The sequence below is a fragment of the Manacus vitellinus genome, unplaced genomic scaffold (assembly GCF_001715985.3).
Source record: "Manacus vitellinus isolate BGI_N305 unplaced genomic scaffold, ASM171598v3 scaffold_0_pilon, whole genome shotgun sequence".
Taxonomy (NCBI): domain Eukaryota; kingdom Metazoa; phylum Chordata; class Aves; order Passeriformes; family Pipridae; genus Manacus; species Manacus vitellinus.
Window position 1 is genome coordinate 16840527 of NW_021938789.1, and position 72089 is coordinate 16912615.

At 38.1% G+C, this 72089-nt stretch overlaps 1 protein-coding gene and 1 long non-coding RNA gene across 2 annotated transcripts in view; both read left to right on the top strand.

Annotated features, from left to right (window-relative positions):
• The first annotated feature begins 11776 nt into the window (after positions 1-11776).
• On the top strand, positions 11777-46652 carry NWD2 (NACHT and WD repeat domain containing 2). The gene is made up of 7 exons (XM_029962452.1): positions 11777-11851; positions 15142-15279; positions 20292-20408; positions 36712-36915; positions 38421-38565; positions 38858-39447; positions 41014-46652. The coding sequence occupies exons 1-7, from the start codon at positions 11777-11779 to the stop codon at positions 44944-44946; spliced, it is 5202 nt and encodes a 1733-aa protein (XP_029818312.1). The 3' UTR covers positions 44947-46652.
• A 24215-nt stretch (positions 46653-70867) lies between these two features.
• The window catches only part of LOC108638826, a 4188-nt gene continuing 2966 nt past the window's right edge, over positions 70868-72089 (top strand). Inside the window, exon 1 of the long non-coding RNA XR_001920093.2 lies at positions 70868-70917. This is a non-coding gene — a long non-coding RNA (uncharacterized LOC108638826). The remainder of the gene's footprint in view (positions 70918-72089) is intronic.

Consider the following 72089-nt stretch of genomic DNA (forward strand, 5'->3'; position numbering starts at 1 on the left):
CTTGGGGGAAGTGGCTTTCTTTGAGTGACAAAGAGGAGCTGCTTGCCCCTGTACACTTGACACAGTGTCTAAATACAGTGAGGGACAGTGAAACAAGTGTGCAAATTCCACGTGATATTAATTTCTCAAATAATATATTAGATGATGGACAGCAGCAGTATTGAATGAGGTCCTTGTTGTGAATTGTTCCCTCAGCAAGGTATGAGACCTTTGAAATGAGAGGCAGCACCGTGCAGGCAGCATTCTGGTGCCTTCCCCTATCAACAGAGGGGAGCTTCTTTCCTGCCTGATCAAGGGCAGCAGGATGACCTCTCAGCTGAGCAACACTCTGCTGTGCAGAAAATTAAAGAGGATTTGCAACACTGTTTCAAGGAGGCCACGTGTATTCAGTGGCAGGATTTGTGTAATCAGTAAGAGCAGTGCAGTACAAAGGGTACCTGACTTGGCCTCTTATCTCTGAGCATATGCAGCAAAATAATTCCTCTTAAGAAACTTACATACATGACTATGTGGGCCTGTATCCACAGAGTTGTGAACACGCAAGGGAAAATCTCACATTATACTTCAAATTTTGTTTGGAGAATTTTAAAATATATATCACATGAAGAAAACTTCAGATCAAGAAGTTACTAAACTTCTAATCCAAAATATGAGGGCAGTGCCCGCGTGGCAATTCTTTTCATCTGAAACAGTTGAAATTTCTTTGAATTTTCATCTGCTGAAAGAGTATTTTGTGATGACATATCCTTTCAGGCTGCAGAAATAATACATTAGTAATATTTAGCTACCAGTAATTTAAGGTTTTAATATATTGAAGGTGGTAGCTATAAATATAATATCATAGATAGTCACGTGTATGGAATACAGAGTAATCTGGCAGTTTTTAATATAGGCAGTGCTGTTCAAAGCAACTGCTTTATCCCCTTACTGGAATTTTAATTAAGGAAGGATAATAATAGACAGAATTAGAGAACCCAATTTAATAATGGTTGTGTCAATGCTACTCTAAAATAACTCCACTGGCCTGACACTACTCCTGTTAATATAAGGGTTGTATCAGAGAGAAAGGTTTTTACTTACAAAATCTTTAGTCAAAAGGGGAGTGGGGCTCAGTCACAGGTAGCTGAAAACAAGCGGTGTAGCAAGGTAAAGAGTAGGAAGGCCCGAGTCAGTGCAGAGTGCCATGTGCATGCTGCTGTGCTGGGCAAGGAACATACGCAGCTCTGGTCTCATGACCACCATAATTAAATGCCTGCTCTGTCTCTAAACGGGTCTTAAACTCCCTCTATAAGCAGCTGCTATTGCCTGCTGTTGGAGACAGGACGCTTGTGCCTGAGCAGCTACAGTCATTCTTGTACAAAATCTGAACGTAAAGAAAATAGTTTCAGAGTTTAAGATCTTGTATTAAGATTACTTTTAAATGATTGAAAGCCACTGAATAACCATGTGATGGTTATAAGATGAGAGGAGTTATCCATACTTACAGAGTTATGCATGTCAGCTATTATATACAAGATAAATGAGAAGCAAATGCAATTACATCAGACTTAGTGAGTTAGACCAAAGGAGCCCAATACTCCTCCTTTGACTCTAGCAATTTCAGATGTATGATGAAAGAATAATAAATCACAACAAAATGATGAAGATTATCTCTTCGTGCTTAATAAACCTGTGAAGTCCTTTGCTTCCATGAATTTGTCTGGTTGCTTTACTAATTAGTCAGTATTCTTGGGACTTGTAGCAACCTTTCCAAATCTTGAGGTAGATTATTGCCCGATGAAAAGCCTGATCCTGTGAACTTCAGTGGGAATTCTTTATGAACCAGACTATGTGTATTTAGCCAAAGAAGAGATCTCAAAAGCCAAAAGTGGAAATATCTGTGGAGAAAGGGTACCTAAAAGCAGATCTCCCTGAAAGAATAACTTTATCCAAAACCATCATTGTGATGATCCATTTTTGTCTATCTGTATATAGAGAGCTTAACTGTGAAGGTCTAGGTACCTGAATGTCCTTATTTTTATGGGATTATTAAAATGGAGCCATAATGAGAAATAAATAAGGAAATGACAGTGTTTAATAATCTAAGGAGCCTAAAGTATGGAGTCTAATCTAAAGGAATCCAGTGTGGCATGCAGGACTCTAATCTAAGGGTTATTTTATTATTGAGAATTTTTCACACCTAACTATGTCAGCATGACACATCTAGAGGATCTTGCTTTACTGTCTAATTAAACATAACATTAATCACATATGACCACTTTATAAGTGATTTTCTTGAAATGAAGGACTTAATATTTTTAAGTTTTGTACATACTGTTGTTTAATAAAGGCCCTACAAATTCTAGAAAAGAAGATCAGAGGGAAAGTATTTTGTTAAATAGTCCTGGTGGCTAGATTCAGAGCTTGCACTGTTCTGACAAGACAAAGTAATATGTTCAGAAGAAAATTCTTATTTTTCTCCTTCGTTTTTCTTCCCATAATATTTCTGATCACTCAAATAGTAGTGAGCAGGTAAGTGTTGATCTTTTTAGGAGTGGTTACTAGAAAATACTATTAAAATTATAGAATCATATTATTGTTAGATAATGGTCTTGATTTACCTATATATGTATTGTATTACATTTCCCAAATCTTCGTTCACAAAGCCTAGCCATGAATTGTATTACATTTAAAAGTGATGAAGAATTATGCAATGCTCTTGAAGCAAGTTATTGAAGCATTTCTGTTTATGTGATCCCTAATTAGGTGCATCAAGACACTAGCAATTTTTGATGATGATTTACTTTGAAATGCAAGCCATTTACAACATGGAATAATGAATTAATCAATCTGTGGTTAGCAGAATGAGTGCTGGTGAGTTATATGATGTGCCATTTAAAGCAGGTATGTGGCTATAACAGAGGTCCAAGGGACCTTAGACCGCTATTTAATTAGTCATTTATTGTTGTGCAAATCACAGACCAGGAGGCTGTAAGGGACCTCTTGAGGCCTTCATATCTGTCCACCTGCCTGAAGCAGGAGCAAACATACGTGTGCCATTCCTGACAGATTATTTAGCTCTTCATGACCTGTCTCCAAACCAGTCAAGAAAATACCCAGGAAAGCAGACTGTACAGCATAGTGCTGTGGTATGTCTTCCATAGCCCGACAGTAGTGCTTACAGCAGCATACATAGACACACAATAAGCTCATTAGTCAATAAAAAGGACCAAAAATAAAAAATTTCCGAAAAATTTCCTTGCTTAGAATGAGTTTCAGTAACTTTCAGTAACTGTGTATGTAATTATTCATAAATTTCTCAAATCCAGTTTCTGCCTCCTCATCCTTTTACCATGTCAGGAACTCCATCTGTGCGTTCATGCAAAAGGTAGGATATATAAAGCAATCAACGCCCATAAAAATTATTTTACCATGGGTGTATGTCCTGCCAGTGGTCTGCTGGTTTCAGGTGAAGCTTTTCTGGAAATGAGGCATTTGTGAAATGTTTAATGTTACAGCTCATGTTACATCTTTTTCTTTGGTGGTTTATTTATGAGTGGAAGGAGGAGACTCATTTACATGATTTCTCATATTTACCTGGTGATTTATCAGTAAGATTTGTTTAATGTCAGTCAGTGAATTTAAAATACTTTTCAAAATACACAGGTCATCGTTTATTCCTTCCTTTTTTTAAAGAACAGAGATAAAAATGCAAATTATCTCCTTACACTCCACCTGTTTTAATTAAAAATGTTCTATTTTACACTTTCTATAATCAACCATGTATAATACTATATAATTCTATTAAGCAATTCCATTGGTGGTATATTGTTCCAGTGTTAATGCCACAGTCAGCTCCTCATAGTCATTCTGTAAATTCAGAGTAATTTCAAATAAAATAGATTAGATCCCAGTTATGGATTCAGTTGTGTTTAACCACATATATGTGTGGAAGGCAAAAGATGACTTTTTATCTATGCGGCCAAGGGACAAATAACTTTGCAGGCACTTGTAAAGACTGATAGTGTCTGGCAATGCAAGAAATGGAAATAAAGTCAAGTCCACACTTTCAATCAGCTTCTACACTTCCATTGAGAGTATAGCATCATAAAAGGTCTTTATCCTCCTTTAAAGATATTGTCATTGGTATTATTATCATGAAAATAAGAGCAAAGAGTTGGGGAAGATGGCCAAAGTAATTTGAAAGCACTAATCTGGGAGGCAGCCTGTAGTTCAGTCACCAATTGATTAAATTGGTATGCCAGTTCTGGAAGATCTTTAAATATTATTTTCTGTATCATACTTGTGAAAGATATTTGTGAGAAATTAAACTTACTTGTTTCAACTTCATCTGTGTCTCAAATGAAGCAAGAGACTAGAACATGTGTTGTGCTTTTTCAATTGCTAACTCCCCAAGATTGTTGAACTGCAAATTAGTTACCTTTACATATAATCAACAAAATGTGATTAGCAAGCAGAAGAAATAAATAAAACCTGAAGCAAGAAAACACAACCTAGTAACATCAAGGTATCAGAAAAATATTTGACTGATAAAAACAGATACATTTTAGAATTTATTAAGAATGGCCTTTTCAACTGGATTATATAATCTTCACTAAAAATAATGCTTAGATGAATCATTAGAATTGGGAAGGGTAAGGGAGAACAGAGATATGATAAATCTCTATTCCTTTACATGTCAATCACTGTTTGCCTCTCAGGTATTACATAAACCATCAAAACAAGCCAGTTTTGTGAATTATTTGGCCACATTCAGTGAGTTTTAGCACAAACCCTACCTGGAATTCTCAGTTTTATAAACTGCTGTACCACAGGGCCTGTAAGTGGGTAGTAATAGCTAGGCATAAATTGTCTGCCAGTATGTGAAGTAGTCCTGTAAAGAAATCGGTTGAGATTCTCTTCTTTAAGCAAGATGTAGTTCAGTTTCTGGCATCCCTCCCTCATGTAGCCTCATTGTTCTGGGCTTAATGCCCTCTTGCAGCTGCTCTCCTTTGCTAGGGTTGTCATTTAATGTCTCCATCTTTGATAACAGTTTCTACAGCAGCCAAGAGCTATTCTGACTGTGCAGTGATGTTATTTAATAGTACTGTCCATTTAGCATCAAGAAAAAAGAATCTGTTTCAAGGAAAACTCCTACTGTATCGATGCAAACTTAATGCACTGATAGCAAGCAGCACCTCTCACTTCTTCTGCGGGCATCTCTGTACTCCCAAAAGTGTCAAGTTCAAGACTTTTGTCATCTTCTGGCATAAAACTCTTCAAATCTTTCACTTGAAGCCCATAGAGTAGGCTGCATTTTTCAGTCATGCTTTTCCAGCTAGCCCAACTGACCAGCAGTTTTGAAGTGACCCAAACTGTGGCTATATTCCACCAAGTTTAAGGAGGAATACCACCTGAATTAGAACTTGGTGACTTGTGAACTTAAGCAGAACGTCTAGAGAAGGGAAGGGCAACTTTACTGGGGAGCCAACAGTGCTTGCAGAGCTCTTCCATAGTTTTGCGGCACTGCCAGATGCGAAGTCACATGGGAGTGTTTATTGGAATTTCTTCAGAATGAAGTGTATTTAATAGGCCTCCACTGGACTGTATTGTGAAATACATGTGTGCTTTTATGAGACTGGCTTTCTCGTGTTTTTTTGTGGCTCACCTCTACTTTATGCCTTCTCAAAGCCTACAACATACTACTTCATTAACTTCTAGCACTTGTATCAGCAACTTGTTAGGAGACCACATGTCTGTGACATCCCTTTGCTTTATTGATTGCCACAGCCTTGTTACCTCAAGTGCTTTAGTAACGTAGCCTGGTTGTTTTTCTCTTTGCTCTGGGGATGTCAGGAGAAGAGTAGTAAAACTACTGCAGTACAGAAAACTGAAGTGTTAAAAGTATTTTCCATTGTTGTACAGCCTTTTTTCTGCTTTCTAGGAAATTCCATAGTTTTTTGAAGTGTGAGCTGACACCTCTTAATAAATTAGTAGGATTTTTGCACATAACTTTGTTACTGCACTGGCCCTTTTTCTGTCTTCTGTTATTCATTTTTGCACAGCTCATTCAGAATTCCTCCTTCAGATTTCACAAGAAGTTTTTCTTTCATATTAATTTTGATCATAGTTGCAAATTCTTGTCCTTGCAAGCCTTGTTGTTTTCCAGTGCTTAGTTGTAATAAGCTTTGGTGTTCTGCAGAGATAATTTTCAGACTTAAATTTTGTGTTTCTGGATGTGCTGTGTCTTCAGTTCCTCCTGTCACATCATTTAATTGCATGACAGCAATTGTTTGCAAATTGTCATGTTTCCAGGAGCTTTTGCTAGCTTGCTTTATTAACTGAAAGAATTAGACTTTGGTGCATTCTTCCACTTGTGCAGTTTGCAGAGTGCAAAATTCTCCCCCTTTAGAGATTCTCCCTTCAGCCCATGGTGCCACTAAAACTCCTGCTGTTGCTTGCCATTTGCATGCAGATGCATTTGCATTTGCAGTTTGCCACAAACTACAGTCAAGGGACACAAGGATGCCTACGTACCCTAGCTGCAGTCCAGGGACCATTTGCAGGATTGGGAAAGGATTCCAGGTCAACCTAATTCTTCTTTTATTTTAGAACACCTACCTGTAAGGGTGCTGCGTTCCCAAAGGTTAATTAATTAGGACACATTATGAGAAAAAATTCTGCTTCAGTCTTCACCTACGCCATAACCACTAGATTTAATGTGTCCATACTGTTTATTTACTGATCGATTTATTTATGGATTGAAGGATTTCACCTAAACTCTGTGGAAGTCAGTAAGGATCAAAAGGTAGGGGTTTCAATATGTGCCACGAATATAGAACTTGATTTAAAATCTCCTGAGATTAGCAGATCTTTCCATTAACTTCACAGACTTTTGGATCAGACTCCCAAATTTTTTTCATGTAAGCATACTGCACACATAATAGAACTCTCAGAAACCAACATTTGCTTTAAATTGAGAAGACAATCATGTGAATAATGACAATTTAAAGCTTGATATTTGAATACAGGAACTACTTTTCCCTTCTGTCATATTATTTCAGTACTGATGTTTCCCCTAAATTCTGTATTTTAACATGGGTCTTGACTCTTCTGATTTTACTAGTCAACTCTTTTTTTTTTGAAATTGTTTGGGTGTTACTGTTAAACCAATAGGTGGCACCGGTTAATCGTATTAATAGTCAAGATGCAGGGTATTTTATAAGATGACACTGTGAAATCTGGCCATTATAATTGTAAAAACATTACAATTTTAAAAGAAAATACATATTGTATATGTTTGTGTGTGTGTATTGTATATGCCTTGTTTTAAATTTGTCATCTTACCGAACTGACAGTAGGGAACATTTCAGAGAAATAGGTTTTAAAATTATACCTCATTTTAAATCAGATATTGTTTGATTTGGGGCTAAAAAAGAAGAGGTAATTGATGCAACTAGAAGTTTTAGGCTTAAAATTACACCCTAAATTTTGAATCCTGCCTCAGATAGTTATGTCTTTTGTTTTGAAAAAGTGTTTGTCAAATGTTCTGGTGTAGAACACAAATTTGTAGTCACATCCTGTTGTTTCTTCCCAATTGAGAGACACATCTCAGAATTCCTTACTATTTTAATATTATTTTTCATTATTTTGTCTGACTTTCGTGGTAAGCAACCATTCATCTGGGCTGAAGTGCTCAGTCCACTGTTGTATTTATGGTTTTTTTAAGAAATGAGACACGTAGACTTTCTGCACATCTTGTAAGAGAGCTCCCGCCATGAGGCGGAGTGGGGACACACAGATGTGTACATCACAGTAATGTTGCGGTGTTTTGCTAGTCAGAATTTATTTGGAGGGTTACAGTCAATTATGTTGTTTAGCTTAATTAATGAGTGGTCTTCAATCTGTCCAGTTTCTCATTTGCCTTCTAGAGAGCCAGTAGAGACATGAAAGTTAGCAGTGTTGTTCGGGGAGGGGAGAAGTGATCCAGATCAACCTGTTCCCATTCCCAGTCTACCTCATCTTGGGAAGCTTTGGGTGTTTATTCTAATGCTCTCTTCTCACTGAAACTCCAAGGGAAAAAAAGCCAACAGCGTCTATGGAGTTCATTTTCTGGGAAGGCAAGGGTACTTTGGAGCTCAAGTCTTTTTTCCCTTTCTTACCTGCTGCATGATTCAAACTCATTGCAAAGCGCTCTGCGATTCTCAGATGAAAAGCACTATAGAAATGCAGATTACTTATTATTATGGTATTATTTTCAGAGACAAGGTTTCCATAATATTTAGGGACATTTTTTTACCTACTAGTAATCAAAGTTTTTGGTAGCACAGGTAATACACAATGCTCTTGTGCATTATTAGTAAAAAAGGCAGCTTAAAAGGAATAATTCAGTTGAAAATCATATGAGTCAAGAACATACTAGCATTAAGAGGCTTGGCAGCCACTTCCTTACTTGGTACTGCTGCTAAGTAATTTTTAACAGATAATTAAAGTGTAGAAATTCTCACTGCACTTAATAGACAATGGTTATAAAATATCCACATTTTTTAATATTGCAATGCATTTTAAAAAATCCTATGGCAAGAATCTGTCCTACCCTTCCATCAAATCTAAGCATTTACAATACTTAGAGAAAGCAAATAGCTAGGTATCTTAGTGGACATGCATTCGGGACTAGATCAGAACTTCTCTGCTCATCCAGGGCTTCCATAGTTGCAGAAGAGACTCCAGCATTATCACAGAATATGCTGAGTTGGAAGGGACCCACAAGGATCATCGAGTCCAACCCTTAACCCTGCACAGGACCATCCCAAGAGTCACACCATGTGCCTGAGAGGATCATCCAGACGCTTCTTGAATTCTGTCAGTCTTGATGCTGTGACCACTTCCCTGGGGAGCCTCTTCCAGTGTCCAGTCACCCTCTGGGTGAAGAACTTTTTTCCAATATCTGACCTAAACCTCCTCTGATGCAAATTCTGCCATTCCCTTGGGTCCTGTCACTGGTCACCACAGAGAAGAGATCAGTGCCTGCCCCTCTTCTTCCCCTCACAAGGAAATTGTAACTGCAATGAGGTCTCCTCCTCTTCTCCAGGCTGAACAGACCAAGCAATCTCAACTGCTCTTCATATGGCTTCCCCTCAAGGCCCTTCACCATCTTCATTGCCCTCCTTTGGACATTCTCTAATAGCTGAATACCTTTCTTATATTGTGGTGCCTAAAACTGCACACAATATTCAAGGTGAGGCCGTACAAGTGCAGAGCGGAGCAGGACAATCCCCTCCCCCACCCATCTGGTGATGCTTTGCCTGATGCCCCCCAGGACACAGTTGACCCTCCTGGCTGCCAGGGCACTGCTGACTCATATTCAACTTGCCATCGACCAGGACCCTCGGCTCCCTTTCTAAGGTACTGCTTTCCAGCATCTTATTCCTCAGTCTGTACAAACATCCCAGATGGTCCCATCCCAGGTGCAGAATCCAGCACTTCCCCTTGTTGAACTTCATATGGTTGGTGATTGCCCAGTCCTCTCATTTGTTGAGGAGTCTCTGCAGGGCCTCCCTGCCTTCGAGGGAGTCAACAGATCCTCCCAGTTTTGTGTCATCTGCAGACTTTCTTAGTATTTCTTCCAGTCCTGCATCCAAAGTCATTTATGAAGACATGAAAGAGCACAGGGTCTGAGATGGAGCCCTGTGGAACCCCACAAATGACAGGTCACCACTATTACCCTCTGTGCTCGACCTGTGTTAATAAACATACTGGTGTGAATTTTTGCAGGACACTATGCTAACAGAGAATTAGGCTGAAAGAAGTGATGAGAAGCCCCCCAGTCTGTCCTGACCCACTACTGCAAGTCACAAGAACACCAACAGTGGAGGGGGTGATACAGAAATTGTTTTTGCTGTGAATACAAGGAGCTGCTCTTTCTTGGGTGACAAACTGGAGATGAAACCTGTAGGCAGCTCTGTGACCCCATATGACATTCATTTCTACAATGCCTTGAACAGCTGCAAGGGCAGCTTTTTTTTTTCTTCTTCTACTTCTTTTTCTGCCTGGGTTCTTTCAGGTTCAGCTGCCTGCCTCAACTTGTTATGTCAGTCAACAATTTTTCTGCTGGCTCCCCCAAGCTGGATAATGCAGTGTTCCTCTGTCAGTCAAACAGTGGCAGGGCAAACACCCTCCCTGCTTAGGATTTTCCTCTGCTTGAGGGCCTTAGCTTGTGTCATGCATGGGTAAGGTTACTCAGGTTACATTTCTGTGAACAGACTGTCCACTTGAATGTGCTGCTCCCTTGAAAGTGATCAAGTGGGGCTCATAGTCCCCACATGGGCACCCCCTGCACAACACAGGATAGGTGAATGAGGCTGAGCAACCTCCTGTTTAGCTGCATCAAGCCTAGGTTGAGTAAGAGTTGTGTGACTGCAGTGCATGTATGTGAAAACAGCCATCCCAGCCACTGTGGCTGAACTCAGACCGGCACAACTACCAGCAAGAAGATGAAATATTTGGTCTTAGGACAGAATAACTGGTGCTTGAAAATGAGAAATTTCCATCAGCCTTACGTGATAACTCTTTCAGTTCATTTGCATATTCATTTTGAAATTTTCTTCAACAAGGCTATGTTCCATGACTTATTTTATCTCAGAGATTAATGTTTGAAAACCCTTTATAAATACATATCATCTATTTACTAACACAAGAATGTAAAATGTACTTTCTCTGTTAAAATAAGTGACTTTAATAGCAGAAGGGTTTGAAGGTCAGATTTTGGCATGGAAATAGTTCATGCTGAGAAGCAGCGCCATGGTGTACTCTGATGGAAACTGGCATTGATTGGACTGAGCTACAAGCCTTCAGAAATCACACTGCACACAGTCATGTTTAAACAGACAGCAGAAAGGAGGTAGATGCATGTGTGACTAATTCAGTTCATCCTCAGCATTACACTGGGGAGTATCAGGAGAAGGAGGGCTGCACTGACATTCTCAGTCAGCTTAAAGTGTAGGGGTGGGCAGGACAGTGTGGTTATGGAATGGCTTAGGAGGCAACAAGAGTTAACTCTTGTATGGAAGATGGGTGTTCAGCAAGTCACTGTCTTGCGCAGGACTGTTGGGTTTTGGTTTCATTTGAATGCTGGAAAGAAGTTTAGAGTTGGTGTTTTTTTTAAGTTTTGTCTTATGTTTTTGCAGATGTAATTTCATTCCCATAGCTTATTGTGGACTATCATTTGTATTTCTGAGTTTCACAATTAACATTAGGAGGTGTAGAAAGCTCATCTCACAACTACTGTCTCTTTTGGACGGCTAGAAAAATGTAATTTAGTTAATCCGTTCATCTGCAGCAGCAGCCTGGAAGGTGGAATTTGCCTGTGTGACATTTTTGTTGTTAGGAACTGCCAGCTTCACAGATTTGCTGTCACTTTAAATCAAGTTAGATTATATCTAATTAAAGCAGCTTATCTGCCATCCATACTAATTACCATAGTTCATCTTAACTATATGCACTTCTGTTTCCTTAAAGTTTCACAATCTATTACAAATACAGGAATTTTTTAAAATTTTTAATATAAGCACCAGACTCAAATTCCATTAGATAATGAAGGTAGGAATAAAAACACAGGATGGGTATGCTGAGTGTCTTATCTAGAACACAGTTCTAGTTGAAGGAATGTTTTATCTGTTTCATTTGTAAGATATTACAAATGTAGCACTACTCTTGCAGTGTGTTGTTTCATTTTCTGAACAAGACTCTACACATTATGCTTCAGGGAACAGCAGCATGTTCTAAAACTAGAGCTAGCATGGTTCTGCAGTATAAATCCTATGGGCGTAAAAGGAAAGTAGCAGAATATGGTTTTATCTGTTGTAAACCTCAGGCAAAATATTTTTCATTTATCATTTAATCATGTTTCCTCTTAAATTCTGCGCTTTTTTTCCAATACTTCCTTTTTTTTTTGATTCCTGCACCTTAGCCTGTTTTAGATCCCTATTAATACTGTTCAGTCTACTGTCACATTTAAGTAACTGCAAATAATAACTGCATTGTTGCCTCCTTAATAATGAAGTTGTAGTCATGATTGATTTCCCTTTAAAAAGGCATGAATCATTTTGGTTTACCTCAGTAAGTGAGTAGTAAGTTACTACAAGTTGGTTTTAACAGTTTATTCTACTTAATCATGAAGATATGACACACTGTGTTTTCACAGACTTGCATGCCAAAATTAACCTCTGTTGAGGCAAAGTATAGAATATATAGTCTTCTATCACTGACTGATCTGAGGGTCTCAGCTACTGTGAAGTTAAAAAAAGTGAAGCATTTCAAATGAAGCCAACTACATAGATAGCTTTTATCACAAGGTACAGCAACACCGTGCAGTAAAGTGACTCTAAAATAGCACTGAGAAAAGTTGTGGCTTTGGAGCCAAAATAATATTGCTGTGTTGGCACCATGCAACCCTCTAGCTAATTGGCCTTGTTAGCTGTATACTACATTCTGCAAGAAAAGGTCGACTTAGGCACTAAAGTATGAGAGAAAATTAATGACTGTGGATCCTAAGGAGGGAGAGACCCATCCATCCCTCTGTTTCCTTGTGTGAGTACACAGGCAGTTCTGGGCTGAGCATGCTGGTTTTTTCACCCCATTCCTAAATATTTATAGAGTATGTCTGTATTCATCCAGATCTGGAGATGAGGTGAATCTCTTGATCATCACTGTCTAATATACTTTGACTCACATCACAGAGTGGTCTTGGTGTGCATGCATTGGGTTCCTTTCAGATGAAAAACAGGAAGATAACTCCAGGAACTCACCTAATGCACTCTAAATGTTTGTAAGGGTTGAGCTCAATCCAAAGTAAAATCCCCTGAAAAACATATGTCACGGACATTATGTCCTTGGCACCAGCTATTTTACTCTACAGTTTTGCTCCCACTAGCCCAGACAGTAGCAAAAATCTTCCCAGGCACTGTACAAGGGCCAGGAATTGGACTCAATGATCCTTGTGAGTCCCTTCAAACTCAGCATATTCTGTGATTCTGTGACTAACTTTCCTCTTGAAGTGCTGTCAACAGAAACTCTGTCAACCATGAACTTGTGTATTTGAGTCTTGAAGAACTCTAAGGACACAGTAGCTTCTCCTAGTGTCCAACCTGAACTTCCCAAGCTTTAATATGTTGCTGTTGCTTTTGTTGTACTCTCTGACACTGGCACAAAGAGCTTGGCTCCATCATCTTTGTAAATGCCTTAGAAGTAGTTATAGGCTGTGATTAGGCCCCTCTGGCAGTCTTCACTGGTCTAAACATACCAAATTCCCCAATCTCTCCTTGTAGGCCACATGCTTTTGGCTTCTATCTCAGTAGGCTCTCCAGTTTTGTCCCCATCCTCCTGATTTGGATGTGCTGGGCGCAGCACTCTTAGTGCAGCCTCTTCAGTGTCAAGAAGAGAAGTGTAATAACCTCCTGAGAGGAAGTGAGAAGAGGGGAAGTGAGGCCACACTCATTCAACTGTAGCACAGAGCAGGGGCTCTTACTTGCAGTGTTCAAGTTGGATTAGAAAAGCTCTGCACTTCAGATTTAGAATCTTGCCTTGAGTGGCGTGCAGGTAGTCCAACAGAAAGCTTGTGATGGAGGAAGGACTTGACAATGCTTCTTGGACCATTGTCTTCAGAACACATAAGCATAGTTAGTACATTCTAAAACATGAAGTCACAAATACATAATATCATATTCTTGCACTTACAGAGGATGTTTTATGGAAACTACTACATCTTTGACTTTTTTCTCCATCAAAAGTTTGTGAAGGAAGAACTGCTGTAATTCAGATAAATTGAATTAAAATCCTGACTGTACTTTTCAGCCTTTGTGGTATAGCCTTTTTTACCTTAATGAAAATTTCACAAGAAATAATTCTCTGGAGGTGTTCTGGATTGCTTTCTGTTTATGCAAATAAATGGTAATTATCCCACACATTTGTGTAATATTTCAAAGATAAATAGTAAGAAGGATATTATTACATTGTTGTAATAAATCAAATTACAGTTTTCACCATCTCCTAGAATTTTTCAAAATAAAAACCGTTATAAATGTGTGACCATGATTCTATGAACAGACCTCTGACTTAGATATATCAGCTGTGTCTCTGATTGTGGCTCTTAAGCATTGTTAGATTTGCATACATGTCTCTCATTTGCAACAATATGAGAAATGTCAAATCAGTTTTAATCTATTGTTTTGTTTCAGATATTCTTCATCATTCATAAGTTAACACTTCATTTTTCATCACATGGCACTCAAAGATAGGGGTTTACAACAGTTGTGGTTTATTTTTGAAAATAACTTAGCAACAGTACCATCCCTTTTTGATCTCAACTCAGTTGACACTGAGTCAATTTAGCAAAATCCATGACATGTCTTAGTCTTATTGTGAAAGAGAACAAAATTTATTATCTACGCCAGATTTCATTACTAACCAAATTCACTTCACATTTGACAGTATGTGTGAGTGATATGCTTTACATAAATGTGTTTAGATTAACATAGACAGAACTTAATAAAAATTTTGGTGTCATTGCCATATTGTACTTCATTATCAAAACACATGTCATTTTGCATGGTAAGAGTAATGTGATATCAGAACCGTGCATTTATTATTATAGGAGGAATCACCTGGGCCATAAGATCCTGTAAATTATGTTATTAATGATAAATAATGTTTTTAAGATACTAGTGGATTAAAGAGGGTGAAGGAAGTGATAGTGTTTGAAACAATATAATTAATTCATGTTATCAGTTTATTTCTAAGTATTGAGATCTCTTTCATCTTTGGTATATCTCTTTGTTCTATGGTATTCCTTATTTCTAAAATTCAGCTTTCTGAAAATTAAATAGAAGTCAAACTGATAAAGAAATTCTGACTGCTGAATTACAATATTAATTCAGCTTCACTGTATTGAAATAGGCTGCAATACAAGATATCTATGAAGCACAATTTTGCCAAATGCAAACACATGTGTTTTTACATGTGTTGTTGCACATGCAAACGCTTCCTTGTGTTTGTACAATGTACAATTTGGGGATTAAATCCCAGCACTTGATTTCCAAAGCACTCTCTGTGTGTATGTGTTAAGGGCTCTTTTTTATGGGATAAATCTGTAAGCCTGACTAAAAGAACAGAGTTTATATAAATATTGTTAATAACATCTTTTTCCCCAACACAGATACAATAGCAGAAAGGGGCGCCCTAAGAGAACATGTGTATCCTAAGCTGAGAGAATTCTGCAGGGAAAACTATGGCCTGGAATTTCAGGTAGGTTTTGTTGTGTTGAAACTTGCATTAGTTTTTCCTGATATTAACTCTAGTTAGAACAGATAACCTTTTTAAATATCACTGATAAAATAAAAAATTTCAAAAACTTTATTTCACAGAATCACATGCAGAATGGTTGGGGTTGGAATGGACCACTGGAGGTTATCTGGTCCAACCCCCCTGCTAAAGCAGGTTGTACAGGATTGCCTCCAGATGGGTTTGAATATCTCCAAAGAAGGAGATTCCATAACCTCTCTGGGCAATCTCTTCCAGTGCTGTGGCACAGTCACAGAAAGAAGTTCTTCTTTATATACAAGTGGAATTTCCTGTGTATCAGTTTCTGCCTGTTGCCTCTTGTCCTATTGCTTGGCACAACCAAGAAGAGCCTGGCTCCATCCTCTTGACACCCACCTTTAAGATATCTGTATACTTGGATAAGATCCACTCTCATTCATCTCTTTTAGAGGCTAAACAGGCCTATCTCTCTCAGCCTTTGATGTACTTACATTATTTTACAAGCAGATTTGGGGTAAATTCTGCATAGATGAAAACATACAGTTTTACAATGTAACATTGCATTGGTAGTAAAAGTAATATGGCAACAAACTGATGGCCTTAGCTTTAGAAACTTAATGAAACGACTTCTATTTTAGATATTCAAAGTATATAAGAAGAAATCATTTTACATCTGAATTAGTGTTATACTTCTGGAAACCATACTTAAGTTCCACTGTAATGTGGAAAATAATTTAACTAGGTGAATACACAAACTGGATTAGCAAAATGAATTGAACATGGAACATTTCTATTGTGATTATATACTATGGAATTTGCTTCCTTTAGTGTCAATTGTAACATTCCCATTGCTTCAGTCAGTTCATATTTTCCTTTGTATTATGAGAGACGTAGACCCGTACACATTGTTGGCAAGAGCCAGCTGGTAATAAAGACTTAAAACGTGTGTGTTTGGCATTACTGTTAAAGTCACTGGTACTTTAAGTCAATTATATCCTAATTCACAATCCCTTATATGTCAGCAGGCCTGAAACTGGCTCTCTGCTAAGAGAAACAAATAAAGCTTACAATGTTCTAAAAGTGTTGTTTTCCAAAAATTATGGCTATACATCCTCAAGCCTTCCTCACATCCTTAGTGACCCCACCCCTAACTCATCTCTCCAGAGTGTAGCTTACTTGGAAACAATTAATGCCTTTTATGCAACATCCTGTTCCTCCCAGTGTATTATTCCTGATGCACATGCAGCTGGTTTTTAATCAAAATAACAAGTTCTTAAATTAGGATATTTGGTTTTAATTCCCTGAGTCACAGTGAAGTTGCTGAATCTGCATGGTGGTAAATTCCAGAGTGATTTTTGATTATGGCTATAAAAGAATTTCATCTGAAGGTCCTAGCTCATCAGCTGATTGGGAAGTCCCAGCTGCAGTAGTACATGAAAGGAATGGCAAAAGATATTTAAATAATATTTTTGTCGTATTACTACTATGTGATAGTCATGGAAAATATCAACCCTTTATTTCTCAGTCATCTTTGAGGAGACATCTCAATGACAGGAAGGAAATGTCTCTTCCAAGTAGATCGTAATCCACTGAGTTCTTTGTGAGAGGAAGCATGTCTTTCTCCAAACAGATTGTGATGTGGTCTCTAGGGGACGAATAATTAAGTTTACTGTAGTTGATATTCATGGAAGCAAATTATTTTATTATATAGTTTCAACACCAGGAGCATCTTTACGTGATATGAGGTCTGAGAGACAGCTCCACTGACATAGTTCTGAAAACAACTAGAAAGCTATCACATTTCTGTGGAAGCAAAGTAGGAAAATGTACAAAAATTACCAAGGGAAAATAGTAAAGCTTTTTGAAAGAGGCTCTGAGGTAGACTTTAGCAAAACATATTTTTTTTGCCTATGCCAATCCTGATAAGCTGAATTTCTGAGGTTAGCATGAAAAATCAAGACTACAGTTTTTAGTGCAGTGGCATCAATAAAGTATTATGTACTTTTCAGATAAAGGGATAAATTTATATTTCTCGGCACAGAGCAGAACACATAACTTTTCATCCTGATATGTAATCTTCTGCTGACCAAATGAGAACTACCTTGTGTGTCACTGCCACAAAATGCACTTCAGGACACCCTCTACCTGATAAATCATGACCCAAATTAAATGCATTTGAGTACATGCATTACTCCAGCTTTCAGTGAGTCATCTGGGTGCACTCAAAAGTGTTTTAGTTGTTGCAAAGCATGTGATCGTCAATTTGGTGGGAGAACATAATCACCATATGTGTGGAAGCATAACTGACTGTATTCAATCATACTATGAATTTGTTTGCTCAATGGATTTTTCATTGAATCAGAAAATATTTCTTGAAAAAATAGGTATTGGTGAAGACAGAAAGCAAGCAATCTGAGTAAAAGATTTCCAGAGTGCATGGTGGTTTTGACCTGAAACACAGTATTTTTATAGGAGAGGATGGAGAGGCTAAAGAAAGTGGTTTTAATTGAAAATTTTGGGACGATAATTAACCATAGTTAGTTAGCAGTATACTCTTTTCTTCTTCAGGACAATTAACTGTTTCAAATAATTTTCACCAGGAGATATATATGCTAGAAGGAAAGTGGAATTTGTCATGAATTAAAATTTTTAGTGCCTTTTTTAAGCTCTTGGAAGTGATAAAGATAAAATTATTTCGTCTCCTCAGAAAAATCTGTGGAACTGTAAGATTGGTAGGACAAAAGCTAAAGTAAGCAAAATAAAACACTGAATTATGAACAAAAACTCTGTTAGATGACTAATGTGGAATTGAACTAGACCAGTGTCAGTCCACTGTGTGCAAGTAGCTCTTGCACAGGGCCCTGGTTGTCGTATCACCTTGGCAGCCTTTCTGAAAGTTAGAGTGCATTTTTGTCATACCATTTTTTCAAATGTAAGTTAAAATATGCTTCAACATCAGATATAGTCGTCTCCTTGTTCCATTTCTTTAATTTTGTAAATCCTATTTGGGTTAGTTAGTATAAAGAATAACTGATGAGACTTTAATTTTGAATTTATGGGTAAAATATTTGCTTTTGCAGGGCAAAATTGTAACACATTAAGATACTATGTGCCAAAATTATGTTACCCCATAAAAATAACACACAGAACGCAGCTGCTGAGCCCCTACAATATCTGATATTGCAGGGAATTTCCTCTTCACGTTTACAGAATTAACATGATTTCTGAACAGTTAATTAAAATAAAAATTGCCTTTATGTTTCAGAAGAACTTGAGCTGCACAATAAATTATTTCAACCAGTAATTCACATATTTTTGACAGTATGCTAAGATCTGTATGCAAAGGATTTTATGACTGCCACATTTTAGCTTTATCATACATCATGCAATTAATCAGACAGATGAATTCAATGTGAAGGTCAATAATAAAGTTTTATTGATAAATTACAGAAAGGAAAGAGGAAGAAAGGAACATATTTTTCCTAATGAGACTAAAAGAGAAAGAAAAAGAAATCAGTGCAAATGAGGGGAATAGGAAGGCTGTTTGAAATGCAGTTTTGTACCATAGAAAATGCATGTTCCAGCAAAATTTTGGAACACAGTTTCTGTAAAAGATAAAGATATCGAGTGTATTTTCTTGGCAGTCTAAGCTACAATGCATTCCATACCTTGGATTTTTTCACTCATCATCAGTCACACAAGACACTACCTCTTGTGTGTAGCAACAATGTGTCTGCTCCAGCAAACACTGAGGAGCATCCCAAACTTTTCTGGCAGAAATAACCAGTGAGACAGTTGACAGTGAAATTATGCATAGGCATAAATAGGTGTAGGATTTGGTCTTAAACCTTGGTATTTATTGGTGTAATTCCAAGAAGATTAACCAGCTTGAAACTGATGAATATTACTTTTACATCAACTCATTTTTCGTTCTTATATTAGGTCTTCAGGCTGATGTTATAATCTGTGTAGACAACAGCTAGTTTTATCATTCTGTTACTTATAGAAACATCAGAGTGCTTCCACAGTACAATCAATATGGCAATAAATAATATTGTAATATATTCATGTCTTAATACAATTTTGATTGCTTTTTTAAACTGTCCATTTGGACTTCATTGTTTTTGTTCAAGTTATATACAAGATGTTAAGAACCAATAGTAGCTTAAATGAAAAGAGTAGTAGCACGTGCCATAACTTTTGTACCAAAAGAAACTCATACATATGATCCCTATTCTTTTAAATTCTATTTCCCAGAGTGAAAATTCAGCCTTTTAGTTAAAATGTGTAGTGAAATCACATTTCATCACTTAATTTCTTCAAATAAATGTAACATCCATATTCCAGTTTCTCCCAGGAGTTTGTTTCCAACTAATTAGCATCAGAAAACTGAGTCAGTAGCTACAGACAAAAGTCTGGACAGCAATCTGTCTGCCACTTTATATTTCTACAATCTCTGCTTCCAAAGTACAAGGATCAACTAACAAAGGAAGTATAATATTATAGAACAATACCTATTATTTCTTTCAAGCCACATGCACAGGATGAGTTTGTATCCTGTGGATACAAGTGACACAGGGTGTCAAGTCATGGTCTTGACTGTGATCCACAATGAAACTCCCATTAATTTTCATGGAGCTAGGATTTTTTTCAATGTTTTTGTCATTATTCTTGCCTATCCGTTATATGCAATCTAGTAGCAAATAAAAACTACATCAAATCAAGATCTCGTCATGCTAATTTTGCACAAAAATATGACTATTAAATGAGACACTGTCCCAGGAGGGACTATCTGGGAGGGAAAGTGAGAGGCTTGAATTGTCATTAACCTGAGAAACCCCTGCCAGTCTGTGTAAGGACTGGATATAGACCTCATTGGTTTTTACTGCACTGCAGAGGAATGCTTAGCAGGGTATGGAATGTTGACAAAGCTAATTTTTAATTTGATCAGTAGCAAGAGCATATGATAAGTAACTATGTTGCATACTATTTTCCAGGTCATAGACTTATACTGGGGAGTTGAAGCAGATGAGTGGGACAGTCCAGAGCTGCAAAAGACTCGTATGAAGCTGTTAGAAGACTGCTTGAAAAGTTCTGCAGGTCCATGTTTTGTTGTGGGTATAAAAATAATGTTTTACTTTACAAAAAAAAAAATATAATGTTATCTATCCTGACATGCATGATTCAGTAACAAATGCATGATTTTCTTCTTTCTAAAATATTTTATATTCCTTGCTATGCTGCATCCAAATGTTTCCCTATACAGCTTTGTAGATTAACAGTGATTACTCAGTATTAGTGGAGAGGAAGGAAGGATCTTTTATGACCGGTCCCCATAACAAGAGGAGTATGACTGTACTACTATCACAACAGAATTGTGGACAACTTGTTTAAGGAGGCCACGATTAATTAATTCTTGGTACTTCTCACACATGCACTATCGGCTGGCCTAAAAAGACAACAAAAAACCAGCAGCAGCAAAGAACTGTCTGCTCTGATCAGCATTTGCTGTTTTGGGTCATAAACCCACAACAAGTTAGGATATCAGATATTAGCAAGTGAAAAGACTGGAGGTCAGTGACAACCTGAGGAGACTGAGTCTGTCATATACTGATATACAACTGATTGTTCTCTCCATGGTCCCTTGTTAGACTTCATGGCAAAACAATCTTAAGGCCATGCCTTTGCTATTCCAAATTTTATTTTCTATAATACATTTGCTAAGAAAGTAATTTAGAAAAGGTATTTTTTTCCTCTTCTACCTAAACTTAGCTAAGTGATCTGTAATCCTTAGACTTGTCATAATAAGACAGAGAAGAGTTCTGAAAAAAACCTGCAAGTCCTTGATTATTTTTTTTTAAGGGAAGAATGTTAAAGATTTAGTGAACTGAAACCACAGAATCCCTTGGGGTTGGAAGGGATACAGAACACTGCCTGCTATGAAGGCTGGAGATCACGTCTCTCCATGCCAAAGATTAGACAAAGAGCAAGCTGTAGCATGTGTCATTCTGTACTTTTATCACACCCTTAAAAAGATCTCTCTGGCTCTCATTCATTCACCTACTTGTCTCACTTTGTTATTTAGCTTCAGAGGCCTGGGGAACAAGAGCTGTCCTCAGCTTGACCGTAAGAGCCCAGCGCTTGGAGTACTGAATGGGTTTGATGCTGTTGTGACACTGTTTTTCACAAGCACACACTGGCCCAGATCTCTAGAGAGGCTGGGTGTCTTTCATCTTATGTGACTAAATTTAGTTTTCTGGGTTTATTTTTCTACTTTTTATCTTCCCTTGATGAAAAAAACCAAAGTTGGAACAGAAAGGCATGGCGTTTTTCCTGTAGCAGCACCCAGTGTCCTTAGATATGGATGTTGTAAAATCTTTCACAGTGAAGGAAAACCTTGTCATGAACTATTGCTGCATATTTTAGCAGCTCAGAATCTTGAAGCTTTTAAGAACTGCCTGCCTGATATTGTTACTAAGGAAAGAAATCAAGCCAAATCAGAATTTTTAAACAAAACAAAACAGTTAGCAAAGAGGTTGCAGTGAGCCAACGATTTCAATATTTATTTCACATTTTCCAAGTATGGGCCAAAGTAATAGCTCTCCCAATGACTGGCAAAACTACAGAAATCAGTTTATGCACATTTTTTTTTTGCCCTGCTGTACCGTAGTGAGATGGGGTTTATTTCATTTACAACACAAATTGAAGATGATTCTACTCCAACAAGGCATAATTAGTTTTAATTTATAGTAACATAATTAAAAACTGACTTTGGCACTGCAGGCTTTGGGCAACTTCCCATTTCTTGAGAAAGTTCTATAAAATGTGCTGCTTCCATTCAGCTGGGTATTTTTTTTGTACTTATCAATTACTGCTTTTTGAATTGAGACACAGGTCTGGGATTAAATTGGACTATTCAGAATTAACTACTAGGTATGGATTGATTTTAGAAAGTGTTTCTTTATGGCACTTTGTGTCTGCATTGTGATATCAGATGGAGAGAAAACAAAATTCAGTTCTTAAATTAGTGCAGTGCCTACGTTGGAAGTCCACGGCTTTTCTGCAGATATGAAGCAACAAAATCTAAATTAACACATATTCATAAACACAAAGGAGAAAGCAGTTCTGAAAAAAAGGCGTAATGAATTTGCTGTGAACACTGTCTTTGAGAATGTATAGTCCCCCTCTTACCTGCTGCCTGAGCTCTATTAACACTTGATTCAATTAAGGGAGAGGGGAATTGTTTGGTTTTTTGCTTAAATTGAGGGTGTTTTGTTAGGTTGGTGTTTTTGTTTGGGTTTTTTTCTGCTGTGCAAAATCAGTCCCTATTATATGTGATCATTTAAATACTCATAACCTTTACTATAGGTAAATATATACCATGCTCTTTTTGATTTACAGAGTAATTTATTGAGATCCATTTATGAGGGGAAAGGTACTATTTCTGTGGGGAAAATATTTCTCATACAAATTTTATGCAGAAATTATACTAGTTTTCTCTGGAATCTACATGGAAAGATTAAAATGCAGTGTATTTATTAAATTGTGAACTTTATAAACTCTGCATTGCACAATGATACCAAAGGAAAAATGCATTCAGTGCATCACAGGAACTTTTACATTTTGTTACATTATGTTTCCTAGTGAATTTGTAAGAGATGGCAACACGGACAGGATGTTAGAGAGATAATAAAGGTTATGTTATGATCCCACAACTAGCACTGATCATGAACAGGATTCATCTATTACAGATCTAGTCTTGACATATTTTACAATAAATAGGAACATACAGATACCTCCAGTAATACCTGAGTCATCTTCTGGATAACTGTTTTTCCTTTAACAACAAGGAGACATTAGACTGCTAAGTTAGGAACTCAAATACAGTGCTTGATTTCAGTTAAGGCCATGAGGTATTTAGGGTGTCATTAGTCTATAGTAATTATTTGCAGAATAAGTTTATTTCCCTTTTACTGACACTCCCTAACTAATACTCTAGTACTGACCTGCTGTTGTTAAGGCCTTAGTACAGATGAGAAAACTGTCAGGCTTCTTTGCACTTCTCTTAAAACACACCCTGCAAGTTATAACACGTGGGTGCTCTCTTCCATCTGTGTGGCACCACACAGTCTTTGCCTGAACTGCTGTCCTTGCATGACTGTCTCCTGGAAGACTGTAAAATTAAAAGTAGAAATGGAAATGAAATGGTAGTCTGTTACCTGTAAAGGTTTGCTCAATTAAATATGTTTGGGATTTTACAAACCTTAGAGATTCTCTCCACCCATCATTCAAATCACCTGGTCCAAATAATAATAAAAACATTTTCTACCTACTCTGAACAGCCATTGTAATTTACATTATCCCTCTCAAATTATTGTCAGCTTGTTAATTTCAGCATTAAGGAACCTGGTAATGGTATCTATAACCAATAATCTTCTTTGTTTGCTAATGGAGAACAGGGCTGACCTTTGAAGATGACCACTTAGAAATATGAGAAACACCAAATATTTTCCAATGGGTCTCCCCATGTCCTCAAGAATTTCCACATCTAAACAACTTGAGCTCCTGCATCATCCCTTGCATTTTCACTGGGTTGCTGAGATATCCCACAGTGTATTTCTGAAGCTCTGCTTACCACAGACCAACTGTGGATGCCTAAAAGCTCTTTTCCCCATTCTCAGTCCAGGGCAAGGGCAGAAGATAGCAATGGACAGGTCTGAATTCAAGAGCAGCACATGCATCCCTTCCTGAACAGACCCTAGGGAAGCATAAAACTCCACTTTCACAGAGCTAAAGACCTAGCATTATAAATTTGGGGTTCCTGTAGAATTTTCAAAGAATATTAGCAATTTGCAATATTTGTCATGTCCTTAAATCACCTTGAAGTTGAAGAGGAAGTATGGTAAATTGAGGAGTGAAATGTTTTTTACTGTCTGTATCTTTTTGTTCCTACTGTATAATGCATGCTTTAATCATTCCATTAAGTACACTGCTACACTCTCTCTGCTTAGTACAAATGGTTGATAATTAATTTTGAGTGCATTCCAGCTCAGAGAAAATTCCAAATTATATTACTCCAGCTCTGCTGAATGTCCTCAACTACCATCTCGGTCCTGGTGTTACTCTAGGATTTATTCCTAATGTGAAAACTAAATATATATGGGTTCTGGAATGCATGAATTATATTTTGCTTTTGCTCTCCCGGGAAAATTGCCACACAATTTAAGTTAGGGAGGCTAAATTCAGTCAAATGTGTCTATACTAAAACATTAGGGGGAATGCTAAGCACCCCCTGCTTTTTGGAAATTCAACCGAAGTTACCTGTGCTTGGGCAATTCAGTATTTAATTTTCCTCAAGGAAGCAGTTCTGTATGTAGTTTTCAAGTGAATGGGGAGAAATAGCTGGAGCCAGACATGGTACAACAGTCCAGCTCTTCCAAGAAAGAAATATCAAATTATGAATTTTATTCTCATTCGTCATCTGATTCAAAACCCATCCAAATAAGGACTCCATCTAACATAAGTGGGTTTGTGTTCATACAGCATATCAGGAATGGCTCCATAGGACTTGTTGGCATTGATCTGGAGTAAAGTATATGTCTGCAGACAATAATCCTGATTTATGTGGACTTGGGCAAGAGGAAAGATTTTTCTGTGAATGTCAAAGTAGAGCTTTGCCTATTTTTTGAAGCCCTTCAAAGCAAATAAAGTGATAAATTTTAAAGTCATAATATGAAACTTTCCCCTCAGCAAGCTTTGGTCTTCTTTCACAGCCTCCAGACTAAGAACTAAAGGGTGTCTATCCCTTTCAGTGTAGTTTGTCTCTGAACAACGGATATACACAGAAAGTGAAATCAAGGATGGGGGGATATTATATGATTAAGCTATTGTAAGTGAATTCCTTCATTTGCTTTAAGGATGGGGATGTATTTTCCTGTGAATCATCTCTGATTCTCTAAATCTAAAATACTTACCCATTTTTTAAACGTGGCCCATTGAAAATAGGTACAAGATTCATCAGACAGCTTTTCCATGGAACATAGAAACTGCATGGTTTTTTATGTAGTCTTAAAATAGCTTTCATTTTCAACCGGAAGAGTGCACATATTTTCTGCTAAGTCACTGTACTTCTTTTTCTTGACAGAAATATATTTTTTGGTGCTGCGTTCCAGAAAGATTAAGTATTATGTTTAATACGAGTGACCATATTCGCGAAAACAAGATTAACGTGAAGTCATGTTTCCATCATTCTTTATTATTTGTAGAGGAGAAAATAGGCTGCCTGACATTTATGAGATTTAGTGTCTCTTGACCCTCAAGAGCTTTACCAAACCATCTTCTGAGGTAGTATTGTAATCAGCTAGATGTAACCATCTGCCCTACAAATGAAACGGTAGATCAAACATCAGCTATTCTACAGAAGTGAGGGGGGTGGAGGGGATTGTAAACCTTGCAGTGCTACTTCTGGGTAAAGAAACAGCATACCTTACAGTATTTAGCAGGCATTTGGTAAGTTCAAAGAGAGATATTAATACTGTTGCTTGCTTCTAGAGTATACGCCTTCCCTTTTACAGAGATCCACTTCAGAGATCCTTTGGTTAACAGGTTGATAACAGACCCAGGTTTGGTGATGTGAAATGACTGTAAAGATTGTTGACACTCTGAACACTAAGTAATGCTGGTTTTGATAAGCTGTAACCTTTGTCAAGTGCCTAAGGGGTTTGGTTTATGGAGACAAGGAAAGCCTTTATCTCTGTTATCACAGTGATTGCTGTAGTCTTTTTCCTTCGGTTCAGCTTCTTTGAAGATCCCTTCCACATTTTTGCATTCTTTCCTTAATTGTTATTGCAGTTTAGATTATTAGCTTCTTTTCATAGAAATTAGTTCTTTTTGTTGTGCAACTGTATTACTGTCCTTTTTATCCTTCTCCAAATTTATAATTTAATAAACAGTAAAAAGAGTTCTTTCCCTCCAAGCATGTGAAAAGTAGGGAATGCATGCAAATCATTTAAGAACATTAAAAAGGGACTAATAATTCTGCATCAGTCTTAGGTTTACTAGGCCATCATACTGCTAGCATTGTAGGGAAAGGAAAATTATACTCTTCTCATGCAAGGAATTTTCTAATAATTTCTTTTCATCTTCGAAGGACTAGATTGATAAGTTTAAGAGAGTACCAGCCACCAACTGACCCAAAACACAAGCCCTAAAGCCAATGCCAGCTAGCTTGGAAAAAAATAATGTTTTGTTACAATTAGCGCACAAGGATACAAAAATCTTAAATAAAAATCATCAAAATCAAGGAACTAGTCAAAATAAATAATCTAGGCCATTCCACATGTACTTGCAAAGCAGAGTTGATGTTATGTTCTGGTATTTGTTTTGCATACTGTGATAAAGTCTAAATTCTGGGTGTGTTATAATCCCCTAGAACTAATGTCACTTATACTAAAAATTTGCCTTTGGGCCTTCATTTATGTTATATATAAAACAATTATTAATGGTGTTTTTAGGTGCTCACTACACAGTCATGGGTCATATCAGGCTCCCAGTAACTGCATTATTCTATGTAAGTTGTGAAATCATTTTCTTGACATTTAATTACAAAATCAGTTTTCATTTGTCGACTCAATAAATACCAATCTGTTTAGCTTTAATAAGAAGGGAAAAAGAAATAGAAAAAAGAAATTTGCAGTGAAATGTCATGTCATCTTATAAATAGCTTCAGTATTCCTAAAATCTGGAGGGGTGTTAAAATTCCATTATACTATCAGCGATCTCTCCCTCTAATAATACTCATAATTAACACTTTCTAATACCTTCATAGCAGCTCCGTATGTTAGTGAGAAAAACAGCTTAATTATGTTGAAAAAAAAGCATAAATATATAGGTCTATTTCCAATAAAGAGTGTATGTATGTGCTTACAGTGGGATTTATATAGGTTTTGCAGTCCTAAAAACCCCTCCACAGCTGCTGCAGCTTTGGAGGTTACTACAGACTAAATGCATCTCTGTCAATCCCTTAAGTGTCTGATTCAGCCCTTTTTGCCATGCTCAACTTTATCTCATCATTTGTCACATAAATACCATCCCAAAATGGAAATTTAGAAACTAAACAGCCTTTCTGATAATTACTAGTAAGATCATATTTCCCAGAAAGTAAAGATATGGCCACTTGCATAGTAAGCATACCAAAGAGGGCAGTAAGAATGCATTTAACCCTGGGGTTTGGTGTCCAGAAGCCAGTGCCCTGGCCTCCCTGCTGAGTACAGTGATAGGCTCAGAGTTATCTTCTTCCTTTCTGCCTCCATAACACCTGTGTCCCTGGATGCTCAGTAAGGCATATTAAACTGCAAACCTAGAAGAAGCTTTTTTCCATTAGCCACACTTCACCTCTGAGGTGCAACACAGGGTTTCAAACCCTTTCAGAGTTCCTTATAGCGTGGATGAGTGTTGTGATTATTTTACAAAGCAGAGGAGGTTACACCACCATGCCCTCCTCTAAAAGACAATATTTGTCTCCTTGCTGTTTCCAAGAAAGGTATGTTTCCCACTTGCTGTAGGCAGGGTAGTGATTTCCACAGAGAAGGTTACTGGCTTTAGTGTGGGATATGTGCTACAGTCTTTTATTAAACCTAACCCTTGTGGTTTGTTTTTCTACCCAGTTCTACTGTTGTAAAGTGTTACGGGACCTGTCAGAGAGCTGACAGAAATCTGGACTGCAGTAGGAATTACCTACAAGGACCTGAGCTTTATGTGAAAGGAAAAATGTACATGCCTGTCAAGAAATCTCCCACACAATTTCAAAAACAGAGCAAAGTGAGAATAATGCATTTGTTTGGAGGAGAATCAGAGTGAGTGAGCAGCTCAAACCTCTAGGCAGAGGTAGGCAAAATCTTCTCCAATCCTTCCTCTACCCTACTTTTATTCACAGATTTCTTCCCTAATTGTATTCTTTTTGCCTGGTTTTCTCACCTGCATCTATGCTTAGGCTGGTCAAAGAGCCGGCAACAAAATGAGCTAAACTGGTGCTTCATGATCATGTAGAAGGCAGGAAGAATGTGGAGGAAGACCACTGGTATTTTCTCAGCCAGGAAAAAGGAGAGTTCTGATGAAGCAAAGTGTATCAGGGAAGCAGGTCATGAATTTCTTCTGAGGAAACATATTCGCTCTGTAAGGTGGACTGTTAGCTCCTACACACTATGTCTTGAAATATTACTCATCGTTATTTCATATCTCCCTACCACTAGAGAAAAGCTTTGAGATTTAAAAATACTGCACTGTGGGTGAAGTTCAGAGTTGAGGGAAGTGGTACATTTACAGCTAGATTTGGCTGCTCTCTTTAATTTTCTGAAAGACAGGTCGAGCATCAAGAAACTCCACAATCATTTTCTTCTTATATCTTATGTCATGAACAGTACTTACAGCAAAAGACTTCAGCACTTGCACCTTACCCTTCCAGTCCTAATTCCAGTCAGTTTTCTTACAAGGAGTTCAACAGCCCTTTTTGTTTTTCATGGAACTGAAACCAAGACCCATCTCAAGTTTCTGAAACTCATATCACCCCCCCAGAGTACTTCTGCAGTGCCTCCAGATAAAAAAGGAAGAGAGAAATTAGGGCATGGCTCTGTGAAACAACGTACTTCAATATTCCTCAAGCCAAGGAACATAAATATATATCCCAGCAGGTGGAAAAACAACGTATTTCTCAGATCAGAAATGCCTTCAACTTCCTATTCACTTCAATAATCTCAATTAAAACCTGTATTTATTATGTTTTATACAGTCAACTGTAGTTCTAAAATTAAATCTTTTTACTCATAGGCTTCAACCAAAGGATTGAGGTATGGACACTGTTATTATGACCTAAGTATGGAGGAAAAGCAAATGAAAGTGTTTGATACTGTTCTATGGTATTATTTTTCCTTTAAAAACTAAACAGGACAAACAATGTAAAGTAACAGTTCCATCTCTGCTGATACATAAATACACAAGATCTTTCAAAATAGAAATACTTAAAATAAAATGGTTATTTTGCAAGCTATCATTAGCCTCATTTTATGGATAGACAGTCTGAGGCAGTGGCAAAAGCATCAACGAGTTTCCATACTGAGAAGCAGTAAAAGTGGAAAGAAGATTTAAGAGATCTGCAGCAGCTCTAACATTCTGTCTGCTAAGCTGCACTGCCTTACAACTGTTGGCAGGAGAAGAAAAAGGCACTTTGACCTGTAAATCCCAGAAATCACAGATTACATTTTTGTCCTTTTTTCATATTTTTTTTTTATTTCTAATGGTGGTATTTTGGGGATTTTTAATACCAGTGCAACATAACTTTTTTCCTTTGATAGACAAGAAAAGCAGTCAAATGTATTTATTTATTTCAGTAATATTCTCTCTGTGCTTGTATTGTGAGGTCTTTACACTGTACCGCATTGCAGCTAGAAGTACAAAAAAAGGAGCAGAGGCAGCTATTTTCAGGTCATCTCCTGGGCACTCTGGAACTCCAGCTTCCTAAAACTTGGTTTAGATTAAGAATTTTATTATAGCTTTCTTCATCTTGGTTTCAGTTTTCAGTACAGCTCAATTTAATGGCTTGGAGTTTGCCCTAAGAAGCACTTAACATAAATATATTCCATTGAGATTTTAAATAAATTCACTTTTTTTTTTCCTTACTGAACTTATTTAGTGTATTGAAACTAAATTTAAGTAAATATACTTTTCTGGGTTTTAGTTCAGATGATTCACTGTTATTGTTTAGCCATTAGCATTTTTGCTTTGAATTTGAGATGAGTTGACTATTGTTCCCTTAAGTTATTAAAAGTAATAATATAGGATATGCTTTTCTATTAGTTTTGGTAGTAAATTCTTGGTTTCAATTCAAATCATATTTATTTCTGTGAAAGAGAGTTCCAGCTAATCCTGTTATTTTGATTTTCTTTTTTTTTTCACCAGAATACTCTGGCTGCACCTGCACATCTTGTATCACATACATAATTTCTATAGGACACTGTTAAAATGGAGTTAAAATATACTGGCAAGAAACCTAAAGGACCTATAGTTGTACTAAATTTCTTTGAATGGGATATTGAATAAAAGGCCCTTAAAAACTGGTCCCCTGACCATTTGTTTCAGACTTTCAAGATGTGGTTTACCTGTATATTTGGTTATGTCATTTAAGCCCCCATTTCTGCAGACAAGGTAAACATGCCTACATGTTACAATTCTGAGTGCCTTCCTTGACTTTAATGTGCTACTTAGGCAGGCTCACACAAGCAGTGCACTGTCTTACCACCTCCAAATTTAATATGAAAGACAAGACATATAATGTAGCCACTATGCATGTAAAAAGTAAGATTTGAAAACAGTGAAGCGTTTCTTGTAGTTATGCTGAAGTAATTCTGTCTTCATACATACATATAGAGCAATGGAAAGAAATTGATGGGTATTGGCATCTGATGTGTTTTAAGCTTGGTGTTAAGTAGAAGTGTCAATCATTTACTTGTGTTTTTTCTTTATGTATCTCTTTTGTCTATAGAAGTCTGATCCACTACAGACTAACATACTTTTTATCAGCTAACACATGTATGAACATCACAGTAAGCAGTAGAGAAAAAAAACACATTTCTCTGAGCAAAATGGCTATTTGACTGAAATGCATGGCTTTAAAGAGGAAAAAAAAAGGTTTATATCATAAGAAAGATTTTACTACAAAAGGAAAGAAGCCTAGAAGTGCAGGCTAAGGAAGCAGGACTTAGGTCTCTAACCCCAGGATTCACAGAAGGCAATGAAGAGCAAGTGACCACAGAAGAGAGAGGGATCCAGAAGATTCATTCACTTTGTAGCCCTTGTTTAGGGTACTCATGAAAACTATGGAAAAATAAAGTTCATGTTCCTGCTCCAATTAATATTCAGTTACTTGTACAATACTATGCAATTTCTTGTACAGAAAGGAGCTGCACTAGCAGGACGCTACTGTTACCCCATCATTCATGCCCAGAAGCCTTATGAGTAGGGTTTATACCTGGTGACCACAGACTTGTCCTTCTTTCAGTTGAGGAGAGATTTTGAAACAGGTCCCTTTCTTCATGGCTGTGCTCCCTTATTACCTTTTTTGCTATAGATGATGGCCTGCTAGATACATTCTGCTCCTCACCAGTTTTCTTGCCTCCTGGTGAGGGGTGACATGATAACAGACTGCAATCCACAGCTTTCTTGGGGATGGAACATCAGTAAGACCAGCAGTTACCAACCCCTGGCAACAGATGAACTTAATACTCCACAGTATTTTAAAAGCACTTAAATCCCTACAGTTTTCAGGCCAGAGTGTGAAGCATTCAACACATCTTCAATAATGTGAGATACCCTTTCTCCTAATGGAGCTGTTCTACTTTGAATAAGTCATCTTAGTTTAAGCTTACATTAATTTAGCAGGCTGAAATATAAGTCGCTCAGGACCTCATCACAAGAGGGCAAGGCTTTTCTGGTTCAGTAGCGAGTAGTTTCAGTAAGAAGGACAGGGCTGATAATCAGGAACAACAGCTTCCACTACCGGGTTTTATCTAACTATTGCATACCTGTTCCAGCTCTGAGTCCCTGCTCAGGCTTAATTCCCTGCACTTAATTCTTGTGTCACATGGGGACAATAATACTTCCTAATCCCTCATGGATCTTGCAAAAACATGGATCTTTCAAAACCAAATTGTTTAAGGGGTGCTTAGATCTGGGCATACAATTAAAAAATTAATTGTGGTTAGATTTAATTCCTTCAAAGATGATTTCTCGAATGCTTATTCTTCAAAAAGCTGGCAATCCAGGACTGCTCTGAGAAAAGGCAGAGAGGACTTCAGTGTCACATGTGGAACTTCACAAAGACTGAGAAATAGGACTGATTCCATGATGCCCAGCAAAAGATCATTGGATCAGATCTTTCCTGTGTTGGCAAAACCAGTAATTAATATAACTTGCTGTTATTGGACAGCTCGTTTTTTATTAAAATTACCACTAAATATCTTAGTTGGAATTGAGCATATTTAGAACTTCAATTTGTTCTGTTTTAATATAAGGTCTAGTATTAGGGTTTATGAACATTTTAGTGATGATGTCTGAACTGAAGCATTGTGAATCCTTCATATCTCAAGATCTAATCCTAATCTGTGTTTTCTCCTTTTGGTCATTATTGTGACTATGCCTATAATTTTAATATCTTTCCACACCAAGAATAATAGAGTGAAAAATATTTCCCATCTTGATCTAAACAGTAGTTTTTTAACCTTCATTTAATAGTCACTTCAGCCTCAGGCTTAACAAAACATCCCTGGAAGTGTTGGAGGCCATGTTGGCTGGAGCTCTGAGCAACTGGTCTAGTGGAAGGTGTCCCTGCCTATGGCAGGGAGCTTGAAAGTAGATGATCTTTAAGTTTCCTTCCAACCCAAACCATCCTATGATTCTGTGATTCTATGAAAGCTAGCAAGGCTACTGGTTCGATTGCTCTGTGTTAATTCTGCAAAGTTTTGTTAGACACATATGGTTGCTGAGGGTTTTATACATGGTTGTCAGCCTGGTAGATTTATACAGTTCAATCACCTTCAATCTAATGAATCTTTAATTTATGTTTTACTATTAAAGGAAAATGACTCATCAGGTGGGAGATTTTGATTCACGAATCTGCATATAAAACTGTCTCTTGATAATGAACACAGTGTAAACATTACTGTTCCTTTTAAAAATAATTTCCTATAATAATCATCAAAATGCTGCAATGTTATTATCACAAATTGAAATTTTAGGTTCTTACTGTAGAGTACTATAATATTTTTCATAGAGGTCTGAAATAATGGTAATTTTTATTTGTAGACTTAATATGAAACAACATGAAGATTGTGAGAAATTGTATTTTCTTTCAATCCTGTTGCTTCATTTTTCTTTATTTTTCTAAGAAGAAAGCTGCATTTACTTGAAACTGTAGGGAAATGAAGATAGAGCAGATATTTTCAGAGGCTGCTGTAAGCCTCTGGCATGGATGCAGTTCAGACACTGAAGACCCTGGAGAAAAAGCGCAATTCAGATCTTCTCATTTAGGCCTTTAAGGTTTGAGTGGTTTTGTGGTACCCTGATGGACTACACTTATACAGACAGATATAAATTTAACCATAATGATACCAAAAGAGAAGGAGTTACCTCCAAGCCTCACCTTTGTGTCTAACGGGGGAAGGTGTAGTTTTCACAGCCTGTGCATGCAAATGCACCCATCCTAAGGCTGTCATGTAACCCTACAAACACATAGTCTTTTAAAATTACAGCAAATGCATATAATCTGTTTATACTCCTTAGTCTTTTTTTTCTTTACCAATGCCACTGCTACTGGAAAACTTTCAGTGCATCTAGGGACTGTTCCTCAGGAACCTGGTGTGTTTATGTGGTGTAACCCAGCATTCAAGAATCAGTTTCTCAGTAGAAAACAGCTGCACTTACTCAGCATGCCTCCTGCTTCCAGCCTGGGGTGTGATACCACAGTCCTTTAGAAAAACAGTGTCAGTTACTTCAATCCTCTCCAGAAAAATGAAAAGGAGTTGTGTTTCAATACCTCAGTTAAAGGGCCAGTAAAACTGGGCTGTAGATTGAGGCTAGTCTGAAATTATCAGAAAGCACAGGAGTGACTACATGAAGACTTTCTACAACATAACATTTTCTACCAAAATATTCTTCAGATGGCTACATAGAGTCAGATAATACCAAATACCAAATACATACTGATACCAAAACCTCAGCTGACTTCTATCAGTGCAGTACCTGAGATTGTCTTGCTCTAAATGACCTGCTCAGCACAGTATTCAGGATTTGCTGGATCATATCAAAGTTCGTTTTATTGTGTTTTGCTCAAGTAGTCAGTAGGATGATCCCTAATATGAGATTATTTACATAATGTCTTTTGCAGTGACAGATGAAAGAAAAAACTCTGTCTTTCAATTTTAAAGTAATACTGATTGTTATTTGCCTATAGTACAGTGGAGAGAGAACAGTACAAACCATACCAGAGAAGCAGAAAAGTACACAGAATAATTCTAAAACAAACATAGATAATTTAATGCAGTACATTAAAATCAGACATATTAATGTTAACATTGTTAATGAAGGGCCCAGCTATTGATCTTTGCTTAGGCAACTGTCTATTGAATCCACTGGACTTAAATTCAGAAAAAATGTAGCCTAGTGAACTCTCAGTAATAATTTCTATGTAAGGTAAAAGCTTCTCTGAGAGAAATTTTATGAGAATTCTACCTCAACATGAATGTTAAAAGGCTTTCCAATTCATCATAATAAGAGTTATTAACCTCAGTTGAATGAAGGAAAATAATATTATATTTTGTTTAACCTCTGCAGCTTCAGAATTCAAAAATTATAGGTCTCTATGAATAGATCAGAACAGTAAAAGCTTCAAAATTTTCCCCAGCTATTTCATTATGTGAAGCTACATAGTTCTCTCTATGAGGGGAGCTACTAGTTAGAATGATAGAAAAAATAAATTCAGATTATAAAAATATTGGATAATTTCATTTCATTAAAATTATTATATAATTCTAGTTACTGAACAAATTTGCTACAATCTCTTGACTCCTTGATGTGCACCCTGAATCAAACTGCTGTGGGATCTGAATGGGCAGTCAGGCAAACCCAACTTTCCCCTGATCCCTCTCTATTGGAGAAGCCTCTTGAAGAACTCAAGTGCTGTGACCTGTCAGAAACTGGAACCTGGCTATATGAGCTATCACAATTCCTACATTCCTTCACTTCTCCTAAGCAGTGGACAGACACTGACTTTTTCCTGCCCACCAGCTCTTTGTCACAGCTCCTCTGTTGAAGGATGCCAACTTCTTGCCATCAAAGCCAGCTTGGTAGTTCATATGAGTTCTTCCTAATCTGCTCCAGGCAAAACTAAGCCAGGTTAGTTTACACGATGTGAAGTGTGGTCTGAGCTAACTGAGGTGGTTTTCCCCAAAAGAGTTTAGGAAATGTTCATGCACTGCTCTGATGTCTGTGCTCTGAGGCTGCAGCATCTGGCTTGGTAAGCCACTGAAGTATCTTCTGCCAACATAACTGAGTTCAGAAAAGTGGTCTGCTGCTTCATGCTTTTATAATCAGTGAAGTAGGCTTCATCATCATCAGTTATTGATTTTCAGGCTGATCTTCAGCTGGAAGAGTTTAAAACAGCTTCTCATTATGATGAGTGGTTTAAAAATAATGAATATTTAGATATTATTATTTACAAACAAGGTCATTTACATCTTTAGGGTACTACTGTATTTGCATTAGCATTACTTTACTAAGAGATCTTTCTGATTAAAATCAAAATGTTGATACTGTTGGTTCCTCTCTGCATGAAGTCCTCCTCATTAACTGAAGATCTTTACTGAATACATTTAAAATTAGGAAAGAATTTTCAAAAATCCCATTATAAATGAAGTAAGAATTCTCACTGACTTTTGTGGACCAAGTATATAATGAAGAATTGATCTGATGATCACAAATTTGAAAAAAATTGATGAAAGATTGCAGTAATTTCCTATACCACTATAAAGTCCAGGACATTACAATCATATTTTATAGAATATTTATGGATAGTAAACTACATAAATAAATTCAAAAAAGAGTATTTAGAATACCATAACCACCTCATTTTTGAAAGTGAAATATCTCCTGTGCCACAGTTTAAAAACTGACTTCCACAAACCTTTACCTTTATACAAAAGATACGCATTTAAGTACTAAAATGGAGTTTGATCCATTTCTACTCAGTATTTTGTCTTTTCTTGCCCCACTGTTCTTCAGTGAACAGCTACCAGGGCAAAGACAACAAAGGAATATAAAACAGCAAAGTAGCTCATGGTTCTGCAACATTGATCCTTAGTATTGCTGGTATAAGCCACATCTTTAATAGCACCAATATGAACTGTGCATAATATCATGTGAATTTTCATCAAACAGAACACGAACTTTTATAAGAATAAAGGCATGCATACTTATCCTTTGTCCACAGAAAAGTATTTTGACATTTGCTTTTTCATGTGAGATTAATCTCTACCTGTGACTAATGGAACTCAGTAGTACATGAGTCAACACTGTGCTAAGTATGTTGGATATTTTTTAATTAATTCTTTTGAATGCCTTTGTATTTTTATTACCAGTTAATAATATGAAAGACCATACATCTACTTGAAATTTTACCAGGTCATATAAGATACAGTTCAATACAGTACCCTTTACAGTAATTCATCTCACACAGTATTTGTTTCCCTTCCTAGTAATTTCAAAGTCATTAACTACTATTAGAATTATTTTTATGAAATTCAGACCCCGAGGAGGCTTTTTTTGCATAACGAAAAAGAAAAATTTAATCCCTACTTTCCTGTAAATACATAGGGCCTATTGGGAGAGAAGTATGGGAACATACGAATACCAGGGGAAGTTGAATCGTCAGAATTTGAAATGATCCTGGATGCTGCTGTAGAGGCCAAGCTAGAGACAAGGATTTTAGAAGAGTGGTACTGCAGGGATGAGAATGCAGTGCCACCAGCATATTACCTCAGACCAAAATCTGAAATGCTGAAGAACTACCAGAATACGGTAAGTCATAGTCACTGCTCAACAAAATTCTTCTCTGTCAGTTAGTGCCAGGGAGTCCCCAAGGCCAGGCACTTGCTGCTGTCTCTGAATTGGCTTCTACAGTGCTGTCCACACCTGAGCAACTGCTGCTGTGATGCTCCTTTCCCACGCATGGTGAAGGCAGCAGCCGCAAAACACCAAGGAACTTGACTCCTGCATTGATGTACTCTCTGATAACAGCTGGAGGAAAGGGACTGTTGTCATCCATGACCTACTGGAGCTAGTGAGACAGCTGTACAGATTTCTCTTTCCTTCCCTGATGCTGTAACAGGGAAAGCTCAGGCTCTTCTACTTAGTATTGTGCTTTTGCTAGATTTCAATGAACAGGACTTGCAGAGGAATTTTCCCTTCTATGCCCATAGAAGAAAACTCTCTAATAAGTGCTTAGCATGTCTTGAGTTAGGTGTCATACTTTTAACTTATTAACTGTATTATAAGATTTTGGAACACTGTTAATTATTATTTTTAAAACAGGCATATGCCTTTAATTGATGACAACAAAAACTGTATATTATCAGGGCTCAATTCTATCCTCCTACACATCCAATATAACAAAGGATAGATTTTAGTGTACAAAAAATGAAGTCCTTAAAGGAGTTTTCACTTCACTTTCAATGCATACTGTATTACTGGTTTGGGAGTTTTTATTAATCTTTTATACCTTTCTTCAAACTACTGATACATAGGACTAGCTAAAAACATGTTCATAACTTAAAGCTGTAACTTAAAGGTGTGGCATAGATGTAACATAACTTAAAGATGTAACACAGACTTACATCTCATAAACTTACAGAAAGGAATAAAATATACACAGCTGTTAATATGTCAAGAAAGAGTTGCTAGGGGGCTTGTCCCGGAGGTTGTTCTTTTTCCTGTTACACCCTCCAGGAAAACTGGAGACCCCTTAAAGATTTCATCTGTAGTAAGTAAAGCCCAACTGCCTTAGAGAAACCTCCATCATGGCATTTGCAAGATACCATCTGAAAGTATTAGTGAATTTATATTAGAGTTCCTCTCTGATGACAGTAAGATTACTGTTACTATAGTAATGAATGAATGAAAGTAATGTCACATATGATCTTGTATTTTTAAAATATGCTAGCTAATATTCAAGTTTAAATTATTACCATTATTACTTCTCAGTAAAGGAGTGATAATTTTAGCAGTATTACTGTGGCTTTATTATTTCAGGCTTGGTTTTCAAAATCCTCTTTCTATAAAGGTATTATTGGCCTTATTCTTGAAAAATATTGCATTAGCTGCCTACACTAGGAATTCACAAAATACTCCAAGTAGCTACATTATGATCACCTTCAGTATAAAAAGTTTAACCCTTATTTATTTTTTTCAGTGTATGTGTTTCTCTGTTACTATGTTATTTTTGACCTTGAATATTAGACTGCTACTTTCTGAAGTTGTAGATGTGTGTATTATACCTACTGTGTAACTGTGGATATTTTTAAAAGATGGAATCTTCTCCAAACTCTATGAATGAGAACAAATGGCAAGATATATCAGAAGAGATTAAGAAGATTTTTAAGACTGCTGTGAAATTGCTGTATGAGAAAGGAAAAATGAAACATAGCCAAGCAAAGAGATATCTTTCCTCTGGTAAAGTTCCCACTAACAATTTCTATGTTATCCATTTATTGTCTTTTCTGTCAACCTTTCCTCAAACATGAAGATATATTTCTGTTGGCATTTCTCATATAATTAAAGAGAGGGGGGAAAAAAGGTTTGTTATGTTTGCTTGAGACTAAAACCCATAGAAAAGTACCCAGCAAATTTTCCATTTTTTTAGTTTTTTACAAACAGATGCAATCATTTAAGAGTCTGCCTGTTGGGAGTAGGGCATGTTTATAAAGAAAAGTTAACAGAGACTCTGTGTTCTTTTCATCCTCAGCTATTGAAGATGAACTTGATTTTGCTTTGGGTAAACAAACACCAGCTTTCCTAAAGAAGTGTGTTTGCTACATTCGGAAAATTGCCAACATCGAGCGCTTCGTTAAAATTCCAGAGATGGGAAAATACATGGATGTGGTACATACAGCAGGGAAGTTTCTACGAGATCCTGAAGCCCATGAGAAACTAATCAAGCTCAGGGACGAATTCATTCCTACCATTGTCGCATCGTCCAATCTGAGAGTGTACACATCCGTCACTCACTGTGACATGAAACTGGGCTACTCCCAAGAAGTGGAGAACCATTACATCGAAGGACTTGGTAAACAGTTCTATGAAGACATGATTGATATAATCCAAGCTACAGTGCAGCAGAATTTTGACACGGAGACAGACACACTGTATGATGAAGTTCTTCAACACTCATCGCTGTGTAAAACGTACTCCACTTTTTATGAATATAGATGTGAGGCATTAAACATAGTTCACAAGTATGTTTTACCTAGCAAAATAGGACACATTAACCCTCTTATCATATATGGAGGACCATGCACAGGGAAGACTCTTCTATTAGCTGAAGCGGCAAAGAAGGTAAATAAATACCTTACATAATAATGTCATGTTGGGAGTATTACTGTGTGTAAAGGCCAACTTTGTTTTCATTCTTCCTTTTGTCAACAGATCAGATATCAGCCCTCAATATATAAAATAAAAATAATAAAAGGTATATTCAGCATATTATTGTACACATATGCAGAAAAATAGTTACCTTCCGATAATAACATATCTGTATCATGTGCTTAGCCAAAACAAAAAAAGGTTAACAGAGCTCTTAGAAGCCTAAGAGGAATCAATATATTTTGAATTAACAATGTGTATTGCAGAATGATCTCTCCCTCTTGTTCCACTGAGGTCCTATGAATCTGCAACCATCTAAACATCATGTGCTGGTTTTAGTCTTAAACACAAATGCAGTATTTCTTTCCAAGTCATGCCATTTCATGTTCTTATCAGAAATTATTCCAGAATTAGTCTAATACACTTACTACAAATCTATCTGAAATAATCTGCAAAAATACCTGTACTTATTTATCTGACATATGCTGTTTAAGTCATTGAGCTGATTACTACAGGCAAATGAATGAAACACTTTGTGCCAGAGGGGACCAGATGCAGAAAAAGACCAAGCTGGCATCTCTAAGCCTAATTCTTCAGCTGGGAGTCACAACTTTGAGTTCTGTGCAGGGTGGTCAGAGAATTTAGCATAGTGGGCTAGGAAACAGCCATATCAGGCAGAAAGAAATGGAGAAGGGAACAATACTGTTTATAATGTATCTACTTCCTATAGAGTGACATTAGTTGTGTATATGAAATTGGGATTTGCAAATTAAGCTCTTTTTTCAGATCTGAGTACATAAGTCAATCTAGAGACTCTGCTTATGCTTTTCTTTTAAAATACTGTAATTTTTTTAAGTGTGGTGAAAAGATGTGGCAAGTAAAAGAGCTGAGCTTGTTAGCCTCCACAGACAGGGAAGATTTAAAACCACATTCCTCACTTGCTTAGTGATCTAACCAAAAGACAGATACTTTTTCCTCCTTCTGGCAGTGTTTTAGAGAAAAAGACAGATACACCAAGGCAGAGTGTAGTTCTGTGGGCCAGGGTTTAAGGTAACCAGCTAGTTAAGGGCAACCTGTACTCTGATCCCTGTCCTCTAGTGACATTCATTTTTATTCAGCTGGGAATCCGTGTTAAACATGTTCTGGTGGTAGGCTGACCGAGGATGACATTGCATAGTGTCTAAGGGAGTTTATTTATAAGACACTCTACCTACTTACTTTCTGAAGTGACACAGATTTTGCCAAGAATACCCTGGGATTCATGGACTACATTCTAGTCATGTCCCCTTTGACATAAGCCTTTTTGTGGATCTGAGTCTTAGTGTTTTGAGATATTACCTATGCTAAACAAAGATGATATATGCTTTGAATTTCATTCAGTGGACATAAATCAACCCACCTCAAACTCTGCAAGTGAAAGCATTTTTATTCAACTAGTAATATTTTAAAATGATTTATTTATATACAGGCTATCACTATTTATAAACTCTGTTACTGTGCTTCACTGAGATATAAACTAAATTATGCTCTATATTCTAGGCCTATTCCTGGTTGCAAGAAGAGATGGGACCAGATTCTGACCCTGTGGTAGTTATAAGATTTTTGGGATCCACTGAAACAAGTACAGATCTGAAGAATATACTTCAGAGCATTTGTGAACAACTAGCAGTCAACTACCGTTGCCTCGTACAAAGTTACCCAAAAAAGATTCATGACCTTCGGGACTTGTTCATAAATCTCTTGAATGAGTCTTCCTTTCACAGGCCACTGGTTATAATATTTGATGCCCTAGAACAGCTAACAGATAGTGATGATGGTAGGAAGCTCTGGTGGCTTCCCATTCACCTTCCCCGCTCAGTACGGATAATTTTGTCAACACTGCCAAACAAGCATGGGATCTTGCAAAAACTGAGGTGCCTTATTCATGAAGAAAGCAACTATATTGAATTGACTGCAAGGGACAGAAAGACGTGTAGTCAAGTACTGAAACATCAACTGCTGCGAGTTAAAAGAAAAGTAACATCAGGGCAACAAATCTATGTCAATCAGGCATTCTCCAAGTGCACACTGCCTATGTTTGTGAACTTAACCTTCAGAGAGGTCAGGAACTGGAGATCACACAAGGATGTGGATGAGTCCTCCCTCTGTGTCACTGTCCATGAAAGCATAGAGCAGTTGTTTTGGTCACTGGAAAACAAGTGTGGATCAAGACTATTGTCAAGAGCACTTGGCTACATTACTATGTCCAGATCTGGCCTGAGTGAAATGGAACTGGAAGATATTTTAGCCCTTGACAACAGTGTTATGTATGAACTGAATGAGAGCGTCAGAGACAGTAATCCATTGAGAATTCCATATATATATATTGCAAGGCTTAAGGAGGGCTTACAAGGATACTTAATAGAGCGACAGGTGAAAAATGTAACACTGCTTCTTTGGGCAAATAGGCACTTGCAGCTAATTGCCCAGAAACTGTACCTGCACAACGAAGAAGACTTGCGTGAAATGCACACAGTCATGGCAGAGTATTTCCTTGGTGTTTGGTCTGGTGGACGAAGAAAACCTTTTTACAGCAATGACCAATATCTGAGTGGCTGTCCTGACCATGACAGTAGAGGCCTGAACGAGGATGAAAAGCATTGCATGGATCAGACTGCTTTTGACAGGCAGGCACCAGATCAGCCATGGGTCTTTCAGTGTAATCCATTAGAACCTGATATCTTTTTTATCAATCACAGAAAAATGACGGAGCTTATCCATCACTTGACAAGATGTGGAAGAACTGATGATCTTCTGTATGGAGTCATTATGAACTTCAGCTGGCTGTACACCATGATTAGAATAGGGCAGTTTGATAAAGCACTTTCTGACATAGAACTGGCTTACACCTACTCTCAAGAAAAAGAGCTGAAATTTCTGGCCAGTACCCTCCGCAGTATAAAGTTCAAAGTAGTAAAATACCCAGGTTCACTCTCTGCTGAATTGCAGCAGAGGCTTCTCCCAGTAGTAAGTTCATTGCCCAAACTCCGACATCTCCTCCTAGAATGTGACAAGGATGGACCCAAGTACTGCTCTATCGTCCCTTTGCATTCTTCCATGGATGTCACTTACAGCCCTGAGCGCCTGCCATTGTCATCCAGCTGCATGCATGTCACTGAGATTTTGCCTACATTTAATCCCAGCACAATTATTGCTGCTTTAGAAAATGGCTCCATTAGCACTTGGGATGTAGAGACCCGCCAGTTACTAAGGCAAATTACAACAGCTCCGTCCGTTATCTTAGGGATGAAGCTCACTAGTGATGAAAAGTATCTTGTAGTGGCTACAACAAACAACACTCTTTTGATATATGATAACATAAATTCCTGTCTTCTGTCTGAGGTGGAAATTAAGGGATCAAAACATTGTGGAATTGGGGGCTCCACTTTTATAAATGGATTTACATTATCAGTCAACCATGCACTTGCTTGGCTGGAGGCCAGCAAAGATGTTACGGTAATAGATCTGCTTTACGGCTGGCCTCTCTATCACTTCCACTGCTGGTACGAAGTGACCTGTGTGCAGTGTTCTCCAGATGGAGTTTATGCATTCTGTGGACAGTATTTGAACACTGCAACCATTTTTCACTTGGGCAGTGGAGAGAAGCTGACCACTGTGACATCTGAATTTTCAAGTGGGTTTGTGAAATTCCTTCTCATTCTGGACACAGCCCAAGAAATGGTGATGGTGGACAGTGAGGGTAGCCTCTCTGTTTGGAATATGGAGGAGATTGCAAGTCCCCAGCTTACAGATGACTTTGACTGCAGAAAGGAAGACAGTGAAGTTGTCAGCATAGAGCTTTCTGAAGACCAAAGTGCAATTTTAATTTGTAAGGCTCTCAGCATTGAACTTCTTGACACTCGTGTGTGGAAGGTGGCTGAAAAGTTTAGAGCTAAACACAATGAGCGTTTTATATCTGCCGTGTTGTCCAAAAATAGCAACTGTATAATTGCTTCAATGGAAAATACCTCAGCCATTTTTGTTTGGAGAAGAGATACTGGACAGTGTATGGCAAGCTTACAGGAAATCTCAGGAACTATAGTCAGGCTAATTAAATCAAATCATCATAACATGCTGCTATCCTTATCCACCAGTGGTGTCCTTTCTATTTGGGATATAGACATCATAACTGCTATGTCCAATATTGACAAATCTGGCAAGCCTATCCAAAGGCTGGTGTTGCCAGCCAGAGGTGAATTAATATACACATTAGATGGATCAGATTCTGTCCATAAGTGGAACTTCAGCACTGGATTCATTGAAGCTGTGTTCAAGCATGAAGGTATTGTTGAAAACTGCGTGCTGACCTCTTCTGGAGAGATAATGGTTACATCAGATGACAAATGTAGCCAGTACGTATGGCACACTGTTAGTGGTGAAAATATCTTCCGCATTAATGGACAAAAAATCTCAGAACTAATGATTACTCATAATGATCAATTTGTAGTCTCTCTCTGTGAGCAAAATGCATCCAGAGTTTGGCGACTGGCCACAGGACATAGAGTTTGCAATATTTTAGTTGCCTTACAGAATGCATTTATAACAACTGCAAATACATTCGTAGTCGGAATGGCAAAGAACAAAGTCTTGGCTGTCAGTCTCTGGACAGGCAGCATAACAAAGAAGTTTTGCTGTGATGACGGTGCAAGCATTGTGGATATTAAGTTGATACCAGACTGCCCAGATATTATCGTATTTATAACATCTACTGAAACCGTGAATATCTGGAGCTTAACAGAAGAAGTCATCTGCAAGCGTGTACAGTTGCCTACCAATTTCTTAAAAAAATTGGAAGACTTTGAAATATCTCCAAATGGGAAGCTAGGAATTATAACGCGTGGTGATGAGAACATCAATGTGCTTGATTTATACAGTGGAAAACTTCGTGTGGTTCACGCTCCGGGTGTCATCTGGCGGCAGAGGCTGTCTCGTGATGGTCGCTACCTGGTATACATTTGTTGTCGTGGTGAGGAAGATGATGATAATGGTGCGGTCTCCAGCTTAATTGTAATGAGGCTGGCTGATGGCAAAAACATTGGTGCCTGTTCTCTTTATAAAACTCCCACTTTTCTTACACTCTCACAGAGACATTTAAACATTATTATTGGATTTGATGATGGAAGTATAGGTACTTACACTGTAGTGGATCGAGTTGACGCTGCACTGAAAATCAAAATTGCTACTTCAAACAGCCGTCAGATTTTCAATAACACAACACAAGTGATTAGGCCAAAATGTCACAATTATAGCTTCAAAGCAGCTGCAGACTGCATTTGGAGGGAATCAACAGAAGTATTTGCAAGGGATAGCCCCATTACAGTTATAGAGCCTGAGGTGAGTGAAGCAACACCAACCAAAAAACACAACTATTGCTATGAGAAAGTGTGCTCAGCCATAGATTGCAGAGGACACAGTTTTGCCTCTGACAACTAACTAACCATCTGGATGAGCTTATCTGAATAGTATACTTGCATAGGTATGTTTTCTGAATTCATGTAAAAATCAGTGTGTTTCTTGGAAGACAGATAGAAACAGCAGAGGGCAGACCAGCTGGTTTTTTTCTGTGTTACACTTATGTAAACATAAAAGTAAATATAAATGGGCTGCAGGGTTTTTTTTTAATTTCAGAATACAAGGTTCAGTCCAGAATTTCACCAGGGCCTTGATTAAAAATTTCTAGCAATACTGTCAAAATTGTTATGCTATTACAGAAGTCAGGTGATCACATTTGGGTCTGACAGACTGTTTTAACTAGAACTAAACCTCCACATGATTGGTGAGAAGAGTCAGACCACTGTTTTATATTCCAAGTCACCTAGATGGGTCTACAGCTAACAGTCGGCTTTATAACCACTTGCAAAAATGCATTTTTCTGCTTGATGGTGCAATGACAAGATGTCACCTGCCAACCTGGAACACTTGATACATTCCATCATCATTTTAAAAATGCTTACTTTGATTTTTCTTTTTAATTGGGATTATTCTTTGGGTTGAATGGAGTAGGTGCCAGTCAACTGTAAACATGTTACCATGTGAGGCAACAAGTATTTGTTTCACCTTAATGAATGGACTGAAAGCTTTTTTTTTTTTAACTGCATGCAGGGATTTCAGATTTCTGTATTGTGATAAAATGAAAAAAATCCTAAGTTGTAAAAGAAGTATAGGGATTGGGGTTTTATTTTTGGTTTAGGGAAATTTTTCGTCTTCATAGTGTGTATTAGTCAGGTCATAATGAAAATTTTTCAAAGACAAAGAGCGTTACAGATGAACAGTTAAACACATTAATTTCTTTATGTTAAAAGGTTGCTATCTGTTTTGTTGTAAGAAAATCTAAAGTATCTCCTATGTCCCTAAAGTAATCTTAATAGTTTTCAGATCTGCCATATATTAATCCTTATAACATTTGCCTTACTATCATTTTTGTGCTTTCCCATGATAAATACAGATCAAATGACCAAACACTCTGGGACACTTAGTATATGTGGTGAAATCCTCCACTACACATAAAGGCTGTTCAAAGGTCCTTTACTGGTCCAATTTGTAATGGGTTTTTCTTACTTCCACATATGTACAATCTTCACTTTCTGCTTTAGAACTGTTTTGAGCCTTTTGTACAGTTTTACCGTTTCAAGGGAGAAATTGTGAAATAACGACAAATGCTGTAAAAAATTTACATTTTCCCAAGTAAAAACATATATTGGACAATATCTGAAAGGATAATAAAATTTTCCCCTCCTTACATATCTTAAAGATGGCACATCTGTGGATATATTTTCAAATTATTTAAACAGAATAATTTTATTTTTAAAATCAGAACCCCATGTCACAGATTTCCAAGAAATGAATGCTAAGCTAGAATTTAATGTAGTGTGTGAATGTCCAGTGTAAAAGCCAATATAGTATATTAAGTGACTTGAATGATTTTTCCTAACTTGTTTGCAACTAATAGATCATATTGAATGTTTTTATGTAAACTTTGTATTGTTGGGAAAACCTACCCAATCAGAGATTTATATTTTCATAAATGTCAAATTTAGTTAAATTTTGTTACAAAGTTGTTAAATTAGAAATCTATTGCAGTCTTCAAACAATATACAGTCTTGTGTATGCATTGTTTGTACTAATAAACTATGGAAGCAGACTTGTACATGTCCCTTAATTTCAGGGAAATTTCACTCTGGCAGAGGGACACAAGGCCTTCACAGCTCCCTTTGGCCTGTATTTAAATAATTTCTGAGGGCTATATTCATAAGGAAAAATTTCAGTATTTTCCCCTTTCACTTGACTAAATCAAGCATTCAAAAACCCCAATGAGATTTGCCAAAAAAGCACCATGCTTAGGTGGTGTTTATGACTAGATTGCATACTGCTGGTATGCAAGTCAACAGACATGAAGGCTTGTGTAAACTACCCAGGACAAAGCACAGAAGAGAGAGGAGCACCTGAAATCCCACTTCTCTTCAGACCTGTGGAGCTATGGACCTGTGGGAACCACGGCTCCCAGGATCCTGTCCTGAAGGTAAACAACTTCCACCTTCTTTCAAATGTAGTGCATAACGCACACATTTCAGCCTTGAACTCCTTGTGCATAACCTGTGTAATATTGGAAAGTTAGTGCTTTCATTATCTTGGAAGAGTAAAATACATCTCTCATCTGCCAAGGGAGTGGCTAACTTTGGGTGGCAATGAAGTATAGAATAATAATAGAACCACAGAATATGCTGAGTTCAAAGGGACCCACAAAAGACCGTCGAGTCCAACTCTTAGTCCCTCACCGGACGTCCCCAAGAATCACATCATGTGCCTAACCTATCTCATTCAGCTTTCCAGCTTTCTGAATCAATTTCTCAGGGGTCAGATTCCTCACACTGAGCCTAAGAGGCAGGCACAGGCTACTGAATGGCATTAGGCTGCTCAGTGTCCAAATACTTGTTACTGCAAGAGTGAGTGCTCCATAGCCCCTCACAAATCTGTCCCCAAGTATCTCTATCCACAGGTACGGAGACTAAGTAGTTTCTCCAATAATGAGCCATCCAAATGCCAAGTGCTGTTCTATCCCTAGATAGGAATAGAGCAATTTATTTTCTGTTAAGGAGCACTATTTGCATATTTAGTACAAAGCTTTCATTTGTTTTTTAGATAAAGTGCATCAATAAACAGGCTCAGACGGGGTCCATGTTTTCTGACACAGAAGATTTTAGGAATAGGCTGTAGCTGCAAGAAAGCTTTAAAGCGGAATTAGCCGGAAATTCTTTGGCAGACAAAGGTAAGCCGGAGGTCAGCTAGAAAAAATATTTTTATCAGTCATTTCCTTTGCACCACAGCTGGGGAATGCACGGCCCGTGACTTCATTTCAAACTGCCTGTGGCCATTTGACTTTTTTTTCACATTATTATCAGATAACATCAGAATGTGAGTTAACATGTAGCCTGGAAAACTCTGCATTCAGGGGGCATTCAGGTTTCAGTGGCTCCCCCGCCCTGATTTCTCCATGCTGCAGACTCAAGCCCTCTACCTGTGGAAACAGAAATTTTAGCCATCTTGCAAAGAGAATTTACAGCAAATATTGATTGCTAAAATAGTGTTCATATCCAGAGTGTACTGTGTCAGCTTAAAATCCTGAGAGTTTGCCCTTTGTCAAAAACTATATGTGTGTCTGTATGATACTTCATAAAGTCAGTCCTTTGGGGCACTACTATTAGGCTATTAACAACAATCTGCATTGTTTTATTTTGTTGATTAAAGATTAAAAAAATACCTGATTTAATATAACTATTAATATTGCAAAAGGACAGACTAATTTTATTTCTCCTAGTTATAAAACCAAAGACATCTTACTTTTTTACACATTATTTTTCATATAACCATAAAATTGATTATGTAATCATCCAAATATGGACTATGGCCTTTGGATGGGTTTCATTAGCAAGGATTTGTTACTAAGAATCCCTATAAAGCCTTTATGCTACAAATATGACCTCCTTCAAGTTCTTGTACCCTGCTGTGGACATTACTCATATCTCTTCCTGGGTCACCACATGGGTGCAGGGAGAGTAGTGAGCTACATTTTCTCCTGTGGTTTGCCTTTCTAGCCTCCCCAAGGCAGGCTGAGGCATTTTATCATGTGCTTCTCCAGAAGGGGAAGCTTGCACTACCACCCCTCTGTGAAAAAGGGCCTTTCACTATCAAGGACAAGCTACACAGTGCTCAATTCACTCGAAAACCCAGGCCAATAACCAGAAGAGTGTGAGGGAATGTTCCCCCAACATGTCCAGTCCAGCATAACATGCTCTTGAAATCACAGATGGTTCCCAAAGTGACATTTAAAATCTGCCCCTACCAAGCCCTTCTCCCTGTCTCCACTGTCCCATCATCCCAGGCCCATGCAGCTCTTGCTTACCAGGGTGAGTGATGCCCCCATCCTCAGCAAAGCCCCTCACATGTTCCCAGCCCTGATACACTCTCCAGCTGCAGCACCTGCCCTTTTGGCAGCTCACTGATCTCCTCTCCAGCCTCAGCAGTGAATATACAAAAACGGATTTTTGTTCACATGTTCCCACTGTCAGAGTTTTCACCACACAATACTGTATAAATAAAATCATCTGCCTGCTTTTCTTCCAAAAATCTCTGATTCCATGTGCATTTCAGTGGATGTGAGAAAGCTTCTAGACTGAAATAGATCTATTCAGCATATTTAAAGTGAAATACACAAAATTGCAAAAATCCAGACATCATGTAGTACAGATGAAAACAGAACAGGGCGGTTTGCTGTCATTTGTCTATGTTATCCCATTGCCTGTTAGTAAATTGCCCAGCACGTCCCACTAATATCATGTTGACAATAGTATATGAAGTCACAAAGTTAACCTTTTAGGCTGCAATTTTTCAAGGTAGCCTTATATCTCAGCAGGAACATTCTCCAGAAAACTTCAGCCAAAATAGATACAAGAATGAGATTAAAGGAAAAAGAGGATTTCTGCAGTCTGAATGTCTCAAATACTTTTCCTTTGAAAAAAAATGTTGTCACACCCGTGTTTTTGAACAAGGACTATGGATTGGTGAGACAAGTGATCATTTCCTGCGGAACACATCTGTGAAAACCTGTCAGGCAATCATCCCAAAAAGATCCCAGCAGTTTGCACATACTCATAGAAGACGTTAGCTTTCAGGAGCACAGCACACTTGGGATTGCAGGGGTTGGGGTAGAACTTTACTGTTGCAGAAATACTGGATGTAGGTTCGACAAATCACGAGAATGAACAGTCTGAGGAGCAACAAAAAATACAGTAGCCGTGGAAAACCTCTGAGAAGGAGGCCAAGTATCAGGAGAAGAGGGGAGGCAGCCTCCCTGAGGTTGCTTCCAGTGGCCTCCTGGCTTACAGCTCAGCTTTTCAACTGGAACATTTCTCAACCTATTAGCCCACCTCATTAGCCCAGCAGCCACGAGTGCAGTGGCAAAATACCACAGGCAAAATACAGCCAAGCTGGCCCATGGGGGTTAGCTCCAGCTTGGCAGGGCTGTAAGCCAGGTACAAACACACACTGTGCACAAGGCTGCACGCAGCATCAGACTCCATGCTGCAGAGGTAGCCCCAAACTGTTTGCATCTCCTACCTCCCTCACCTCCTCTCACAACTTGGGGATATGTTAGCCTAACAATTCTTCACTTACTGACCAGAGAGCCTTTGGAGAGTTTAGTGATGGTTTTGTACTAAGAAACTTCCTGGCTCTTGAAGTCCATTTTCAGCTAACACTAATTGTTTGCAGGAGAAAAAAAATTAAAATTTGCCAAAGAGCTGTTGCAGAGCTTTGCAGCTCACAGCCTGTAAATGATACTTGGTCTTTACATTATGACATAGCCCTCTACTTAAAATAACCATATTCAAAGCAGCTTTTATTAATTTCTTTGCTGGCATCTGACATTTCACTCCCTATGTGTGCTGGCTCCTGCAGTAGGAGGCTGGGCCAGGCGGCGTATCTGGGTCCCTGCTCCCAGGCACGGGACCTGCCGGATTTCCCCAGCCCACTGTTGACACGAGTTTGACAGTCTCAGCTTCAGCTCAGAGCAGATATGAGTGGAAGCATGCCATCCTTCTGGGGAAGGCAAGGATGCAACCCCTGCAAGGCAGGGAGGCAACCATAAATCTGGCATTATTTAGAGTGACAACAGCACACCTACTCAATATAGCAGCCAAACCTCATACAACTGCTTCCATGAGGCTTAACACCACAAAAAAAAAAAGCAACAAAGAAGGGATTTAGCTGAACATTTCCGAAGTACTATCAAGAAGGATCTGTTATTCCTGCTCAGCACCCCCCGGCTGTGACACAGGCAGTCAGGTGACGCAATCTGAGTGCCCGTTCTTTACGGGAGGTTTTTTTTAGTTTCCAGGTACATTGACACATATTAAAGGTCACACCTGACCCAGTTGCGTGCTTAAGTTAAATCTCTCCTCCTGCACAGGGGACACTCTCTTAACTGGGCTGTGGCAGTGATACCTTCTGTATCACTTTTGGAAACACCACACTCAAATCAAAATGATTCCAGGAAAGTCAGCAGCTTTCACAGGTAAACGTGACGTGATGCCTGCAAATATACCTTAGAGCTGAGTTTCTCCGTAGAGAATCACCCAAAATAGTGGGAAATAAACATTGCCAGCCAACATGTAAGAGAGGAACTTGCTGCCAAATCCCTCCAGCACTGTTTGTGATATGGGGAGATTTAATTTTAAGAATATGCAAATGGCAGCATGAATACACTGACAGGCTCGGACTTTGTTGTGGTAGTTGTAACTGCCTCCGAGGAAAGGAATTATTTGGCACGTGCTCTTCTACTTCTCCTTTTTTTAACTCTGACCATAAAATGGTGAGCTCTATCAGGCTTTTATCCAGCCTGCAGGTAAAGGGTTACAGATTCTAGGAAGTATTAAATGCAAACTTTGAAGGATTTTATTTTCATCTACAGTCACATGATGCCTTAATACCCAATGACACTAACTACAGTGTCTCATTAAGAGGTCATGCAAACTCCCAAGCTAAACAAGGCATTCTTACATATTTAACATTCAAATGCAGAAGCCGAGCTAAGCCATGGAAGATTGTAATCAGAAAAAGCTACACTTCCTGATCCACACAAAACCTGCAGGTAGGAAAAGTTCTTCCTTTAAACTTGTAACATTGTGCTTTCTAGAGAAACTGTTTATAAGACATATTTTGCACTGTATTTCTTTTGCACCTTTCAAAATACCCTAAGAGATTTATCCTGAAAATATTTGTTCTCATTTGTTCCACCTGTTGTAGAATAGTATTGTTTTTACAATCAGAAACAGAGTTGGCTCAGTGGAAATCCAAACAAAAACAATTTTAAAGCCAACTCTATTTAAAAAGCAATATTTTTTTAAGATTTCTTAGTTATTGAAAGGGTTGTGTTAGAGTATGTGGGGCAAAGGGGGAGTTAATATGTCTTTGATGTCTGAAACGAAGGGATTTAGAACTCTTCTAACTTTACTTATACCATGAATTGCACATTGTTTCAGTCACTCAAATCAAAGTGTATTTTAATGGATTCAGTTCCTCACTGTACTTACACGATTTCTGATCTCTCCTCCTAGAATTTGGTACATTTAAAAATAAAATCTTGCAAAAGCAAATGAAAGGCAGATGGGGAATACTACAGTGCTCCATAAAAGGAGAAAAAATTACAAAATATGGACTTCAAGGAAAGACAGTTAAAATCAGTTTATTTAAAGCAAGAATTTAAATTGCATTAAAGCATATCAGTTTTCACATGGAGTGATAAAGATTCACTGACAATTGCTGGCAGTATTGCAGGAGTTCATTTTTTTTTACTAGTGTTGAAGGAGTTTTCCAGTGTAGAGCATTAGCATTTTCATCACAAAGATCTTTTTCTCATGATTTTTCTTTAAACTGTAATTGTTTTCAGACAATGTTTTAAATACTCAGCATTTTAATCTCTTTATAGGAATTCAGTTAAAGACTACATTCTATAGAGCTACAGAATCCAAATTTACTAAAAGATCTCTAATGCATCGTAAGATTTCCACTCCCTAAGGATTCCCACTGCACAAAAGCAGCAAGCAGTGTTTATTGTTTTGCTCCTACAATGATTAGGTGGTGATTGCAGACAATGTATTTTTTTCGCAAAACACAGCTCTTTTTCTTCTTCACACAAAATGCTAGGAGACACTAAAAGAAGTAGAGAATAATTATACCTGAAGCAACTTGCTTCAACAAGCTCTTAACTTTCTTCGGGGAAAAAAAAATAGTTTTGTCATTACCAGTATTTAAAATAAATTTGAGTCCAAACAAGTTTACCAGTGGCACTTCAAAAAATTGTCGTTCACTTTCAGAATGCCCACCTTGAAACATAGTAGGTCTTATGCTGAGTAGGGCCAAGACCCAAGTATGATCAGCCTAGATCAGCCTGAGACATCAAGTGTCTTTTTATCAAACTAATTGTACCAGCCTCCTGATAGAGTTGCTCACAACTGTGCTGGTGGGAAGTGTAGCAATAAGCCACTACACTTTGAAGAACTCTTCTGAATTTACTATAACTGACCTCAGAACTTCTATCACTTACAAAAATCTATTTAGAAACTCTTGTAGATAAGGGCCTTATTTGCTAAACTACATTTAAATCTCAGGGGAGTGAGAGGAACACACCAGCTCCCAAAAACAGCCAACCACAGGCTTTCACCAAGGAGGAACATTGCACCTGAAACACCAAGAAAGCCTGCCATGGCCAGTCTCTTCTAAGAAATGTTTGTACAAATTGGGTGTGTCATGGTAAACCAGCTCTTAGTAGCTCAGGAGTTAAATTTGTTGAATGTTAATTACACAAAGTGTCTTTGTAGGGTGGAAGGTAAAATGCACACTATTACTCTGTGAACAGAAAGGTGGCCATTGAATGAGGGGGAGCGTTTACTCCTTTCCTAAAGAAAGGAATATAAATGAGATGTTTGCTAGCTAGTACTAGTAGTTCAGATGTTTTTTATACCCACAATTTTACATTTAGTAAAGGAATTTATACTGCTCTTCTTTTTTTCTGATGAAACAAACCAACCTATTCTCTTGCTTTGTCACATCGATGTAGAATTAAATCTAGTGTTGTTTCATAGGGAATCCACACAAATCAAATACTTTCTGCTCATAACCAAAAAAAAAGAGAGAAGTTCCTGGAAACTAAGACAATTAGAAGCCTAAAGGAGAACTTTTCTCTTGAATTTTGGAGAAGTCAAGCAAACATAAGAATGAAAATGCTACCAGAAGTTTGGAATAATTTTCTCTTTACCCCAAAACCAGAGCTAAGACAAGCATTGGTCAAAAGCCAATTCAAATCTTTCAAAAAGCTTGCAGATCTCTGGGAACCTTAACCAGATTTAAGGCTAATATTGAAAATCATCAATCTGATGATTTTTGCACAGTTCTAGGTAGGTGGGAAGATAGAGCAAAAGCTTCAAGTGAAGGGAACCACGGCTTCCTTCCTTGGAAAGCCTGGTTAAAAGTGGTCACTGCGCAAGGTAAACATTTCTGAGTGTTGAGGCCCTTCTCTAATCACACTGTTGTTTCTACCTGAGCTCAAGGAAACAAACTTGCTAAAAGTATTTGCTCTCAGACTTTACTGAATAAAAGCCAAGGAAAGCCTTTATTCACATCTTTAAGGAAGGGATGGTCTTTTGCTATGTTTGCACAGTATCCAATTAAACATGGTCTCAGCATTGTCTACATCTTCCACTGATACTGTTTCACTAAAGACTTAAGGTGGGAGGGACTCAATCCACTAAAACACGATGAAATGTAGTCAGGCAATAAATATTTTATTGGAATTTACGATTTCTCCTTCAGACCTGTTTTTTCTGAGGATTATATATGGTCACCTGTCAGCCCACAAAACAAAGTTGTGATGTGGAGGTCGTGGCTAACCAGAGCAGGTGGCCAAATCCCCACTGCTCCTTAACCAGGAGCACCTCATTTAGCACCTGATCATGCTAGAGAAGCAATGTCAAAACTTCACACCCAAGCAATGGTGCATGAAAATCATTGATTTTTGCTGAGCTACAGAAGAGTGCTGGCAAGCAGGATGTATTGTTAAGGAGGATAGGTATAAAACACAATGCAGTTTTACTTATTGAAAATTTGATATCAAAATGGACAAAATAAATGAGTTTCAGTAGAAAGGTCAAAAGGGATTCCTGTAAATAGGAAAAAAAGGCAGCAATTTTCCCGTGAGTTCTCCTCTGAGTCACTTTCACTTAGACATATGGAAGAACTTTAAAATTTTATTAAGAACTGAATACATTGCTTGGAAACTAAACATTTAATCACTCACAGCAGGAAAAAAAAGGCACAAGTTTTCTTTTTCTGTGTGACTTTTTTCTGTCTGCCATTTTTATACAAGTTTATTTAATTTCTATTTTTCACTTTAATCACAGATGTTTGCTGCAAAGCCACAGATGCTTTCTGGTTAGAAAAGTATTTCTGGTTGAATACTCTATTAATAATTCACATAAGTTACTTTTCCACTTAGGATAGCAAAGAGGAGTAAGCCATCTCCTTGGGGCTTACTCTTTTGAATGCTACCAGTTGGGCTTGGGCCAACTTTGCATCACTTCCCAACTATTTAATAATTTGTGTATTTCCATTAAAGAGCAGTTAATTGTGTGATTTTATGCAAACGAGGTCCAATGCCTTGCTATTACAGGCAATCTGCTTTTCAGAAAGAGCTGAGTAACGAGGACAAGTGTATCCCATTTACTGAAAATCCTTTCAGTGTGAAGTCCAGCCTGTGAACTTCTCACACTGCCTCCAGTGGGAACAGTATCATATCTTCACATTGCCAACAGAGGACAGGAGAAGAAGAAATAACCTGATGCAAGGAGTGCCAGTGCTACCCAGCACATTGTTGCCAGCAGAAACAGCATGGCAGCAGTATGGGTTTGCCTGTGCAAGAGAGCTCTCCAGACCATACCAAAGAGCAGAAGCTCTCCAGACCATACCAAAATAGATTATTTCACGTCCAATCTCCCATGCTCAGGACAGGTGCATCTGGATGTTAAGGCACTTTGCCCAGGCAGGTTGGCATTAATGTCCTCTTACGATACACCCTGATACAGAGTCTCTGACAGCAGCTTTCAGGCAGGAGAGGCAGGGAGTGACCCAAATGAGCCATATAGAGCCACATTTCCACAGTCCTGAGGACCCCTCAAGACTGTGGGTCTGTTCCTTCCCTGACTACCTACCCTCCCCACTGAATTTATTGCAATGAGTATATTTATTGACTGGAATGTATTTCTTACACTCACTTCCCCCTTCGTCCCACAGCCACTGTGAAACATTGTTTTATCAGCAGTAGATTTGGGAGTGCCCAGCTTTATCTACCTTATTAAGCACCTGAGCTTTGTGCAACAGCCTAGGATGCAGAAAACACTACCTGTGCCCCAACACACCCACCCAGCAAGTTCCTCCTCTCCCTTCTGGGCTGTGTGCTCCCTCCTACAACCGGGCTGTGCAGAAGGACACCCCACCAAAACCCAGGTCCACCGTGCCAGGGCACCTCCCAGTCCTGGGGCTGCAGCCCACGGCCAGCGTGGGCTCCCTTGCCTGCTGCTCCTCTTGCCCAGCCAGTGAATGCATACTGCTCCACCACATTACAGCCAGTTTATTTCCTCAAAAAGAAGTGTTATTCACTCTTACTCCTCTATGGCGAGCAAGCTTAATAGCAACTGTATTTGTGTGATTTTAACACTACAAATTTCCATGGAGCTATTCTTCTCCTCTACTTCGGATCTACTCATAGTAAAAGAAGCATAAGTCTCAGGCTAATTCATACTTTTGAAGTAAGCTGGCAGTCTTGTTCACTTATAACTCACTGGAAAACAAGCAGTCAGCTGTCAGGAACCTGGATAAAGCTTTGTTAAGGGCCCCTCTGTCTCTATTTTTGGTTTGGGTGTGGCATGGAAAAAACAATATTTACCATCTCAGTAGCTGTGCCCTTGTGTATTTGTTTTCATATTCCTTTTCCCCATGTGAATTTAGCAGATGTTGCACGGCTTGATATCAGCCCTGCATTTTGTTGTCAGAGTACATGCATGTCTCCACTGAACATTAGTAATGAATAGGCAGCGTCTGCACAGAAAAGATACAGATTCAACTGCCATGCACCATTTCAGAGAAAAATGTGGATAAAGGGATAAAGACCAAAAATACCATAAGATTTCATTTTCATGCAAATGAAACAGAAACCACAGTCATCAGTCCTGAATTGAAGGCCACCAGGGGCCTGAGGAGCTATTGCCATGTACAATGTTCAATTTCTGTCCTTAGCATCTCTTTTTAAATTAAAATAATTTGGGAGTATTTTCCATTGCTTTGGATGAATGCACACAGATTGCCAAAAGGTTAATCCATATTTACTGATATACATTAAAAATTAATGCTCAGTGCAATTATCCCATTAATGACCTTCTATAAAAACTTCTCCATTTGCTTTAAGTTTATACAGAGTACAAACATATGGATTTGCTAGTGCACAAATGATCAAAAAACATCAGACAGTTTAAGAAAACAGAGGAAAACCAAGGGCAAAGAGCTTGATGCTAGGGCTGCTTTCACAGCCAATACCAGCACCATCAAACTACAGCCTTAGTATTGTTTCATTTCCCTGCCATCCTTCCATCATAAAACTTTACAATGGCACCCCTGAAATCAGTGTGGCTGGACTGATTTCAGTCAGTCCAGAGTGAGAGACCACCTATTTAGCCCAGAGCACCACATTTTGCATGTGGGGGAAGGCCAGGTTTGAGAAGCAAGTAGCTAAATCAGCCCCTTGGCTCTGTGTACGAGGCAGAATTTGAATCAAAGTCTCCCAAACACTTTAATAGTCAAATCTGTTTCTAGATACTAACATACTTTAAAAATCCAACCCAGTGTCAATAACTTTCTTGTCACAGGGCAGTATGTTAAATTGACCAATAAATAAAATTCCAGCGCAGGCAGCAGGTATTTGCTTTATGATAGTGTGACCTGCAACACACCATTTGTAGTTATTGGAACAAGGAGTTCTGCTGGAAATGTCAGCCTGTTCTTAGCGTACAGCATCACAAGCAACTCCACAGCCAAAACATAGACCAGCAAGTTAGACCTAATAGCACAATCTTCATTGATAATTTTGGTGAATATAGTCCATTCCTTTGCACAGGATTAAAAGAAACAGCAAGGAAAAAAAAAAGGATTTTTAAGCTGGCTCAATGCCAGACAACACTAAGTCTTTTAAGGCAATGAATATTTTACTATAGCTTTCAAGTATTGTTCTACTGAGAGACTAAAAAAGGTTGCAAATGCAATCAAGATCAGCAATTCAATAATTCTACAGAAATGCAGTTGCTATCTCACCATTAGCACATCTTAGCCACATTTGGACCTTTTAAATGAAGTGGTCAATTTTTTGGATCTGCCTTGTTCTGAGAAATAATTATTGTAATTACAATGTAAAAGCTCTTTGCTCTTGTTCACAAAATTGTGAACTAATCATTCCCTTAGCCACCCATCATCACTCAATGCCTGTGAAGGAAATTGGTTTAAAATAAGCAAACGGAAAAGTTCACTCACACTCTAAACAGCTCTAGATTAAATTATCTCTATGCTTTACACATGAATCTAAATGCTATATTTAAAAGAAAATAAAACCCCTTTGAATCAAAAAGAATTCATGTAAGAGAAAAAGTCATATCATATAAAAGGGTCTTTATTAAGGTATTGTATCAGAGTAATTGCTTGAAGATTTTTTTCAGCGTGACTTCTAGTGTTTTCTGTATTTTTCAGTTTTAAAAGGTTTGTTATCCATTTTCACAATCTTTTGTAACCATACTTTTCTACTCTCTGCTGACCGTTCTTTATGTGAAATGTTCAGGAACAACGAGGTTAAAAAATGCATCCCGGTACGTTTCCCGTACTTGTTAGGTAGAAGGAGCATTGTGTAGGGGAAGCACGTTGAGCAATGAAACTGGGGGAAAAGACACCCTGCACTCCACTACCCCCAAAAAAAAGGATGAATGAAAAAGAAATGCATGAGGTACATGAATAACTTTCAGGCTATGTCTGATCTGAGAGCAGACACAGATATAATCTGATAAATAAACTGATTTATATGGCTTACGCTGTTTTAGAAGGTTTTCTAATTTTAGTGTACATAGTTGATCCTTCTCAAACATTCCCATAGCTGAGTAGGTCTAAGCAGTACTAGATTACAGACTACAAGATCATTTCAGAAATAACTGCTTGAGCCAAGCACACCCTAGCCTAACTATTCACCAAAATACCTGATTGGTGCCCCTACATGCTAGGCATCTGAACTATGGACCACCAATACTTGACACCATCATCATGGCTGGGCTTTGCGAATGAAGATTTAGGAAGGCTCTATCCACGTTTGTTACAAGCAAGCACGCTGGTGGCATAACTAAGAGTATTACTATTTTGCTCATAGAATAAACTAATTTTGCTCCCACAACATGTAAAATTCTTCTGCTGAGGAAAGGATCTTCTCCAGGTGTTCCAATGCAAGCCAAATTACTTGTCTGGATTTCATGTTGTGATCCAATTAAAAAGCAGCAAAAATAAGGAATAATTAGGAAAGTGATAAAGTTATTTTTACCACTGTTTCCATGCAGGACAACTGTGTAAGGTTGCTTTAATTTTTAAGATGACCAAAGTCAAATTTTTCTTTCAAACCCAACTCATCTGCACCAAGTATGTTGTTCTCCAAGTGTTATTTTTACTTCTCCAACCCCATTCTTCTGTGTATGCCTTAGCCCAAACACTGTGCCCTATGCATAGCTATCTGATTCTGAGACCTGCTAGGAGCTATGAATTTGGGCAAGTGGCCAAGTAGTTCATTCATCATCCTCTGTTTCAGTCTTGCCAGAAAAATATATGTTTTGTCTGAACAATGAATTTATAGCATGTGCTTTGTGGGTCATACCTACTCCTCTGTGTATAATTCACTTTGGCCTAGCAGTAACAAACTAAAGATGTAACTCTTGCAAACTCGAGCTACTTATAAACAGGTTTCAGTATCTTTTCTTTATGTATGCATTCCAATTTGAAGATCCAGTTATAACTTGAAATCTTCCCAAGAGAGTTTTCAGTCTTCCAGTCACACAAAATAGCTTTTTTTCCTCTATCTACTTAAGTTTCCTTTGAAATAGTGAAACCAACATTGACTCTTTTCCCTGTGGGTTCTGTTTGCTTAAACCTGTTAAGCTGTCACATATGTTAAAAGTGCCTGTGTCAAACAATTTTGAAGTTTGTAAACCACTGATTCTTCTAATCTTCTGAAACTGTTTTCCACTCTCTATGTCATTCTAGCTCGATGCAAAAAAAGAGACAAATCTGCAAAAAAAACTGTTTCATAATACCAGTGTTTTGAGATGAACCCCAGAAGAACTTATTGCAAACTTGTGGTTTGCACTGCTGTAACAGCTGCATTAAATGACTATTTGTCAGGATAAAGTAAACCTGACTGAATTTCTCTAAAGTACACTTAGGACAAAAAATCCAGCAGTGGTATGCTCTGTGTTACAGGGCTTATACTGTTCAGTACCATGCCAAGAAAGAGCCTAGATTTGTATTCTGCTCTTGACATGAACTATATTTAATCATAGACTGAAAATTTTTTGTTCATTACAACACATTTTTTTCTGGCCTGTTCAGTTCTACTTTCTCTCACTTTCCTACAGCCTGCAGTATTGCTCAGTCCACAGAGCTCACTGTGCAGTGCAGTGCTAACACAGTTGAACAACTCACCTCAATACTGGCACAAATTCTCTAACCCAAGGACTGAGTCCATCAAGAGCCTTCTGGCCTCCTGTTTCCCAACCTGTGCAAATCTATTGTTGCTCTGCAGAATTTGTACTTTATTCAGGTTGTTTTGGTTTTCCTCATCTCCATGGCATTCCCAGCAAGGAGCATATTATCCAAAGATATAAAAAAGCCTTTTGTACTCCAGAAGATATACAGGGTTTCCTGAATAAGACTCTGGAAAAGAAATTTTTACATGAGTAAATATACTACTTTCCAGGAAAAATCATGCTCCTTCTCCCAAACAAAATGGAAAGGTTAGCTGCATCAAGCCTTGCAGATTTTAGAGTCCTTCATCCTCAAAACTCCCTCATCACACAGCTTTTGCAGCTCATTTGACAGAAGGAAAATTAAGCTTAAATTGGCAAAGACACCATGCATTTATGCCAGGAAAATCCCACACAAATTGAAATTAATCAATAGCACAGAAACCCCTCCCACCTACCACATGGAACTCAGTCTCCAAAAATCTGCAGACTCTCTCTAGGGTGGTATTTGCAATAAGCATGTTTGCAGAACTAGCTTCACTCTCCTTCCCACACAGAGAGATCTTTTGCTACTTTCCCTCCCATGAGAAAAATAACACACCTATGTGGAAAACAAAGGCTAGAGCATCCATCATAAAGGCTAGAAAAGCCTGAATGCAGAAAATCTTCTCCTTACTGAGCCATTACTCTTTTCTTCCAGTGAGAAACACTGTAATTCTAGTCCAGCAAAACGCAACACAAACATGATTTAGCACTCATGTCAATGAGCCCTTTTGAAAGGCCTGTTAACAAAGCTGAGCCTGTACCAGAGCCTGAGTTTACCCTCATACTTTCTCCAGGCACTTCTTTTGCTTTCCAGGAGGCCTGAAGATTTCTTTATGGAAGAAAGATTGCAATTGATTACCACAAAGCTTTCCATGAATGGTCTTTTTGAAGCATCCAGGTGAGATGTTTGGAAGATTCCAAGGTGTTTGTTACTCACAGCATACAATTACCCAGCTCCCGTTATACTTTAGGTCTTTTGCCCCCTCCCTTCCTGTAGGACTTCTCTCTATAAAGAGACCTATAGGTGCCTTGTCTCTGAGCTACTATCAGGTTTTTGCAGCATTTTCTTGTTTGTGTTACAGCAGCATCTACTGGCACTGTAAGTGATAAAGGTCTCATTGATCCGTCTGTCCCAGAGACATCTAATAACACATACTATATTTAAACATTTATAGATTACCTAGACACTTCCAGACTGGATCCAGACTTCTGGCACCTCCTTACTTTTGGGAGAATAAGGAGGCACAACCCAATTCCATCTTGCTTATTAGTAGAGAATACATTATCCCTGCAAAATAAATGTTCAAGTTTTAATCCCTTTGGATTTAGGAGGCGCATAGTTGCAGGTACCTGAAATCCCAAGTAATGGGTGACATCAGGAGGTTATTACATAACCTGTGGTGACCACTGCCTCATGTGGCTTTGACAGCAGTGGGTTCCAGTGTCTATACTGTGTTTAAGGGGGGCTCAGAGCCCACCCAGAGCAGCAGGAACTCTTCAAGACAAAGGAAACACCAGGTTTGAAAAGCTTAGGTTGCTTTGGACAATGTGGTTGTCAAGCTGCCTTCCTCAAAGAGAAGGGACCTGCCATGAGCATACTGCTGTCAAGTCCAGTAATAGGACTTAGGACAGTTAAACAGATTTTTCTGGGCAAAGTCTTATGCATAACAAACACCAATATCCCACAGAGTTGTGGGAGGGGGGGCTTGGACTTGAGAATTGGATTTTTGTGGGTTTCAAACCACAACACTAGGTAAGGCTTTTATGAATTGTTCTGCCATGATGTGGCACCTGACTGCTGCTGAAGCTGGACTGGAGCTATGTTCCACAACCACTCTTGCAGTGCACCCACTGCTGGAGCAACAGAGAGCACAAGCAGGCAGTGCCAGCAGAAAAGCCACAAACAGACTGTTGGGAGTTAGTCAGGCCTATTATTCACAAAGCTGTCCTCCCCAGTCATTGCTCCACCCAAACCACACAGCTAATTGCCCTCATGTTAATCTTTACCACCTGTTTCCTTCTTCTTAGACTTTGCCTGTGGAGACATCCTTTTCCCAAGACTGATTTCCCAAGTTTCCACAATTCTTTCATGTTTGAAAAACTTTCTACTAGCTGAAAAAGTAATAAATGGAAAAAAAAAAGAAAGTAAAAGGGATCTTCCAATACAGCTTGAACTAGCCAAGTTTCTGCGAATGTCAAGACCTCTAGTTCACCAGCTCTCACCTTATGGGCTCAGATTAAGCTCTAGCCACAGCAGACTGCTGTTTTTTCCAGCACTTTTGTTCATTATGAATTTTCAAAGTCACTTTTTCCTTTTGAATACATACAGCATAGGACAAGGAATAGGTGAGAAAAGGGACAGCTCTTGGTAGTAGTTCAGTATCACAGAAATTTAATTGTGACAGAAAACTACACAGCAAGTCACTCATGTCACTTTTGCAAGAAAGTTTTGCTACAGAGAAAATAAAAACATAAGCATTTAAAGGATTTCAGGGGGTAATATACCAAATAGCACAGTGTGAAAAAGCCTTCTTTCCTGTAAAGGACAAAAATATCTTATTCCTTCAGACCCCTTTCTCACCTAATCACAATGAGATGTGTAGACTCAAACTTGATCAGACAGAAGAAGGGTTAAGAGAGCACTGACTACATTTTTATGCAGATTTGCCTGTCCATCCTAGCTGAAATGAATTCTGATGTCTTTTTGACATGAACAAGGTAGGATTTGATAGAATCTAGCAGCTATCTGAGTCTCAATAAGTAACTCTCTTTCCTGTCACTTCACTATCTAATCTTACCAGCACTGTGATCCACACTGGGACAGCAGCTCGGTTCTTTGATATCAAACTAGCAGACTGACAAGGAGCACAAAAACTAAGCCCTAATATTTCTTCCAGGGCTCCAAGAACTTCAAAGCTCTCTCAAATAGCTAAAGATCACCACAAAGATCATGCTATGAAGTTAAAGGGGAAATGGTCTTTTCACAAAGAATTTTAAAAAGAAACCACAAGAAAACTATGTTTTCTCAACCAGAACAAAGATACATTTTTTTGCAGCTTCTGTAAACCAGACTTACCTTTCCCTATTCATCCTTATTAACACATGTCATCTGAAAAAATATACACAACAAATAGGAATGTCTCTAGATGTCAAAATCTGGGAAGTGTATATGGTGAATCACCACACCAAAAGACCTAGAACACTGCAGTGCAAGGGACAGCACAGACCCTTACAGGCTCCGGTGTCCCCAGTCCACACAAGCATCCCTGCCACTAGAACCTGAGAAAAGCTTAAAGAGCTAAGAGAAAAAAGTTCTTTATTACTGGAGATAATACTTATTCTTAGTTCCTATAGATCACTTGGGCCCTCAGTTAAATGTGATTTGTAAAAGAAAAGCCATGTATCAATATTTGTTTTGGGATGCATAATAGAGCTCGAGGATTTTAACTGATTTTAACAATAAAAAAATAGGTTTTGTCAAAGCTGAGGAACCATCCATTGAAAGAATGAAACCACAGGACTGAAGAACTGATAAAAGTCATATCTGATTACACTGTAGAAAAAGGAAGTCTTTTCTACAGACTTAATCACCCTCAGTAACTCCAAAATTTCAATACATCTCATTCAAGATGTGATACACAGCATTTGTGAGTGTAAAATCAAAAGGAATACTGAGGATTCTCTGCTTAAAATCCCTAGAATGCAAACAAATCATACCAGCTAGTAAGTTAAAACTACAACAGAGAAATAAATACCTTCTTTACAGATGAAGTGATCAAAGACTGCAAACAGTGAGAATCTCTCTCATCATTTAAAACCATGCCTTTGCTTTCAATCCTGCATATGCAGATTGCAAGTAAATACTAACACCTGGCAAAGAAGGCAGTCTCATGTCAGGGCACCACAGGGATCTTTTGGCACTGGAAATGTGACAACCCAAGCTGTATTAAATGCTACAGTAGCATTGCTTCAGCTGTAAAACCATTGCCTAGAGCAGCTCATAGAAAGACCAGTGTGTACTATACACAGCTCTAAAAAAAGGGTGGTGTTGCACTGGCATAGTTAAACTGAAGCAATTCTGTACATAAGAAAATGATGCACTGATTTAAAACTGGTTTATTTATTAGTTTATTCTTGCTTCTCAACAGTGCCATATCTATAGGCAAAGTAGGCTTCAGTCTTAAGATGCTTGGACTATCAGTCTCATAGGATAAGCAATTTTAAATTAAGGAAGAAGTTGCAAGAAAAAGTAATTTCACGCTTTGAAAAGAACTGTCATTTATTTCAAAGGCTTGGAACCTAGAACCATCAGTTCAGAATCTTATCCAAATGTTGATGTCATCAATGCATTTTAAAGCAGCTTTCAATTAGGTTAAATAAAGAAAACAGAAGCTGATGAAGAAAGCCCAGTAAGAATTTCTATTTCTAGATAAAACTGCTTTAAATGCATAATCAATTCTGCTAACTGTGGGATGCGATGCACATGATTGAGTTTATAGGTGTTTAGTGAGAGTTTTGTGCCACTCAGTATGCTACTGTGAATAGTCAGCACAAAGATAATGATATAAATATAAAAGAGTGGGCCTATAACCTCTACTCCTTCTCATTGAAAAAGTGAGCATTTGCTCTGGGCTGCAACAGCATTTGCTTTCCTTCTAAAATGTTTCATCAGCCTAAATTCAAAAACAGTCCTTTTTCAGTTTTCTTAGCTCAAATGAACATACAGACAAGGCAAGCATTCAGGGAACATTTCCTGTATTTAAACTCTCTCAATTAACAGTGTTGTAACCCAAGTCCCATCCAAGCCATAACAGGATCTTAAGAAAGCTAAACTGTATCAGTGTGGAAATCTGTAGCTGAAAGAGAAGAAATAAAAATTAGGTCAGTCTAATTGAATTGCAGTAGTTTGTCTGAAAAATGCCTTTGCTACCCACTTTGAAAGGGCATTAGAGGCAACATTAGGGAATTCTTTTCATTTTGAAAATCTTCTTCATTACTGCCTGCTTTACTGAAACGACTTCCAAAATCTTCATCTTTGCTTTGCTTAGAGGACTCACTGCTGATACCTCCTCCTGAGCTTTTATTTGTCTGGAGGATAAAAATACTGCCAATGTTACAGCTAGAACTTTCAAGTGGACAAGGGGAAGCTGGCTTCAGCAGGATTTTATGTGCCTTTTCAGCCCTTATGTGCACATTAAATTCTAACAAAAATGCTTGTGTTTCTTACCCAGAGGAGCTCCCCCACTGCAGTCTGGTCTTGGTCTGTTTTGTGCAGCATGCTACCTGCACAAAGGAGAAAAGTGTAGAGCTATTAACTATTTCAGCAATGGGGTTTACTGGCCTTTGGGTACAGCTTTACACCTCCCACAAACAAGTTGAGGAACTTCAGGAAAAGCAGTAAGCCTTGAGTAAGACTCATACTAACACTTCACTGACAGCAGCTCCAGCCTTGGCTCTCCAGGACTAGATGCTCCCCTAGATTGCAATCCTCATCCCCTAGATGTGACAGGGGTGTTCACACTGTGGGTGCAAGTATTTCATAACAAATTGTAAAACAAATATATGTGTAATTTTTAGCAGAGGTTGATTACACTGATCACTGATGTAAGATGAGCCACTTAAATGTATGTCAACTATAGAATAAGGGTCATCCATTTGTTCCACTCAGTATCATACTTCTGAAGTAAGAGAAAACTTGGCTCCACTCTCTCAACAGAAACTCATTCTCAAAAGCAGGATGTACCTTACCAAAAGCAGGAGAAAGAAGCAGCAGGCACTGTGATTCACTTACCTTTCTGGAGGAATGTACACTATTAAAAACTAAATTTGATAGTGTAGGACTTTCCACACTCTAAACACAGCTAGTAGGAATATATACATCTATATATGCATATAACAAAGGTGATGAGGAAAACCTGCTCCCAAGTCTGTGTTTGCTACCATTGAGTATTCAAAATGATCCAAAGCACTTCACTTCCTCATTGGTTCATTCATTTGTGTCAATGTAATATTCACACAATTACAAACTATGATGAACAAGTCCCACTCTGAAATTTGAGCCCTAAAGGCTGCATATGTTATCCAAATATATAACCTAATGCTAAGAACATTGGGATTCGTTCAACCACAAATTTATGTAATTTCAATTATTTCTAATGTTGCAATAGAAGCATCATGTTCAACTCATCATAGCTCAGAACATTTTTCTATTACATCTTCTGGAAAAGAAATACTGTTCTTCAAAGTTCCACAATTTTCGTAGCCTTCAGCAAAATACATTTCTCACCTTTATTAGCACAATCTTTACTATTAAGCCATTTACCTAAGTTAGTTTTTGACTGACTCTCCAATCTGACTGACAGGATTATAGACATAATGTGTTTCCTCAAGGGATTTTTCAACTTACAGAATCAGTCTGCAAATTTCTCACTGTCTAAATTATAACCCATGATTTAGTGTCATCCATTTACAGATCCTCAAAATCACGAATAGAGGGAGATTGAATTTCTACAGGTGGTTCCCCATGGCCCTTTGCCAACAAAAGCTTAGGAGCTTATGACAGTGAATTACACTTCAGAAACCATCCTGTTTTTTGTAGCTAAAATTGATGTTGCTTTGTCACCACTGCCTGAAAATAGTGAGAGACTGGAAGATGCCTGGGTGCCTCAGAATACCACTTACAGAGACAGGCCCTAAGGAAGATAGCTGCAACCCAGATAAAAGCTGGCAAGACTAGCTAATCACATGGATATATTTGCATCAGGTAGTGCATGCCACAGCAGACAGTTTTAATGAAAAACATACTGGAAAGAGCAGACAAACACCTGCAGCACACACATCTCCCCTTCCCCTCCACCAATAAATAGAAGTTGTATGAACATAGAAACACAAGCTCCCCAGTAAGAGCAAGCAAGGAAAAGATCCACAGCAGGTCTGCAGATAGGGCCTGCAGGGGGTAGAATCATAGAATCAGCCAGGTTGGAAGGAACCTCTGAGATCATCAAGTCCAACCCTAGATCCAACACCGCTGTGGTTACTAGACCATGGCACTAAGTGCCACATCCAGTCTCCTCTTAAAAACCTCCAGGGACAGTGAATCCACTACTTCCCTGGGCAGCCCATTCCAATGTCTGATTACCGTCTCTGTAAAGAATTTCTTCCTAATATCCAACCTAAACCTCCCCTGGCAGAGCTTAAGACCATGCCCTCTTGTCCTACTGATAGTTGTCTGGGAGAAGAGACCAACCCCCACCCGGCTACAACCTCCTTTCAGGAAGTTGTAGAGAGTGATGAAGTCTCCTCTGAGCCTGAGCATCAGAAGAACAGCATGAGGTCAGGCTTTACAGCACATCCTTGGCTCCGCCCAGTTGCAAGTCATCGCTTATTGCCCAGTGACACCATGGCATCACATGGTTCAGGCACTGAGCCTCAGTGTTTCCCATATAGCACAACAGCTGAAAACAAGCCTTTGCCCCAGTGCACCCCCATGAAGCTCCTGACACAATGCAGAGACAGGTCAAACAGCTAAAGTCAGGGTACGACCTGCAGACAAGGCCTTGCCCTTAATTTGTCAGATGCTTCAGCAATCAAGTAATAAAACAACACAGAGCCAAGTTTAACACTGAAGTACAAGTCATTCACAGTCCAGCTTTTACCAAGCTTCAGGATCATGCAAGTTTCTTCCCCTTGGAGGAAGGCCCACTGCCATGGAGAAGACACGGTAGAACATGAAGCAATGAAGGCTAAAGAGCAATAGATTTCAGTTCACACTAATATGTGCTGGAAATTGTGGTAAAAAGGAGTAAAGAAAATGTATCATCTTCTATATTCCTTATGGAATGGCCTTACCCAGAAATGAGGCCAACAGCTGGGGATAGGATGATGATTTACTTCTTTAGCCATCCCTACATAAGACCCCAGAGCGTGCAAAATTGCCTTTACACAAAGTTGTGCTGATGAAATCAGATTGATGACTTTTTTTACATAATAAAATGCTGTCAGGTATAGTGTTAATAATAATTTAAGAAATTATCTAAGGCTTTGATTAAAGATGTTATATATAGATGAGAAAGGTAAAATATTTATTCTACAGTTCAATAAAAAAATGTTCTCTTATAACAAACACAAAGATGAGTCGCCCGGTGTCTGGCATTCTTTGTGAATATTTACCAGAATTACCAGTGTCAGCATCTGGCCAATGTAGCTATGAGTGTGTTAAACACTAAAACATAGAAAAGAGCATTTTCTGACTTAAATTTATTATGGATGTTTTTGTTTTGGCATGACTTTTTAAAAAACAAGGATCATGGATCTTGTCAGGGTATGAGCATCATAGGGAAAGGAAGAGAAGTCTGAGAATTTTACCTGAATAAAATGTGCAGTGGCTTGCACATTTCAATACTCTTTCTGAATCTTAAGTTCCAGATAAACATTCATAACTGCATTCACCACCAGTCTGGTAATGTTGTTCTGAAATTTAGAGGCTCGATTTTCCTTGAATCTCCAGATAGGTCCTGTCCTTAAACTCTAAGCAGCAACAAAACCAACAAAATAGGTAGAGCTCATACTGCTAGTACAATATCACATGGTTCAAGCAATCATAGGAGCATGGATGCCATTCTGCATCTAAAGTTTTCAGAATGCTCTCACACCAGTAGGCAACACAGGGCATATAAAGCAACATTAAACCATTTTGTCAGTAGTTCAATAAAGCACCACTATTTTCCTACTTTCTTAGAAATTAACTTCCCATCTCAGACATCCACACTAACCAAAAAGTCCCGTCCATATAGAAGAGTTCAAAAAATGCTCCCAGTCTTTCTTATTAAATAAATAAATAAATAAATAAATACACATTTCTCAGTATACATTTTTTAAGTCCTCTAGCTGTCCAGACAGCAAAATCCTACACTGCATTGTAGACTAAAGGGAAAGTGTAGCCATCTTGTTATATAACAACATAAATATGGGGGAACACACAATCAGCTCAAAAAAGGGACTAGCTCAGAATGGAGTAAACAAAATTCTTCCTCCAGCATAACAAGTCTGTCTAATTGCCATCTATAAATTTGTTACCAAGGGAAAGAGTGTAATGAGTTTCTACAGAAATAACCCAAACACTATCCAGCATCACAATAGTGAATGTGACAAAATCAGATTTCAGTTTTTAAAAGCTAACAGTTTTAGGAGAATGTAAGTCTTCAGACACAAGAGACTTAAAGCCATGATAGATGTGATGTAAAAGTTATATAATACTAGCTCCCTATAATATCAGGGCTGTTTGCACAGTTTTTTCTGAGGTATCTGATGCTGACTACAGCACTGAACTGGGGTCTGATCCAGCCTGACAGTTTCTATGTCTCTTTACATTTAACAGGGTAGAATTAAAAATACAATAAAAATCAAACAATACAGAGACATTCCTGGTGATCCATTGCAGAGACAGTTATAAAAAGAATAAGCTCTCTCCCCCCCCCCTTTTTTTAACCAGAGTGGCAGAATAAACCTATTTGATTTTTTTTTTCATGTTATAATTAAATTCCCAATAATGGAAAACAGACAAACCCACTTTTTGTTTTCACCTAGAGTTTTCTGTAGCAGTCATTACTAATGCCTTTGTTAAGCAGAAGTCAGGTGGAACCAAGAAAACAGGAACTAACCTGCTGCTCCTTTGAATCTCTGATCTGGGTGTCCAAAGAACAAGGATTTGTTGCAGTCATTGGATTGCCACCTGCCCAAGGCATTCAACTGTATCTAGCACAATGACGCTGGAAACAATTCATGAGTAAATACACAATAACATTTGTATGTTTACAGCATCTGTCAAAGGTGTGGGTATGGTGATTTCTCTACTGTGTGTTTCCAGTGCAAGTCAAACCCATTAATTAAATTCATGCTCTTGTCCTGCTTCAAAAGGAAAAACAGAGCTGATTTATGGGCACTGACTGCTGCAGGAACTAGGAGCTGGTTTTGCTCACTCTCTCTCCTTAATTAATTTTTAAGCATCTGGATAGGTTGATTTCTCAGATTCTGATCATACAAAAGGCTGCACATCCACAATTTCTACAAAGAAAAAGAGCTGCTCCATGAAGAGTACTGTCTGTCAGGGTTTCTCAGTGCTGGCTGAATAGTGTCTACAGGAATTGTGTACCAGAACATCCCTGTGCCCAAGCAAGGGATGAAGCTGCAAAAGGTCACGATTATAAGACATTTCTTATCTCATAATTATTTTGCTTGTCCCAACAACAAAAATTCTAAAATGAGGGAAAGTTGCCTGCAGAACAGTGTTATTTGCTGCAACAAAAAAAAAATCTCTTTTTTACAAGAGTTTCAGGGAAATTGCCAGAAATATCTTCTGTTACAAGGCATATCAATGCCTCTATATTGCCACACCAAATATATGCAAAATATCAGCAACACACCAGTGTGGTTTTTATTTCTTCTACGTTCTTTAAACAGGAGACAGATTGCTAACATTTGGGGCTGAAATCCGGAGGTAAGACATTTAACACCCAAACTAGGAACAGGAAACTGTTACAGAAGTGGAAAATTTTGGATACTGAACTTTCACCCTAGGCTTCTGGGAGATTTTTACTAGTAAAGAACTATATGAACATAGACTATAATCAATAGATTATATTGATGCTGCATCACCTGCCCAGCAGAGCCACATGCTGCTGCTGCTGACACTGCTAATAAAGATCAAAGCTTCCCATGCATTAACGAGCTAAACCTGGGTGTTCTGTGTTTCATGCCATGCTTCTAGACCCTATATTGACAGAGTGGAAGGCTGGGACAGATGAACTCTGGAACTACCTTTCAATCAATTATTTTATGATTCTGTACAACACCTTGTAAAACATAAGGCAAATTTATTTTGTTGTGATTCATAGTCCAGGCACCAGAAAGCCTGCTATGAAGAAGGATATACCATATAAAACAGCTCATTATCACTAGTTGGCAGGAAGAAATAGAAAGTAGCCAGCATGGCCTACAAGAGTGGTGGAACAAACAGAACATAAAATTATCTCTTGCTGTCAGTGACCCAAAGGGGCCTCACTAAGACATGACTACAACTAAGAACTCTATCTAGACATGAATGGACACATGATAATGGACTGCAGGATCAACTAAACAGACAACACTATCCTAAGGTGTCTCAGCTAATGGAAAGAGGGTAATTCTCCAGAAATCTCTTGTACAACTGGCAAGACCACACAGCTCTTCCAGACAGCCTATTTTCAGCTGTGGATCAAGACCTCTCCTTTTGTCGGCTTGTTTTAACCACTCAAAAAACAACCCTGTGCCTTTTCAGTTACAGATTTCAGAATTCAAGAGCCAGCATTCTGATCTATAAAAACTTTTTAAATTCATGAAAGATTGACAGAATAACTCACCTCAACATGATTATATTTCCTAGGTACGTTTTGTAAAGAAAATGGACTATTTGTTTCTCTTCCCCCTCAATTACCTCAGTGAACCAAGACAACTGTCATTACCCACGTTTACTTTTCCTCACCCCTACAGAGTCCAGCAGAGAAGTGTGCAGTTTTACAGTGGAAATATTATTTCTTCACTCTAAGCATTCATACAAACAATTTAGGATTTTCAAATTTAGCTTTGATTTCACAAAACTGTTCCATTTCTTGAACTTACAACAGAATCTTA

What these genes read in the sequence shown, in the direction of transcription:
- NWD2 (XM_029962452.1), top strand. Translation starts at nt 11,777, where the DNA reads ATGGTTCTGCAGTATAAATCCTATGGGCGTAAAAGGAAAGTAGCAGAA. An exon ending in ACTATGGCCTGGAATTTCAG is followed by an intron (nt 15,280 to 20,291) that starts GTAGGTTTTGTT and finishes ACTATTTTCCAG; the next exon opens with GTCATAGACTTATACTGGGG. An exon ending in AAAGAGATATCTTTCCTCTG is followed by an intron (nt 38,566 to 38,857) that starts GTAAAGTTCCCA and finishes TTTCATCCTCAG; the next exon opens with CTATTGAAGATGAACTTGAT.